The following is a 72,089-nucleotide window of genomic DNA, read 5'->3' as shown; positions in this document are numbered from 1 at the left end:
CTCTTCTACTAAGGGATCCCTTTTTTTTGGTCTTTTCTAGAGATAGAGCATTAGACCAACTTTTCAATCACATTTCGTCATCTCAACAGTTCAGTTTTTAGGTTATAATGTGTAGATTATTTCTGTAAATTTTCAGCCAAAATGGTGATCGTTAAGGTATCAAACTAGATTAAATCAATGGACAAACCAAATCTGTCAAACTGAACCGTTCATACTTATAATCTTAAATCGCCATTTTAAATGCCTTAACTATAATCAATTTGGCTGAAAATTTGCAAAAATGATTTACACATTAAGACCTAAAAACTGAACAGTTGAGATGCGAAAATATGATCGAAAAGTTGGTCAAATGCCCTATCCTAGAAAAGATTAAAAAAAAAGGGATCCCTTAGTGGAAGGGCCTTATATATATATATATATATATATATATATATATATATATATATATATATATATATATATATATATATATATATATATATATAGCGGGTCGTTCCAAAGAGGACCTCCGCAATTTCGCTAAAGTGTGGATGACGACGCTGCAGCTCTGCTCGGGGCGCGGCGGAGCGGCGGGGGTTGCCAGAAGGACGCCAGGGGTCAGGTGGAGCGTCTGCAGTCGGTGGAGTCGCCAGCGACGTCGTTGCAGCTCTACCCAGAAAACCTGCAGTTGCAGGTTGCTGCCCAGAACCTGTAACCCCGACCTCCTCCAACCTCGAACGCTGCCCAGAACAGTCCGAGATGCCTCCTTCCTCCCTCCTGCAAGCAGCGCGCCGCCGTCGCAGCCTGGAACGCCTCCGCTGTGTCGCCGTCCGCACTTTAGCAAACTGCGGACGTCCGCTTTGGAACGGGCTTGTGTGTGTGTGTGTGTGTGTGTGTGTATATATATATATAGGACTAAATATTGATTAGTCCTTGAGTTTTTGACCATAAAACACTTCAGTCTCTGACCTTCTAATTTCACACGTTTAGTCCTTGTACTTCAAAATTTCAGACCAATAGGTCCTTGCCGTCTAAAAGTCACGGCGAAATGTCTATTATGCCTTTAGTTTTTTTTTTTTAATAAATTTATTCCTTTTTCTTTTTTTATTTATTCTTTTTCTTTATTTTATTTATTCTGTTTTTTCAAACAGAAAGAAAGAAAGGGAAAAAAAAAATAAACAGAAAGAAAGAAAGGAAAAAAATTCATTTTCCAAAAAAATAAATAAATTAATTAAGGCCATTCCACTAAGGGATCCCTAGTGGGACCTACTTTTACACCACATTTCGACATCTCCACTGTTTAATTCTTATGACTCTATGAATAGATCACTTATGCAAATTTTTAGCCAAATTGGTGACCGTTGAGGTATCGAATTAGATTAAATCAATAGACGAACGAAATCTATCAAACCTGAATCGTTTATGTTCATAATTGTAAATCATAGTTTTGAATGTCATTAACGATTATCAATTTAGCTGAAAATTTACAGAATTAATCTACTCATATATACCTAACAGAAGAATAAGTGAGGGCCATATATATATACACAGATCATATCCAGAGCAAGGCCTCGATCTGAAATTAAAGTATGCTTTTAGAGTTTATGGTCACTTTTCGGTCGCATATCCACATCTCGACCGTTCAGTTTTTAGGTACTAATGTATAGATTATCTTTGCAAAATTTTAGCTAAATTGATGGTTGTTAAGGCATTGATAACTGCCTTAAAGGTAGTACGGTTTAGGTTTGACAGATTCAGTTAGTCCATTGGTTTAAGCGAGTTAGATACCTTAAAAATCATCAATTTGGCTGAAATTTTGCACAGATGATCTATACATTAGTACCTAACAACTAGGCCTCATCATTTAGCCCTTCGGCCCTAAGCCTGCCTGGCCAGTAAGGCCAAAGCCCTACCCGGCCCTTGCATTAGGCGGGCCGGCCCTACCCTACGGCCCGGCCGGTTTGAGCCCTTTAGGGCCAAGCCCGGCCCGACCCGGCCATTTAAGCCCTAATAATTATATATTTTTTCTATTTTTTAAATATGTTTCTCTTTAGTCTATAACATACAACTTATCTATTTTTTGTAATTGATTTCTTAAGCTTTATTTTCTTTAATTTTTGTTTCCTTTGTTAAACAACAATTAATTTTGAGAGATTTAGAGAGATAGTTAATTGAATATAACCATCTTAACTAATATTTATAAAGGATTAAATTCTGCTTATTACCTTGTACTTTCAAGGGTTCATCAGTTCAGTCCCTACACTTCTAATTTAATCAGAAAAGTCCTTACACTCTCCAATTTCATCAAATCGATCCAATCTATCAATTTTCGCTCTTAAAATGCTCACGTGGGACCTTCTCACAGGGAAAATTTCCAAACTACCCATCGCTAGGCAACCCGCCGATGTGCCAGTGTTGTGAATGCAGATAGGTAGTTTGGAAATTTTACCCGAAAATTGACGGAGAGGTGACGGATTGGATCGATTTGATGAAATTGGTGATTGCAAGGACTTTTCTGATTAAATTAGAAGTGCAGGGACTGAACTGATAAACCCTTGAAAGTACAGGGTAGTAAGCAGAATTTAGTCCATTTATAAATGTTATAACTTATAAGTTAATTCCAATATATATATATATATATATATATATATTTATATTAAATATGATCAACAAAAACTAATGAGTCTTGTATTACCTATATAACCATTGAGCCACATTTTGAGATAAAAAATAAAAGTAATATATTTCTTTTTGTTAAACAAATTAAGGCCCTTTTAGGCCCATTTCGGCCCTTTTCAGAAGGCAGACCCGACTCGGCCCAAATGGCTCTGGCCTTTCGGGTGGGTAAGGGTTAGCATATTTAAGCCCCGGCCCGACCCTATCCGGCCCTAAATTTTGTTGACTTTGACTAGGCCCTGCTTAGCCCTATCCTAAGCCCTAAAATTTAGGGTAGGGCCGGCCCTAGCCAGGCCCATGATGACCCTTACTAACAACTAAACGGTCGAGATGTGGATATGAGACCGAAAAGTGACCCTAAACTCTAACTTCGCACTTTAATTTCAGAGTGAGGCCTTGCTCTGAATAAATATTATATATATATATATATAATATTTATATGCTAAGGACCTCCTTAGATTTTAAAAACTAAGGATTTCCTTGAATAGACTCACTTTTGGATTTCATATCCACATTTTAACCCTTCAGCTTTTAGGTATATATGAGTAAATCATCTATGCAAATTTTTAGCCAAATTGATGATCGTTAAGGTATTGAACTAGATTAAATCAATCAACGAACCGAATCTGTCCAACCTGAACTGTTCGTGTTCATAATTGTAAATCACAATTTTGAATGCATTTCTGATTATCAATTTAGCTGAAAATTTGCAGAGATGATCAACTCATATATACATAAATACTGAATGGTTAAGATGTAGATATGCAATCAAAAAGTGAGTCTATTCAAAGAAATCCTTTGATTTTAAAATCTAAGAAGGTCCTTAGCATCGAAAGACTTTATATATATATATATATATATATATATATATATATATATATATATATATATATAGACACACACACACACACACACACACAACACACATAGATCCTATCTAGAGCGAAATCTCGCTCTGAAATTAAAGTGCGAGGTTAGAGTTTAGGGTCACCTTTCGGTCGCATATCCACATCTCGACCGTTAAGTTTTTAGGTACAAATGTATAAATCATCTCTGCAAAATTTCAATGAAATTGATGATCTTTAAGGTATCTAACTCGCTTAAACCAATGGACGAACTGAATCTGTCCAACCTAAACCGTACTAGCTTTAAGACAGTTATTAATGCCTTAATGACCATCAATTTGGCTGAAATTTTGCAAAGATGATCTATACATTAGTACTTAAAAACTGAATGATCGAGATGTGGATATGCGACCGAAAAGTGACCCTAAACTCTAAAAGAGCACTTTAATTTCAGAGCGAGGCATTGCTTTGGATAGAATCTACACACACACACACACAGAGAGAAGAAATCGTTACAAATGGTATAAATGATACAAAAAAGAGCAACTAACGACCCACTCATAACAAACATTAAACTAATGGGTATGAACATAACTTTCTAAGTTTAAAAGTATACTAATTGAGCTATAAAATCTCCGATATACTATGAGGCTAGATCAATGGTCATATTGATCAAGGAGACTCCTAATTAGGAGTTTTGCACTCTTTGGGAAATAATATTTGTTTAAGTTTTTTTTTTTTTTTTTTCCTTCTAGTTTTTTCAGTTGCCGTTGTATTTAAGTTCAGGGATTTTAACTTTCATGTCGTTCCATTTAACTTCATTTTCCTTGTAAGAGGTTTAGTAAAAGAATAAAAAGAGTTTGCATGTTGTGTGAGTTGAAACCCTTAACAAAGTCATGAATGAAAGGCTTTAGATGCCTAACAAATAACCTCAACGCGGGGTATGAAGAGAAGAGGTAAACGAATAAATCTCCCAAATCCGCGTGCGAAGATTGGGTTTTGGCTTTTGGGCACAAGATGGATATCATGCACTCATGTCCCCTTCACTGCCTCCTATGACTCGGTCAATTACACTGTGTTTTCTACTTTCTTATGTCCCCTCCATATAAAAGAATCAGTCCATCACCCTTTTTCCAATTACTAATTATATTAACCAGAATATATTATCTTTCTTGCTTTTATGTCGCTTTCAATTTGCTTTTTGCTGCCTTCTATTTTGCTGATGGTTTTTCGGTGTTTTGTACTCCAGTGCCACGGTTGTTTTACCTGTGACGTGTGGATTTAACAAATGATATGGTGTGAAGTTGTGAACGAGTACGGATGACTATGGGCAAAACGAGTATTTGTTAGCTGTAATAGTTCTTGTTTGAGCCCAAAAGTAATTTTGGCAAGATCGCTTAGGGGATTTAACACAATGGACTGATACCTGCAGACCAAAAATAAGTCTATTTGGGTTTGAGTTATACCTTCACACATTCTGTGATCCATAAGGAAAACGAGTCCCTATTGGAGTCAAGTAGCGGTGATCGAATTGGAAACTTCAATCAATAATCCTTCTATGACAAGAAACAATCGAAACCCTAGGTATAAATACCAGGTTTCAAGGACGAATTACAGAGAACTCTTCAATCGACTAATCATATAGATTATCAAAGCCTCTCCGGAGCAAACCTACCCGCAACCCAGCGAAGCAAGGGTAACGCCCTCGCAACCCAGCGAAGCTAAAGATACGCTTTAGCAAACTCGTGCTTTCTCCAAACTTTCCAATGATTGCTCTGCTCAACCTACAACGTTGAGTATCGATTCGGTGACGCGAAGAGATCATAACCAAAGCTCTTACCCGTAAGGCAAAAAGTTCTTTTCTGGAAGGCAGAGAAAAGAACCTTGTGACGAGGCTGGTGCTCTCCTAGTCCACATCGTTTGATCAAGAAGTCAGGTCAAGGGATTCTCCGACGACTGCACCCCAAGGTGCTGGCACGCCTGCGCACACGCTCAAAAGAGACAGTTTGCACCCATACTGGTTTTGGAGCCAAACAGTTCTATTATAAAGAGTATATTATCCGACCAAACAGGAGTTATTATATATTTTAGGGAGAATTTCACAAATGATCACTTAATTATGACTCATTCGATACTTTGGTCACTCAATTTTCAAATATATCACTTTGGTCACTCAACTATTTACTCTGTCAATCACTTTAGTCACCTAAGGGGCATTTTATCTCACTTTAATCACTTCTCCTAATAATTCTAATATAGATTTCTCAATTTTTCACAATTGGCTGGACGAAAATATCATTAATATTGTGACAAATAATTTTTTTTAATGAAAAAAGTTAACGAATTGACTAACAGAGTTAAAATTGAGTGACTAAAGTGATATATTTACAAGGTGAGTGATTAAAGTGTCGAATAGGTAAAAGTTGATTGACAATTTGTGATATTCTCCCTTTTTTTTTTTAGAATGAAAGAAACATTTTATTCCAGAATAATACGATTACATAAAACGGGAATGACCGGTGGTGGACATAAGTTCCCCACTCTCCTCCCTAAAAACACCTCAGTTACGGGTCCGTCATCCCCGATGACATCCATGAGCCAAAAGGGCTCAACCCCTAACCAAACCAATCGCCCCTCAACTCGGGCTACACTATAAGACAACTTCCGAGAGTCACGATAAATCCCTGCAGCCAACATTACACACAGCCACTTCCCCTTCATCAACACCGTGTCCCAATCCAACCAGACCACATGCAAGAGCAAGTCACTACCACCATGGTTCTAAAAATCGGCCTGGGCGGCCGCCTAGGCGGCGTCTAGGCACTAGGCGTTGCCCGATCCGATTTTGGCCTGGGCGAATGGTTTGGGCGCCGGGCTCTCAGGCGGCAGCCTAGGCGGTCTAGGCGGAGGCTGGGCGGTCCTAGGTGCTAGGCGTTGAGCGCTAGGCGCTTGGCTTTCTCAAATTCTCAGTCTTCTTGATCGTCGATGCAGCGGTAGAGTGGCAGTCAATGACTCTTCTCTGTCAGTTGGCGCCAGACCCATGTTGAAACGGTGAGGATAGGCCTCTTCGGATCCCTCGTGGGGTTGAAATTAGTCACTTTTCTCTGGTTTTTGATTTTCTGGTTTCGCCGGAAAAGTGCAGTTCAGTGAAGACATGGAGCGAAGATGAAGGGAACCAAATAAATAATTGATGAAGAAAGTGTGATGTGTCACCATCTCTGTTTACCACCGTAGATAGACTTAAAGAGATAAGTAGACCCTTGAGTAGTTAAGACTAACACGTTGCAAGAATTGAGGTAACCAAGAATTTTAGACCAACACGTGGCTAACACAGAGGTGGTTGCATGCATTCTTAATAAAATTAATATTTATTATTTAATTAGAAGTGATAGTTAGTTAGTTACCAATAAGATAATGCGAGGATGAGTAAAATGGCTAGTTACATATTTATTTATATAATTATATGTAATAAAAATATAGATAAAATTGAAAAAAAAACAAAACAGCCTAGTCCCCGCCTAGGCTAGGCGCTAGGCCCCGGGTTACCTCCCGACTAGCACTTAGCGTTTTTTAGAACCTTGACTACCACATTGACAACAAGAAAACACCGAAAATAAAACATGTAGGCCTCGGACATAACGCCATATCAACAGCACTTCATCCATACTAACCCAGGAGACAAAATACATCCTCACAGCCGACCTCAAGAGGAAAAATACTCCCTTCAACACCATGACCCAAAACCGCCAGACCACGTGCAAGAGCTTCTCCTCATTACTTTGACCACAAAAAGGTAAATTGAATTCCTGGGAATGACACGATACAACCACCATACTAAGACTCCAAAACCCTAGCTCGATAGAGTAGGGACTTATTAGACTAAGCCAAAGAACTAAACCAAAAAATAAGACCCTAAAAGAAAACCAATAATACCTACCACGAACAACTATCCTCTCCAAGACCGCCGCCTCCATCTGCCCGATGGCCACCGTCATCCCGCTGCAACAGCATTTGGGGTTAACGAAATACGACCACCGCCCTCTTCGACATAGCAACTTGATGCCAACCCAGCCACCGATGATCACCCATCCAAAGACCCCAAACATCAATTCAACCCCATCACCCAGTTTCAGATCTCGAACCCACAAAGTCTCCATCCATCGCCATCTTCCAAAAACACCGCTGCATAGCCTCCATAGGCTCGAAACCGTCAACCACCATCTGCCCTGATGTATTGCCCCATCTTCTTGCTGATCCCGGAGGTTCCACCATGTAACACCGCTACATCGAATGTCAAGCCCAACCCAATCGCAACCCCATCTCCAAACTGCAAACCTGGGTCCCCAGTTCAGAGAAGCCCCGCTCGATCCAGCCATCAGAACAGCCCACACTGCCTTCAGAGGAGAGAGACGAAGCATGCCGGTACAGGGTACCTGCCCATAGCACCTATGACTCCAAGAGAGCCAGACAACAGACAATCCAGATGCCCGTCCGGCTGCACCTGCCACACACCGGCAAGGCATAACGCCTTTGCTGATGTGAGGAGGCCGCGGAACAAGCAAGATCCAATTTTTGTGAAAACCAACCCTAGCGCGTGAGGCGCGTTCCTCTAGTTAAAAACTCCTATCTCTAATCAAATGATTGTGATATTCTCCCTATATATTCAAGTACTTGGAGAATTCGCTTCAACGAAAACATGAGGCTATCTTATTTTTTAATTTTAATATTGAAAAGAATTACCATGTCTCTAGTGATTAGATAATTGTATTCTGAATCTATTGGAAAATCATTTATTTAAAGGAAAATAAAATGAGATATCAATGAGTGTTGTTGTTGATTAAATTTTTATGCCCGGCCGCACAATCAGTAGAGCCACACGTATTAGTTATTAGCTCTTCGACAACCTTGTGTCACCATCTCTTATTGAATGGATTCTCCACTTGTTAGTGAAGACTTTATGACTCTACTTGTAAATTTAGTCATGAAACTAGATTTGTGATGAAGACCCCATTAAAAACATTAGCAGGAGTGCACCTTACTTATAGCTAGTGACTCGTGGAGGCAAACTACTTGGTTATACGGCCAAAAATTTTCATATTTTAAAATTCAAATTACAAAAATGCCATAAATGCCCTAATACTTAATTAATTAATTAGGTAAAAAAGTCATTCATCTGTCGTATCATTAGAATAATTCAACAATCTGATCAAAGATCTTCTCCTCATTTCGGCATTGTGGACCATAAGCTTGTGAATTGAAAATTATTTTCTTTCTGGGTAAAACTATGATACGTTAAAACATTTCTCATACATGTCATATTTAATTAACACCTTGAGGGCTTTAAGAACTCATGTGGTAATTAGAAAAAAATATTCGTTAAGGTAAATAAGATCCTCATTTGGGTAAAACAGGTTCCCATTTGAAACATACGTACTATCGAATTTTCATTTCTTTATAATGTGTGTTAAGCGTAGATTAAAGCATGTCATATTATTCACAAGAAAGCTACTTAGGGTTTATTCACCCTCTGATAAAGGAGTGGCTATAGTCGTCTTCTCTGATAAGTGAGGCTGGAATTACGAGTTTAGCAGGGGAGGGCTAAATCTGCTATTGCATTTGTTTTTTCTTCTCTTGAACGGAAGACGACAGAACCCCGTAATGAATCCCAAATCTACCCTAGATCTCGTTTTCAAATTATTGTGATGAGAAATATCAAATACTACTTTCTGTAATTTAAAATGACATTTTTTTATAAAAAAGAAAAAGAATAAGTAAACCAAAGAAAAATACATACACCACCATAACATCCCATCCACCCCCCCCCCCCCCCCCCCCCCTCCCCCAATCTGCTATTGCATTTGTTTTTTCTTCTCTTGAACGGAAGACGACAGAACCCCATTATGAATCCCAAATCTATCCTAGATCTTGTTTTCAAATTATTGCGATGAGAAATATGAAATACTACTTTTTGTAATTTAAAATGACATTTTTTTATAACATCCCCCCCCCCCCCCCCCCCCCCAAACAATAAAAAAAGGACATCTTTTACCTGAAGCCAAAATCCGAACTTAATTAACCTTTCACTGCCTTAAAGATGGTAACAGATAGTGGTGTAGCGAGAAATTTTACTTAGGAGGGTCAAAACTAAATAGTTATTAAACTAATGAAATCAATCTAATGTACTATAGACTTGTTTTTCAAATGGATTCGACTTGCCATTCCACAGTAAAACATTGATGGTTATCATTCTAAACTTCTTTTAGTTTTATCATTGAAACTATAAGTAAACTAATATCAAATAAAGTATAAAACCTCTTGGAATTTGATACTTTTAGCAATGACCTATGAATAATCCGGTTTGCCCAGCATGATTTCAAAAAGAAGGTTGGAGATTGATTGGTAATAATCAAAGTTACATAGTGGTTGGTAATAATCTGATTATTTCCACAGAAATATAAATGTGGGATTGACTGATGCTGAGAATGGTCAATTGACATCTCTCGCCCCTATCTCCCTACGCTCATGATAACATAAAATGATATTTGATAAATATATATGTGTGTGTGGTGTGGGAGAGTTGGAAATTGAGTTAGGATTAGACTAGATCAGAAATCTAATTCCCAAGGCCTCCAATTTCAAGGGCCTAAAAAAAAAAAAAACAACGTTGCCCAGACCAAACAAGTGCCAAAAAAAGAAAAATCGAACGATGCGTGTTGCTTGCGAGTTGCGACCGCGTAGCCAGGTGCCCAGCCAAAAAAAGACAAAAGTTAATTATGCCAGAATTAGACAAATAGAAAGATGTGCAGCCAAACAGTATAAATATAAAAAGATGCAGCCCTGTTTTAATGGTTGTACTATCTTTTTTTTTTTTTTTTTTAGAGAAATGTCAACTTATTGCATTTATCAGCGAAATTACTTATAATGATCCACTCCTGTGGGGCTGTCAAAAGAGTCACTACCTAAGTAATTCAACATTTTTAAAGACCATAAAGCTCAGCCAAAATCTACCCTAAAATGTCCTAGAAAATCAAGAGGCCAAGACATCCCTAGTATTTTTGGCCACAAGTCTCAGAGAGATCCTACAAATTCCACCCACAAAACAGGAGGAATCCCTAAAGAATAAACCAAAAACAGAAAACCCAGGCCCAAGTCCAAACTCATAGGCCCCCAACCCATGAACCTAGAGAAAACCCTACGCCACAGATCTGCCTCCTTCACGACACCACCGTTGGCAACCTTCAGCCTCACACCAGTGTAATAGTTGCCGCCTTGGAACAAGACAGTCAGCCATCGCCTCTCATTGCAATCGCCGCACCAAGTCGCCTTCAACCCAAGGAACAGAGTTGGACCTGTAAGCCCGACACCGCAGTCCTCACAGTTTCCATCCCCCATCAGCACCCAGCCGCTAGACTGAGATCGAGAACCCAAAGCAGGCCACAGCCCGACACTTCACTTACCGGATCCCTGTTGCACTTCACTTTCGAGAAGCCGATGATGGGGAAACCTGCCATCCTCTATCTCCCAGAGACCAGACAAGGAGGAAGACCTCTCTCCTCTAGCCCAATTCGTAGAGCCGCAGCCAGAAGGCCACGGCCTCCACCTACCTCTCAGAGAGAGTAACCTAAGCATGTTTTGGATTATCTTGAGTAGTTGTTTTTTAATGGTTGTACTTATCAAATCTACCTCAATTGTAGAAAAAGAAAAACATTCGTTCAATGATTCAACTTTGTTACTTGAATAGACTCTTAAAGAGAGGCTTGGAGTTGGAGGCATGGTGGAATAATTAGCCAAGTAAAACTTTATCTAGAATTCAGATTTTATATTAATTTTTATGTACAAACAGTAACAGACTACAACAGTAACAGACTCTGGCGGCGAGGGCGTTTTGCATTCCTATCCGTGGATGTGGCGGAGATCGTAGTTGTGCACCGTGCAGCTCTCTAGAATTTGGAGTATGCAGAGCACGCCGGTGGGGTGTCTGCCTCGAGGATGGTGGTTGCATTTGATGCCCGGGTTGGCAGAGAAGTGGTCACGACAGCGTCTGGCGTATGCGGCAGAGGAGCGGCAAGTGGGGTGCCCAGACCATTTTGGGGGCCCAAAGGGTTTGGGTGGCTCAAATCAGGTTGGGTGCCCAAAAGGTTGTGGTGGCCCAAATCAATCTTAAGGCTACAATCAGATGGGCTTGGAGTGTTTTTCTGTTGGAATGGGGCTCTTTGGCGGACCCTGCGATTTGACCCTGTCTCTTCAGGGTTTCGTATTTGGGATCTTGGAGGAGCATTACCCAGTAGCTGGAGGTTCGAGAACATGGCCAATGAAAGCTTTTGGTTTTTCTGGTCTTCTTGCCTACTACTAGGAAGTTGGTCTTCTATTACTTTCATCTTAGTTTTCTCTAGTTGTACACTAATTGAGGTCTCTAGGCGACTAAGTCTACTTTTCAAAGAGAGGTTAGTAGTGAGGATTGATTTTTTTTTGTAGTCAGGCTCAATAAGTGCAAGCATTTGTTTACAGTGAGGGTCACTTGTCATTTACTTGGCAGCTTGTGCCATATAAAACTGTTGGTATGAGACAGCTTGTGATATATGTGCCTTTTGGCCATGGATAAGTTAATGAAGTTATCTATTTCTAAAAAAAAAAAAAAAAAAAAAAAACAGTAACAGACTACAACTATATTTGCCGAATTTGGTATGTTTTTTTTATCTTAAATTATTAATTAATTAATTTTCTTATCAAGATTTGATTGAAATACATTTGGTACTATACTATGACTTATGAAATCTTTATTTAATTTCTTTTAAGTTTAATTTGTATCACTTATTTAAAACCTAATAGTTAAACATCTTAAAAGTTCCCAGCTCATCCCAAGCCTCGTAATTTTGTTTACCTTGAGCCTCTGAATTCTCACTTCTCAGGGCCGCCCTTGACGAAGATTAGTAGTTACCTACTATACCAAAGAAATTAGGATGGTGTTTTTACTAAATTCAATTCCTTATATATTCGCTTTAATTTTATTTGGCATTAATGCCGAAACAGACGACTCTGAATTTAGTGATAATTGTCGGGTTGTATACCAACTTGCAGTTGCTTAAATTGACCCCTTAACTTGCAAAAACTATTAAATTACACTCATTTATGAGAATGTTAATAAATCGTGAATCGAATCAACATATTAACTTGAATTTACTACAAAACAAAAATAATTATTAACTTCAATGGTAACATTATTGGGAAAAATTGAAAGATCATTAATGTTGGAAAAGTTAAAGTGAACAATTTGGGGGTTGGGGCTGTTGGACTCTTTCCCACTTAAAAATTCTACCAAACTATAAATTGTTCACTAACAATCTTATATATATATATATATATATAAAAGATTGTTTATCTGAAAAACAGTTTTTAAAGGATTGTGCGAAATAATGACATAACTAATTAAATTAAAAAAAAGAGGAGTGAATCATATTATAACCTAGTATCTCAGTGCCCTGAAATCCTTAACAACTCAACGGGCAGAATTGCTCAAAAAAATAAAATTGTTTGCTTTTGTTGATGCAGATAATAGAGCCTTCAAAAAGTAGCATTGTGGCAATGGTGCAAGACAAGGGGGGCATCTGACTGGTTCAAAAGAGGTTTTTTTTATGTAGAGTTAAGGTATGAGGTCACCGCAATCATCATTTAAACTAGAGTTTATTTTCCAAGAAGCGCGTGGAAGACTCAACCAAACCCCGGAGTCCCCCCAACTTTTTCCAATTTCACTGTCCCTATATATACCTCTCCAACCCAAACTCAGACCTAAACATAAATGATCATAACCCAGATACAAAACTAAGATAAAACAAGACTGCAACAATGGATCAAGCACCCACAACAGGCTTTCGTTTCTACCCAACTGAAGAAGAACTCGTCTCCTTCTACCTCCTCAACAAGCTCGAATCCAAGCACCAAGACAGCATTCGCCGCGTCATCCCAGACCTTGACATTTACAGCACCGAGCCATGGGAGCTCCCAAGTACGTCCTACATTTCAATGATTCAATCCACTCAAACTAATCCCACCAAAGCTTGGGGCTGAATCCATGTAGCTACCTTGTTAGTACATTCGTACCAAAACTAACCATTTATGTGTTTGTTTTCTATCGTACTGTTGCAGATTATGCAGCGGAGCTGTGCCGTGGAGACACCGAGCAGTGGTTCTTCTTTACGCCCAGGCAGCAACGAGAAGCGCAAGGTGGGAGACCTAACCGGACTACGGCTTCCGGCTACTGGAAGGCAACTGGCTCTCCTGGGTATGTTTACTCCTCGGATAATCGGGTCATTGGAGTGAAGAAAACCATGGTTTTCTACAAAGGGAAAGCTCCAACTGGAAGAAAGACCAAGTGGAAGATGAATGAGTACAGAGCCATTGACGAAACAGCAGCTCCCTCAGCTACCACTAGTAATAGTGCCAGTACTGCTATCATTCCCAAGGTGTGTTTATCTTCCAATTTTTTGCTCACCAAATTTGGAATAATTACACATTTTGACTTATTTTCCCACCCTTAATATAATTACCCACTTTGGAAAAATTCTTTCTGTCCTTTAATTTTTCGCCAACTCTTTGAAACCTTTTGCTCTCTTCCGTACATTTGGTGACGTTTTCTTGTCTTTTACTATATACAGTTGAGGCATGAATTCCGACTGTGCCGGGTGTACATAGTATCGGGGAGTTCTCGAGCATTCGATAGGCGCCCGCCGGAAGGAAGCGGATATGCATCACATCGACGAAGTAATTTAACGGGGGCAAGTGCTTCTTCATCTCACCAGGCAGCAATGGTAGCAGAGAAAACAAGCTCATCATCTGATACTCGTTCAAATTCAGGAGACCAAGCTGATTTCCAAGCAGAGAATAATGATTTGGAAATGGATGATGATCTTCAACCTCTATGGGAATGGGAGCAGCTAAACTTACTCTAAAGCTGACATTCAGAATTCGATAGCACTCACGTGTATGTTTGATTATCCAATAATCGTATTCAAAGTTTAAGTATGACAAGTTCGATGCGAAAAAAGTTCAAACCTACACTTATGATCGTGCCTACAGTTCAACGAATGTTCAATTTGAAGAGTAATTATTGAGAATAGGCATAACTTAATTTAGGTGTAGTTACTTTTTAATTATTTTTTATCGTAATTTAAGTGTAATTAAATTTCAATTTTTTTTCACACTTACCTTAATTTGTAAAAGTGAGTGATGGGTAAAAGTCGGGGCTTAGTTTGGCTTCAACAGTGCGTCAGTATAGATGTCCCTTTTGACGTCTAAAGTGGAAAAAGTTTCGGTTGAAGCTTTTATCTCCCATTCTCATTGTAATCTTCGTTCTTATTAATGAAGTTCTTATTTGATTAAAAAAAAAAAGTGAGTGATGGGTAAAAATAATACTTTTAACCATTTCAAAAGTTTAATAATGGAAGAAAATATGTGTTGACAGAATCTAAGACGTGTTCAATCTCCCACCCATCATTATTTAGTAGGGCTAATTTTGGCTTTATTCAATTTGCAAATTCACTTCCCACTTTGATGGTCTATTTGTTGGAGAAGATTGCTCATTTGAGGACCGATTTAGCGCTTCCTTTAGATTTTCGTGATGCAATTTGTCATCGATACCCACAGTACTTTAAAGTTGTTGCAACTGCGAGAGGTCCGGCATTAGAATAAACTCATTGGGATCCTGAGCTTGCTGTATCAGCTGCTGAGTTATCCTGAAGAGGAAAATCGTGCTAGAGAATTAGAAGAGAAGAATTTGATTATAGATAGACCTCTCAAGTTCAATAAATTAAAGTTACCAAGGGGTCTTAATCTTTCCGAGGGTGAGATGAGGAGAATATGTCTGTATAGAGACATCCCTTATGTATCCCCTTACTATGATTTCTCGGGGCTGAGGTCAGGTACAACTAAGCAAGAGAAACATGCTTGTGCAGTTGTCCATGAGATCTTGAGCCTTGCTGTGGAGAAGAAAACTCATGTAGAACACCATACTCATTTCCGCTAGGAGTTCAGGTTTTCTCAACAGGCCGGTCAGGGGAATGCTGATAAGGCACCCTGATATGTTTTATATCTCGTTGAAAGGAGATATGGATTCAGTTTTTCTTAGGGAAGCATTCCGTGATTCTCAATTGATAGACGAGGATCGTCTGCTGATTATAAAAGAGAAGCTTCGAACTATTATTGCGGTTCCACGGTATCCTAGAAGGGGTGCTCGGATCCCAATAGAGAGGCAGACGGTGCTGAAGGAACCAATGAGGCACAAGATGGAACTGTTGATGAGGGTGAGGAATGGTCTGATACTGATAACTTTATGAGTGATGAAGATGATGAGTTTGATGATGATGATGATGTAGATGATTGGAGTACGTGATGAAGATGAAGATACACCCCCAGATTTCAACGAAGATGGGAAAACATTAAACAATCAACCGAGCAAACCAATTAATCAAGAAGGCTATTCGACAGAGAATGAAGAGAGGATGCTTGTTCCAGTGTTGCCAGATGGTCGGCCAAGAGGACGCTGGTAAATTGACATATCTAATCTGGCCCGAAGATATCCACTGAGAGTGCTCGTTACTTTCTTTTGGCCCGAACTATTTGTGTTTGTCCTACTTGAAGGGGAATTCAACATAGTATCTACAAAGCTCTGAAACCTGCTTTAAGTGCAAAGCCTATATCCTTTTTCTCATCCTTGAGGTTCAGAAAAGTGTTTCTTGGAATACAAAGGCATCCGCATAATGTCTTGTATTCCTTTTGCCTTGTGTTATAGAATTAGATTATTATGTACTCTTAATTAAGTTGACTGAAAATTTTTGGGGAGGGTAAAGTTGCAGCCAGCTTAAAATTGTTTCTTATCTTCTTGTGATATAGTGATCAATACCCTCTGGAATTGCTGAACAGAAATTTTCTAGATTATGTTATAATCTTATAATTAGGTCATCTACTGTTTCAGTTCTTTTCTTTTCCAACATTTATATGCATGTCAAACTTCATATGGCACACACACCCAGATGGACATTGTGGACTGGAATAGAGTTCATGCAGCAAACCACAAAGGTCGTCTGATTGCTGTTCAGGTGTCATGTACCAATCTACCAGCCTACCAGGGTTGCAGCAATGAGGCAAAGTGTCAGGAGAGCTTGTGAGAAACAAACTACCGTATTGCTGAGGTGAGGCTCTAATTCTTTTTCATACTCTTAAGAGTTATTTGGAGGAGATTTTCATTGGCTATAAAATGTTGTCCCAAACGGTCAAACCTAAAAAATGATTATAGCATCCACTTAATAGCACCCTAGCTTAAGTGCCTGCGATGCATTTTATGGTATGTTTTCCCTCGGTAATGTTTTATTCTTACAGTCCTTAGTCGCTGAAATTAAATTTTTCTTCTATAAGTGAATTTGCAGACCTGATGATAAACCCAATTTTGTTGCAAAACTAAGAATTTTTTTATCTGTCATGGCCTTGAAAGTTAATTTTGAAACCTGAGAATTAACATTTCACTGCGTGGGCTAAAGAAACTATACAATAGGCTTTAAACCATCACTAGCTGCTCGTACTCAGACCTGCTCTGTCATTTGGACTATAGGTAATTGGCTGCATTTGCGCTTCACATGTTATCTTTTGGTTCCTTTTCCGAGCAAATATTTATGATTTGGTGCCCCAAATTTGTAATTGGCATCTCTTTATATGTTGGACTTTAGTTATTACTGTAGACTGCATACCTGCACTTGTAGAGCCAGTGCCACCTGTGACTAATGTTGAAGAATGAGAGTTCAGCATCATCTGATGCTCTTTTTTCTTTTTTAAATGATCAAAAGGCTTTGCTAATTTGCTAGTTGTGCCACATGAACTTGGTACTGATCTGGATTTCCCTCTTTTTTTGTTGGTCAAAAGGCTTTCCTTTTTTGCTAGTCAGATTCTGTTTAGGTTTGGTTTTTATGTGGATTCTTATGTTTTTCTCTTGCTTAGTTTGTTACTGTGCTCAGAGCGAAGAAGAATAGTATGGTATCAATGACAAATTGGCATTTATTGTCAAGTATCATGATATGACAGAAAAAGCAAGAATTATGGGATTTGAACCATTTATCAACTCAGGATTTCCTTTTCTACTAATTAGTTCATTCTTGCTGAATTATGAAGTATCAAGTCTTATCGTTTTATTTTTTATTTTTAGTGTTAATGTCTACAGTGTTAAACATATATATGAAAGGAAATGAAATGTTTCAAACACTTGTTTAACTACCGGTGACCCCAGGGGAAGCACACAATAATAAACTGTCACTCTCCTCAAGAAGTTGCCGAGAAACAAGAGATCATATTCACATGACATCAAATTCCAGGTGAGCTCCTAAATTCACTCTATAGCTCAATTTACTGTGAATTGATTATATTTTAGCACTTACTGGGGGACGTTAGCATTTTTAGCTTGCATCGGTAGTTTTGAGTGGACAAGAACAGTAAATAACAATTTTTTTTTTTTTTTTCCCAACTTCCCTTGAATTGAAACATCCATGACATGGATGCTGATAGAACATGGTCTTTCATGTATGGAGGGATGCTTGAATACGGTTTCTATTACTATTACAACCAAGGGCAGGCATAGAGGAAGCTTTGAGCTTCTACCATCTAGAGGGTTGAGATAAGGGGAACCTGCTTATCCTTTTCTTTCCAACCTATTAGTAGATGCACTCACTATGCCAATAATGCCTTCAGACGACAGATGATATCTGTCGTCTGATATGCAAATTTTCTGTTGTATATTCAGCTGCTGTCTCTTACGGCATCAGACGATAGACATCGTCCGTTGTCTCACCCTCCTTCACACAACAGGTGTAATTTAAGAAACTGTCGTCTGAAGTTCCCAACTTTGAAGAATTGGTGACCTTCTGTTGTTTGTAACAAGAAGAAACAACAGATAAATGTTGTTGGCAGATAAAAAGAAACAACATATAAATGTTGTTGGAAAATAGAAAGAAACAACAGATAAATGTTTTGGGAAATAATCTTGGACAACAGATTTAGACATGCATCTATGGTTATAATGTCACTTAGACAACATCTATGTGTTGAGTTCTGTCGTCTGATTGCAACTTCTGTTGTTTGATATTGATGTTGACTTCACTTTTCTGTTGTTTGATATTGATTTTGATTTCACTTTTCTGTTGTTTAAAAGTAAGAAGAAACAACAGATTATAGTTTGGTTTAGTTGTTCCTACATATGTTGAGACAACATATATTGTTAAACCTGTGTTGGATTTTAACCATATCAACATCATTCATAAATAACAATCACCAAAGCCATTAAAATTAGTCATATTTGTCATCGTCTCCACCAAAGCCAAAATAACGCCATATTTGTCATTGTCTCCACCAAAATACATGAATACATATAGTGATCAATCCCATCAGTTCCCTAATACTAAACTAGGTTCAAGTATGATCAATGAAGGCACAAAAAAACTAGCTAGGTTTAAGTATAATCCCATAGAGACCAGTTCTATCTATAGGGACAAAAGAAGTTCCTTAGTACTATTCATCTATCATATATATATATATATATATATATATATATATATATATATGGAACTGATATAGCGATCTGCAAGCTGTTCTCTCCCAGTAAAATCGACATGAAATAGTCAAAGCAATCTGCATCACACATCAAAAGGGAGACATAAGTGAACTGGAATGTTAAGGCATGAACAGCTTAGCTTTGGGAATTTATTAAAAATTCATTGATATAGCCATGAACTTGAAATTTTGCAGACTTATAGTAAACATGTTAAGGTAGAACACATTGAAATTTCATACAATTTGGAGTTCGGAAAGTAAGGAAAAAGATGAACACAATCTGACTGAACTGCAGGAGTTATATAAAAAAATCTCAGTAGTATGGTCAACTTAGAAAATTCTCCAAAAATTCATTGTAAGTCCAATTGACATGAAATCAGTTTTGAAACAACCATTTCAAATGCATAATTCAATATACATAAAAATCAGAGGTTAAATGATTCAAATAGGATTTCAAATCTCAACAGAAAATCAGATGATACATTCAAAATGCTGGAACTTTCCCAAATGCAGACCAAATTTGGAAAAATCACCGAAAATTCACTTTACTTCGGAATAAGATGAAACTTTCCAGATCCTTTATTAACTAACAGAAAAAAAACATATCAAAATTTCAGGATATTTGAAGATCAGTAAGTAGGGTAAAACAAATACCAAAGAGAGCTGTGCTGCAGGCAGTTTCTGCAGAATTCCAAAAGAAGTTAGCACCTATCCATGACTTCTTGGATCAACAAATTATGGACTACAAGTTATGAGTATCCTAATATCTCTCTCTCTCTCTCTCACACACAGGGCAGTTTCTGCAATAGGCTTTGAACTTTTCTCAGATGTTAATCATCAAGGATAACAATCAATTTTGAAAATATATGCAGACATCAAAATCAAAAGGCAACATAAGAGGCAATCTGATGTTTATACGATGAACTCTCCTTCATACCATCCCATCATTCAAGATCCACAACATAAATTACACTAAAAAGAAACTCAGCTGAAGTCAGACACAACTAAAGCCAATTGGACTTGAAACATTATAAAGCAATTTGTAAAGCTATACTTACATGGACTCATCATCTGGGTGGGCAACAACCAGCAATGCAGTTCTCTTCTTGGCACTACCACTTGATATCAACAACACATTATAGTAAACCAATAGTAAAAAAAAAAAAAAAAAACACTCTGTAAAATACAAACGCTCGTGCAGAACACCCACCATTATTAGAATCATCCAAGATAGCGCCCTTGGAAGGTGAGTATGAACCATGGAGAATTTTGAACAGAGAAGCTATCCATATTACAATCACAGAACACCCCTCCCCCGCCTTCTACTTCCTCTCATCCCAGCCCAAATCTGCCAACGAACGCACACTCAACCTCGTTCACGGTCCTCTCCCCTGCGTAGCAATCCCGAGGATCCATCGACGGTAGACCTTGAGCCTTTTGTCCGCCTCACAAACAGCTATAAAGATGAAGACAAGACCTTGCTTATAAGTTATAACTCATACAAATATGATTGCAATTTCCAATGGCCAAGCTAAGTAATTAAATTGATCAAAATAGAGTGAATCAAAGTCTCAAAAACCTTGGAGTCCAGAATTGAAAACATGCATCACAAACTCGCTCCAAAGCAATATGATGTAGACATCTCAAACCTTTGTCAATTTACACCACCCACATTGTGATATAGACATCTTATTAGATGTACATACCTTGATATATATTTAAAGCCAAAAGTAGAATTGCTACGAAGAAAAAGAAGCTTGTAAAAATAAAATATATTGACAAGTGACAGAAAAAGGCATAGCCACACTTGCACCCATTTTGGATATGAAGATCCACAATCTGCATAGGATTTGTTTGCAGATTGATGCAGCAAAAACTCCAGCCTCTTGTGTGGACCTGTTCAGAATTGAAAAAGATACAATATGCTCTTATCATAATGTGACAGAGATTTAAGACTAACAAGATCAATCAAAATAAATAAATAAAACAATTGTATATTGGATAGACTGGACTACTTGGATGAACAGAGCTCATTATTTATGTATTAATTCAAATGGTACATGATAACTAGCTAATCAACCATCGGTGAGGCATTTTAACAAACATTTGTTGTACACAACTTAGCACCTATTTGACGATAAGCTATATGAACATAACTAAGCAAACTACACTCTACCCATTGTCAGTATGCAAATGAATAACTCGTAATTGACAGAAAGTAGAGATTTTTGTAAGAGAAGGGATATTCCAGTCCCCAAAAATGAGTCCGAACATATAAATTGTATAGAGTTTATAGAACCACAAACATGACTTAGCAATAACGAAAACCAAGCAAAGTAAAAGAAAAGTGAACAACGCACCTAAGTAGATCTCTTCAAAGGATCCACTACTGTTCTTCCAGCCCTGTAATCTGTACTTACGTCCATCCATTTATTACTCATACTCAAGGTCTTGTCTTCTGGGTATACTGAGCAGAGACGGCTTCAAAGCTGGAGACAGTACAACGACGACGAATCGGAGTCCAGCTCAAAACGATTTGAAGAACACCCATAAAGTTTAAGCAAATTTTATTCAAAGGTTATAGCTAACAGACACCCAAATCGAATTAAAGAATAAACCAATAAGGTAATCCAAAAACCCAGTACCAGATCCCTAAACCTGAGTAAAATTCAATTCCATTTTAGTCACCTCCAACGTGTAAATCAACAAAATCCCTAATGCCCCAATTTAATTTCAAAGAAGATTAGCAAAACCCCCAAATCAATATCCCAACAAAACCCTAAAATCCAAAACGAATCAAAGTCGAAACCCTAAGAGGAAGAACAAGCTTACCATGCAATTAACAATACTGAATACTTCGGACTCCAGCTCTTGAAATCGAAGAACTCCAGTTCTGGGAAAACCTGGTTCAGGGAGTGCAAAGGAATCTTCTGTCTTTTCTGATGGAAATGAATCAAGGGAATCTAGGTTGGGTTGCTGGTAATGGATGGGATGTTGCTGGGTTGTTCCTCTGGGTTACCTAAGGTTGCTGCTGGGTCGAGAGAGAACTAGGTGCGAGAAGGTGTTTTTGATTTTTTTGACCGAGTGTGGGAAAAACACGGACATGTTAAGGCAAATTGATGATAAGTTTACATGGTAACAAAAAAACAATTTTTGGACACACATGGTGAAGTAATTTCTCCGTTTCATTCAGACAACATAAATCTGTCGTCTTATTTTTTCAATTGAAAGTGAGAGTCTCTCGGTTTATTCATACGACAGTTATCTGTCGTCTGAATTTTTCAAAGCAAGAAAAACTAAAACAGTATGGATTCTTATGCTATTCAGACAACAGAATTAATTTATATGTTGTTTAAAGAAGTTTAAAAAATTCAGACGACAGAAAACAAAAATTATTTCATCTGAAGTGTGTCGTCTGAAGACATTATTGGCATAGTACTAATTATGCTTATGTTGATTAACTTATTTCATTTTTCTAGTGTGTATGCCCCATAGCTTAATCTGATAGATTTGTAGTGGATAGAGGATAAATACAAGTGTCCTATCTTCATGTTTGGTTACACTGGTCATATTGTTCGGTTGTAGGACTTCATTACCTTCAAATCTTGGAAATAATATGCTAAAAATGTGATATTGGGTATCCACGTAGAAGGGGATAGGCAAGTGTCTTTAATCTTAATGACTGAATCCCGGTGTGAGACCGGTCAAGGGCCTTTAGTTATCTAGGTCATCCCTTGGGTGGAATCTCATTGCAGTTACTTTTTGGTACCCTGTAATAGATAAAGGGATCCCTATCTATGGGCAATGGGTCGCACCATGGATACGATAAGAAGCACTCCTCAATGCTGACCTTAATTCAATCTGTGTTGTGTAGCCTGCTCACTTATATTATCCATTTTTTGTGTTCGACGAGGGTAGCAAAGTGATGTAGTAAAACAAGCAATAAAGTGCACAAGTGGTAGAAGCTACTAGAATTGCAATAGTAGGGTTCTAGGAATCAGTCAAAGAGAAAAAAAGTGAGAAGTTCCAGCATCATAACAAAGGTGTCAAACCATGCTTCACAGTCAAAGGAAAAACTATGGATAAGAGTTGTCCCTATAGTATCAATTTTTTTGTTTGTTTTTGAACATGAAGAATTTTTTTGTTTTTTTGTTTTGTTTTGTTTTTGAACATGAAGAAATAAAGAAACTGAGGATGTCCGCGGAAACGCTCTTTAATGGAACTTTAGCATTAGCTGGTCGTGACCAAGAAACCACCGGTTTCCAAGAAGTTTTACTAATGACTTCTTTTTCAGCTTAAAATTAGCCCTTAATAGCAACATTGATACAGAATCATTCTACAGCCCCAAATCAATATACTACAGCATCATAACAATCGTATAAAACCATGCTTCACGGTCAAAGAATAAAATTCAAGAAGTTTTAGTAATGACTACTTTTGCAGCTTAAAAGTAGCCCTTTATAGAACCATTGATATAGAATTATTCTACATCCCCAAATCAATATCCTTAACAATTCAGAACATAATTCGCGGCACTTTAGGAACCAGGCTTCCATGGTAATTGGTTGTGGAGGCTTCCTCTAGAACAAGATTACTTGTACGTGAGCTCTGTCATTAGTCATTGCAAACAAAGATGGAGTTGTTAACCCCAAAAACAAAAAACAAAAAAAAAGCAAATATGGAGTCTATGCAAATGGGTGGGATTTTGGATTGTCGAAAGTGGTTCTCTCTGTAGTCCTGGGAAATAAATCTCCCATTAATTGTTACAAGTTCTTCCGGTGTGGAATTGACTTTTAAATTTGTATTTTCCTAGCCTGTATAAAATTTCTCTGAACTGCAATGATACCGACCACCCGACATCATCACTCTTTGCTCAGTGCTTCCCACACTTTTGTTTTTCTCCTAGATCTGCTGTTGCTGCTGTTACAACTTTACTCTTTAGGAGAATGTTGTAAGTTTAAATGAGTGTGGACCAAGTTCACTGGTTTAATCATCAATTGATTGGTAGCATTGATAATGTGAAGAGCATTCTACTGTGACATATCCAAGTGTGTTAAACTTGAGGCTACTGATCTGGGTTTCCTGTGTATACACCTTGCTGTGTTTGGTAATTGCATTCCTGCCTAGATTTGGAGCTTATCACCAATAACTTACTGATCTTGAGAGTAGAAGTTTAGGTAAACTGGAGGTTAGTTACTGTAGATGTTGGGGTTCCAGAAAATAATTCTTAATAGGGTCCTGTTAAGGTTCCAAGGTTCTATCCTGTGCTGTTATGTCATATGCTTGCACAAGTGTACAGCTGATGTGAATCATATTAGTTATTGAAAGCAACCTGGCTTTGCTTGGTAATTGGTTATGCAGGTTTTACCGTAACAGATTACTTGCAAGCCTTTGTCTCATTAGAAACAAATATGGAGTCTATGTAAACAGCTTGGATTATTGGATTGCTGAAATTGGTTCTTTCCAAAGTTGTTGAAAATAAATCTCCAAAGGTCATAATCTACTCTTCTGTTTGATAAAGCTTGTTGCTGGAAATGAGGGTTGATCTCTCTCTCTCTCTCTCTCTCTGTTTTTTGTTTTGTTTTGTTTATTTCTCTTTGGTTAAAGCAATGGTGAATTGTCTTTTAAACTCCTATTTTCTAACTTTTAAGGAATTTTGTTTTAAGAAAAATGATACCATTCACCCCATAGCATCATACTCCTCCCTTAGTCCTTTTATTTTGCATATCTTTTTCCTGGCATTTGATCATCAACTAATGAGATCCTCATTTTGATCCTCTTAACTCTTAAGATGATTTGGTAGACCGCTGTTCCAATCGAGGTGGAAATTTTCACTAGGCGGGCCGCTCATCAAGAGTTAAAGTACTTCTGTCATATGCTTGGGAGGAGGCCCTTTGCTTGTTTATCTCCTCACGAGAATGGCATCAAGGTTTTTCTCTATTGAAGCCTTCTGGAGCTTCAGCATTTAGGTACAGGGGGAAATTGGTCATCTCTTTTTGCATTCTAGGATACAAATGAGGTATGTGTTCTGGGGTTTCATGGGTGCAGCCTAGGAACTATTATGGAGCATCCTGGCGAGAGGGCAAACAGTAAAATTACCATTTGGATAGTGTCTGTTTTGACCCTTTTCTGGTGTAGTTGGTTGGAACACCAAATGACCAGATTTTAGAAGAGAAGGGAGGTGGAGTTAATTTGGGATAGGATCAGATTTGTTGAGATACCTTCCCATTTGTCACTCTTCTAGACTGGAGTGCTGAGTTACAGTGACTCTGTTGTCTTGGAAAGTGGATGATTCTTTGTCTTGAATGTAGTTCTGGTGGTTATTTCCCACTTCTGTGTAGCTGTGTCTTTTAGGTAATGGTTTCCATTTTTTTTTTCTCAATAATGGGGACTGCTGGTCAATTTGTAATATTTTCAATAGTATCTCATTTCTTCATGGCAGTTTTTTCTTTTCATGTCTACTCTTCATTAGACTGCCGGAAGTTGTAGATAGGATGCTAATCTTTAAATAAGCTTGGACCAAATCCATTGCTGTTTCAACGAGCTGAGGAATTTCTTCTTCCTTCTAGGCTTGGCAGCAATGGTGATGCGAAGTACACTACTGTGACATCTCGAAGCAAAATAAACTTGAGACCCAGTAACCCATGGGGATGTTTCAAGGCTACTGATCTGGCTTTCCCAATTTATACATCTTAGCTTTTTCTGGTAATCGGATTGCTGCTTAGATTTGGAGCTGGTCATCAACTTTGATCTCGAGAGTAAAAGTTTACGCAATAATGCAATATTACCAATTGCAGATGTTGGGGTTCCAGAAAATATGCTAACTAGGGTCCTGCTAATTATGTTCCAGTCAGCTCTTTTAATTTGCATTTTGGAGTGAGTAATTTGATGATCTTTCATTTTGTGAGTAATACTGATGGAATCGGTATCGACTAACACAAATTCATAGAACGTTTGGGTTTTGAACTTTGAAGGGATTTTTGAAATGAAGAAATTTGGATAGGACAATTTGTTGAGAATTTGGTAAAGATCATCACTATCAACCATATCTGGTTCAACTCAAGAAATAGTCTCTGTAGTAGCTTTGACACAGTAAGGACTTTTGAAAGATCTTTGAATGTTGGAGGATTTTGAAGGAGACTTTGGCTGTGTAAATTGAATTGCAGATGTTGGGGTTCCAGAAAATATGCTAAATAGGGTCCTGCTAATGTTCCGATATTCTATACTGTGCTGTACATATTGATGTCTATTTGTCTTATGATTTCACGAGTTTACAACTCATATGAACTCTATTAATTTATGGGGCCGATTTCATTTTATCTCTCTGACATTTACACCTTGAATCAATTGTGTCCCTACACTTCTGATTTTATCACATGTACCATTCAACTCTCCAATTTAATCAATCTTGTTCAATTATTAGTTTCTACATCAATTATCTTGTAAGATGAAAACAAAGCTATAATGGGCTCAATTGTAGAATGATGATTCACTAATGTGTGATGCAAAATTATATCATAAGTAACTAGAATTTCAAAATATATCACACAATACTTGTCAAAAAGCTAAGGATTGAACAACATTGATTGAAAATTGAAAATATATGGGTACTCGTACGTAATGACATTAAAAGTGTAGGGGCACATGTGATTTGGGGTATAAACGTCAGGGAGGTAAAATGAAATTAGCTCTAATTTATGTTATAGCAGACATGCTGGAATGAAACAGTAGGGAAAGTGTATTAAGCGTAGCTGTTTAGTTGAAGGATACCGAGCGTGCGTTAGATATAAACAGCCACAATTGCAAAGGATGTTGTGATGTTGTTCATATTGTGCAATTGTTCTTTCAGTTTCAATAACTAAATCTTCATCTTTGTCTTGCTTTTGTTCTGAAAGCAGGTTTGAGTTTTTTATATAAGCAGGTTTGGAGGTGGAAATTTTAGAGTTAGTTTGGGATCGATTGTTGTGAATTAAAAAAAAAAAAAAAACTATTGTTGCTGTGTTGTGAGAATAATCAGCTGTGAACTAAAACAATTTTGTATTTAGTAAATAATATTTTAAAAGTGTTGTCAGTACTAAGTACATAAACAATTTCGGAACATGTTTTAGTTGAAAGCAACTTCCAGAAGTAACTTTTGGGTTGCTTATAAAATCTACTGCCAGTAATCAATAATTTTCAATTAAAGCTGTTTTTGTTAAAGGAAAAACATTCTATGTGCCTTCGTCAAAGTAACTAGCATGCATCCATTATTGTCATTATTGTAATTGCTATTACCATTGTAATCCTCACCCTATATAAAGAGACTCTAATGAAATGAGTAGACCAATTCCCATTTACTTTTACACGTTATCAGCAAGCTCAGAGCCAATAGCCAAGAAAAAAAATCTTAGACTTTTTTTCTTCTTCTCGTCGAAACCAGAAGAAAACAAAACACAAAAAAAAAAAAAAAAAAAAAAACCCAGATCTGTCAAGCCGAACCGCACCGCGTCTTTCCTCGTCAAGCCAAGCCGCACGGCCTAGCTTGGTGCACAGAACCCACCATATCTGCATTGGCTACCAAAGCAGGCCCAGCAGAAGCCCAAAAACATTGCTACGCACGCCTGCATCAACACGCACGTGCGCTAGGATCGTTTTGTTTTCTCAAAACCAAGTATATGTTCTCTTTTATTTATTTAATTTCATACTCCGGTAAATTTAATTATTTACAATTAGAACTTTTGAGCCTGTATGGTTAGATAATATTATTGATCCTTTTAGCATGCCTTGATATTTTATCTATGTTTTATTATTCGTAGAAATTTGAGCATGCTATATTATTGCTGTTATTATGTGTAGCATATATTTTATTATATATTATTTGTGAATTTTGAGCATATCCTATAATTTATGTTACTACCTTCTACAATTGTTTTATTTAGCATGTTATATATAAATTGAGTTTTGCCCTGATAATGAAAATTCATGCGCATTATAAATACATATTTACCGTGATAAAGTATTTTCACATAGCATCAAAAAACAATGTGACCATTACGAATCTTGGTCTTGAAATGTAATTCATATCTTTGGAAAATAATTCACGTAGATGTCTTTATGAATATAATTTATATATCTTCTCTCTTGTTTATGTAGATGATTGATCCAACTCGACCTGAATTTGACATTTTGGACTCAGAAAGACTTGAGTACCATCGTTGGATTTCTGATGTGGAAACCGCCTTTGTGGCAAAAGCCTACACTGCCACCATCAAAATTCCCACTGACCCCAAAGACGATGGACCGTCTGATAAGATGAAAGCAAGTGCCTCAATGTTTCTAAGTCGACATATTGATCCTAGCCTACGCTAGAAGTACCTTCAGTTGAAGACACCCAAAGAACTGTGGGATGCCCTTAACGGATGTTTTGGGAACATTCATGACACTTTGCTTCCAAAACTGACCGTTCAGTGGAATGAAATCCGCTTGCTTAACTACAAAAGGGTCAATGACTTCAATAAGGACATGTTGCGCCTAAAAGCACGTCTCAATTTCTGTGGAAAGGAACTCACAGAAGATGATATGATCTAGAAGACTCTTTCCACTTTTCCTACTTCAGCACTTATACTAGCAAACCATTATAGGCTAGAGTATGACAACAAAAGCATCACAACCTTCAATAAGCTGATCAACCTACTGCAAGTGGCTGAGAGGCATAATGAGGTTCTTTTGAACAACAATGTCAGGCCCGTTGGGACAAAGAAAATTCTCGAGGCTAATTATGGCAAGGTGAAAGGTGGAAAGAACTCCAATGCAAAGGGGGTTGGACGTGCTGATCCCTACCCACGTGGAAACAATGCACCATGTGGAAAGGGACATGGGGGTCATGGTATGGGCCGTGGAGACCCTCCCAATGTATGGCACAGAGATGGTGGTGCTGGCCCTAGTGGTCATGGAAACAAGGTGCAAAAGGCACCTAAGAACCCTTCCGTCGAAAAGGAAAGAGTTGGCAATGAACCATTCTATAGTTGTGGAATTATTGGGCATTGGTATAAGAACTGCCAAGCAAGCAACAGAGTAGCAGCCACTTACAAGAGGTATCGGGAGTCTAAAGAACAAGAGGCTCACTATATCAACCTCACAATTATAGACTTTAATGGTAACAAGGAACTTGCTCAATCAATGGATGCTCAAGATTTTGACTGATCTGTTTCATTTTATTTTCCAATTGAACACAGTTGTGAAGGCATAGTGCCTCATTTCTTTTTTAATTAGACTATTACTTGGTTTTTAAAGTTTATTTAAATAATGGTTTGATGTATTAGACACTACTACAAAAATCGAAACACACAACACTCATCACACAATAGAACTAAAATTTGCTGTTGTGTGTTAACACGAACTCTATCATACAACGGTACAAATATGTTTCTGTTGTGTGAATGTAAGCAAATTGAAAACTTTTTTTTTAGGAAGATATTGCACAACTGATTTAAGAAGTTTCCGTTGTGTGAATGTGAGGCCTAAATGGAGGGAAATGAGCACATAATTCCCTCCCAGAAAGAGCTCAATTTGAACTATCCACACAATGGTTTTTTTTTATATCTGTTGTATAAGAAATGTTGTATGAGTTTTTAGAAATCCTCTAGGTACATCTAGTGCAAGATGCATAAATTTGTACAACAAATTGTCATAGTTCTGTTGTCTGAGCATGGAAGCAAGTTGCACAGCGCGGCAAAGTTTCACTCAAATGAAATCTATGTAGGCATGGGCGGCAAAGTTTTCCCTCTCATCCTGTTTTGTGACTTATGTCATCATACACTCACACAACGGTCTTTTACTTATCTGTTGTTGGAGAAACTTGAAACAAAATATTAAACTCTAGCTTTATTGAAGTCTCCCACCAAAACAACTTAACCTTGTCTTTATTAAAGGCCAAACCCGACAACCACTTAATTCTTCTCCTTCCAAAACAATCGAAAACACTCAAACACTCCCGAAAAACACTCTTACCCTAGAAATCAAAGGACCATTCTTCTCTCCCTCCAAACAGAAACCCTAGAAATCAAAACCGTGAGATTTGAGGAACACCAAAATTGTGAGATTTGATAAAGTCTGCCATCGTTTCTTCAGATCTTGGAACAAAGCTTGAAGAGTATTTGTTGAGGATTTGTTCTCCACTTCACCAACTCCACCCCCAATTCTCTCTACCTCTACTCCGATCTCCAAATATCAACACAACTTCAACAACATCTCCCTCGCAATAGCGATACTTCAAGGCATCTACCTCAGTCTCCCTCTGTTCCACCGCTCCCCTCCACTCAACTGCTCCTCCAGTCCTCTTCAGCCCCCAGCCCACGGGTTTTCTCTCTCCAGCACGGACCATTTCCATCTCAGCCACCCTCCTTGTCCGTCAAGGTGTCGACGACGCTTTCTATACCCAATGGTGACGGACTAGCAGTGGTAAGTCAAATAGTTTATCGAAATTTCTGGGTTTTTTACTTCTTAATCGATCTGTATCTCATGAACATCTCCACTAGTTTCTAGGTTTTCAGTTGAATAGCCTTGAAGTTTCGAACTTGGTTGCTCTCTTCCTCAAGCAGCAAAGCAGAAAGCCAGAAACTGTTGGTTACACTCTGGGTTCGATTTCTGGGTTTTCACTTACATTCTGGGTTTCACTCTTCAAGCTTGGTTAGTTGCTGAAATCAAGCTTAGTAAGTTGCTGGGTATTGTATATTTGTATGAATGTATAATCAAATTGTATGATTAAAATCATTAAATTGATTGAGCTTCAAGTTGCTGCATTTCTGAATATGTCCATTAGTTGATGAGCTGTTGCCTATTGCCCTGTTGATAAGTTGGTTTATTGGCTGTTTTGATTGAGCTATTTTGCCGTCATTTGTATATCTGTACTGGTCATGTATCTGTTTTAAAATTTGGCATCTATTTTGCCAGTTTTGGATGGTAACTGAATTGCAAACAGTTTGGTAATTTGGATAGGAATTCAAATTGGATGGGAATTGCAAACAGAGTGTTCGAATGATTGTGGAAACTATTTGTAGAATTGTTTGAACTTCCATTACTGAGAATTATTTGTACCTCAAGTTTTCTGATCCTATTTTCAAATGGTTTTAGATAGATTACAAGTTGCATTTCTTTTCATTTGTACATGAACTATGTTTCGGTTTCATGCACTCTGAACCAGGTTATCAATAGTCTGCAATGCTTAATAGAATAAAGCAACCACTATTGGATTGACATTTTGATATCAACAATGTGAAGAGGGTATGGTTTGTCTTTGTCTTTTCTCATTTTACTCACATGTTCAATTTTCTTCTGAATTCACATGATCTTTTCTCATGCCATGATTGTTTACCAGATTGTGTTGGAAGCAGATAGTTATCAACCTTATCTCATATCTCCTGAAAACGCGTTTTCATTTTATATACATAAACTTTAGTTCTCATTCTGTTTGCCTGCCAATGAAAACCAACCTGAAGAATTTTTATTTCTTATTTTGCTGGAAATTTTGAAAGGAAAGAAGAAAAAAAAGTCAAAAGAGCGAAATGGAATGTATGGATAAATAATTGACTTGTTTAATATTACCAACTCCAAGTTTCTTGATTCTTCAAATTTTTATCATGTATCTTGATGTACTGTCGAGTGTGAATATTGGTTGGGTTTTGGTAATTTTGATATTGAACTGGTTGGTTGTGTGTGCAATGTGCAATGTGCAATGTGCAGTGATCCTATGCAATCAAAGATTGCATTTGTTATGTTCAAGGATGCCAAAGCTCTTGAAATCGCACTCTTGTTATCGGTATGTACTCAAATTGCTCTCCTTTCTCTTGGAATTGAAGTCAGTGTGCCTAGTAATTCCATTCTATTCATAACAATGTTTATGTCTTTACTCTTTACTTATTTAACTTTTTAAAAGTTTTTTCTGGGGTTTTGATTTTGTGTTTGGGAGTCATCATGCATCTTCTATTTGGCTGTAGATATTGGAAAAAAAAAAAAAAAACTTGTGTTTTGGATTGCAGGGAGCAACAATGGTTGATTATATTGTGACTATATCTCCTGTTGAAAATTATGTACCAATTAATGAGATGCCGGTAGGTTTCCTTGAAAGTTGTTCGCAATTTGTTGTTTCCTTCCTTTGGCCAAAACTTGCAGTTTATTAGTGCAATATTTGCAGGCATAGCAATTGGTGGAAAGTGCTGTTTGTGCTGCCCCTGCTGAAAGTGTTTCACCAAATGTTGAGGTAGCTAATAACACCACCACACATATAACACTTTCAAGAATTGTAACTTGTTGAAAACAAATCATATACAGGGAATTAAGTACTTTTTTACTATGTGTGAGATTTTGCCTGGAAATGGAAACAAGTTTTGTACAATAAATTACCTAGAAATATATCAGTTAGTGATCCCAGAGATGATGTACGTACCTAAATAAACTATGACAAATTTTTTTTCTTTTAAGTGCTCAGTAATTGTCTCTCTATTTCCCTTTAAAATTTCAAAACGGGCTTAGGGTAATGTGTTTTTAATTATAGGATAAAGATGGCTCTCCTAACAATGGAAGGGTGTATGTAAATAGAGCTCAAGATGTAGTGTCTAGTATGTTTGCAAAAGGTTCAGCAATTGGACAAGATGCCGTGAACAAGGCTAAAGCATTTGATGAAAAGCATCGGTTGAGAGAAAGTGCATCTGAGAAAGTAACTTCCTTTGACAAGAGAGTGGGGCTCACAGAGAAATCGACAGTAGGCTTTTCAGTGGTTAACGAGAAAGTGAAGTCTGTTGATCAAAGACTTCAGGTCTCAAATAAAACAATGGCAGCAATATTTGCAGCAGAGAGAAAATTAAATGATACTGGATCAACTGTCAAAACAAGCAGGTATGTGATATGAGCCCAAGAAAATATGATCCTCCAATTTTGGTTTGGGTTTTCTGCTCATTAGCATGTAAATTATTGCATACCTTGCATAAAAACAATGCTGATAGTGCATAATTGTTTGTAAATCAGGATAAGAATCTATTTGTAGACTATTTTCATGGGCATCTGTTGGAGATATTTTATACTTATGTTTCTAGGCCACTTGGTAGTTTATTTAGTAGGAAGCCATACCACATTCTTTAGACATCAATGTACTTCCCAGAAAAAAAAAAAAGTTCAAAAATAAAGTCGCTTTTAGCGTATACATCTTGGACATGCATATAGTAGGATCTTTACCCCAAGCATCATTACACACTCACAAGGTTGTACCCTTTTAGTTCTTTGATGTTTCTTTTCGTAGATTCTTCAACTTGATTTTCTTTTCTACTAAAGTTACATGTATAGTTGTATAAGACGATTATAATATTCTATCTTCCCTAAAATCATAATGCATGTACCTGTTTGGTGTTTCTAGGTAGTGGCCTGCTCATAAGGGTTATCTACTCTAGAAAGAGTAATGTAGATATAGAAAGATATGATATAGAGATTTGTGGTTAAACAAAGGCAAAGTTGATGACCTCTCAAGAGTTGTTTTACTCCAGCTTAATTTAGATGAATGGAAGAAACAAATTTTAGCTGACAATTCTCATTTGGTGCTGATAGGTATGTGACTGTGGCAGCAGCTTGGTTCAATGGTGCTTTTAGCAAGGTGGCAAAGACAGGGCAGGCTGCAGGTACGAAAACTAGAGAAAAGTTCCATATGGTTGTGTCAAACTTGACTGCAAAGGTAGGCTTGCTTCACTCTGTATTATTTACGCAAAACAAAGTTGCATGTGTGTATCCACCCTCTAATAATCAACTGTGCTACAAATTTCAGAGAGCTATTTTTGTTTGTTAGTTTGGAAGAATGTGCTAGTTGTCATTATTTTCTTTGAAATTGAGAACTCCCCTTGTTTTCTTACTAGAGTTTTATACAAGTTGAATTTGTTAAGTTTGGGTATTGATTTTGGTGGTTCAGTTTTCAGCAATTGGTTGGTTAAGATTTTTCTACATTGCTTTTGCCTTGTTATATTTCGCTTTATTGCTGGTTAGCTTTGTTGCGTATGCTGGTACCATAGCTTTTCTTTTGGTTGATTGCACTCCAAGTTTCTTTTCTTCTTTGAAGATTGGACTTTCATTGTGGACATTTTATTTATTACAAAGGTAATGCTTACAAACTTTGGCTACATGAAGAAAAGAAGGGGGAAGAAAGGGGAAGGAATGAAGATAGAAGAAAAAAAGGGGGAAGAAAGGGAAGGAGAAGGGAGAGGTGTAGAGATCGGGTCTCTCAAGGGCTGCGACACGAGTTATTGGGAAGACAAGGAGAAAGTGTTCAGCGAAGTTCGATTTGTTGTTCAAGGAGGGTTGTGTTAGCAATTGGCCATTTGGGTAGTTTTGATTTCAGAAGAGAAAGGTTTCTTTTCAAGTTGCTTAGCATCTTTTATTGTTTTACTACTGTGAGTGACTTTGTTATACTTCTCAGTTTTTATTTTTTCTTGTTGGTTTTACTTTGACTTATTTAGAATCTATTAAAGCTTTTGAAGTGTTAACTAATTAGTTGAGTTTGGTGTTTGATGACATGAGTTTTGGTGTTATTTGACACTGCCACAAAGAAAGTGTCTTCCTAATAATATGCTCTGTAACATTGCCAAGCTTGTTGAGACTGGCTAGGAAGCTACAGCTTGGATTCTGGCACATCATTCGTTTTGCAAATCTTGCTCTTTAGCAAAAACATGATCGAGACCTTCCTATGCTAAAGATACAAACAAAACATTTCATTCTTACTAATGATACAAGGAGATATCTGTGGACCTATCCATCCAGAATGCGGACCATTCAAGTACTTTATGGTTCTAGTGGATGCATCGACACACTGGTCACATGTCGCTTTATTGTCCACAAGAAATGCTGCATTTGCAAAACTTCTAGCACAGATTATACATTTAAGGGCTCACCACCCTGATCACCCTATCAAGTCTATAAGGCTTGATAATGCTAGAGAGTTTACATCAAAAGCATTTAACAATTATTACATGTCTATTAGGATCGATGTAGAGTATCCTGTACCCCATGTGCATACACAAAATGGTCTCGCAGATGCCTCCATCAAAATGCTACAAATGGTGCCTAGGGCACTGGTTATGCATACCAACCTGCCTATATATGTCTGGGGTTATGTAATATTGCACGCAACTTTACTTATTAGTTTCAGACCCACTGCTAGCCAACCATTTTTTGCTTACCAGTTGGTAACTAGATATGAGCCTGACATTTCACACTTACGCATATTTGGTTACGCAGTATATGTGCCTATTGCGCCCCCACAGCTACCAAAATGGGTCTTCAGAGACGATTAGATATTTATGTTAGATACGAATCTCCAACAGTTATCGCTATTTGAAATCCTTGACAGGCGATCTCTTTACCGCTAGATTTACAGATTGTCACTTTGATGAGATAGTCTTCTCGTCAATTGGGGGGAGAGGAAAAAAGATTTTTCAAGGGAACGACAGGAATAGTCGTGGTTGTCCCCGCTCTGTCTCATTTTGATCTCCGCACTTCACAATGTGAAAGTGAAGTGAAAAGAATAATCGATTTTCAGAACGTAGAAGATTCGAGGCCTGATGCGTTTACTAATATCGCAAAAGTGACGAGATCACATACACCAGCTGCAAATGTGTCTGCAAGTTTAGAAGTCCCTAACAAGGATAGAGGCGCTGCAAGTCCAGGGTTTTAAATATCTGCGATATTTCCGATGTATCTATGGGGGAGAATATCTTATCTTCTGCCGTTTCTGCGAAATTTTTCCGACATCGTCAAATATCCTTAATATCTTAGATATTTGAGATATATCCCCGATAAAGTGAAGAAATACCTGAAAATCTGATGGAAAAAAATAAAAAATAGAAAAAAAAAACTCAGTAATTCTCTAAATGCAAATTTGTGTGAAGAGAGATGTCCTCAAGGGAAATCTGGGTGAGGAGAAATCCCCTCAAGGTAAATTTAGGTGATGAGAAAATCTCCTCAAGGCGAATCTAGGTGAGGAGAAAATCCTCTCAAGGCGAATCTAGGTAAGGAGAAATACACTCAAAGCGATTCTGGTTCAGAAGTAATTCTCCAAATGCAACGTACAGAGGGTCTTATCTGAAGAAGTTGTTAAAAACCTAGGAGATAATTCAGATAGTGATGATGCGTGGGGTGGTACAGCAACTCCAGATAATTCTGATGAAGGTGGAGAGAGTGGAAGTGGAACAGGTGGTAGAGGTGAAAGATATGAATATGGACAATCTTCTGCGGGTGGAGGATTAAACCAATATATATGTGAAGGTAATTTTGATCATACCACCCAAGATGAAGACCACAGAGTGAGAACAGTTGGTCATGATGCTCAAGAGAATACCCGATATGAGAGGAGAACTAGAGGTGCAACTGATGATCAAAGTACTCCATCTGATTATCAAAGTACTCCATCTGATGTTTCTTCAATTACCTTAAGTTTTGACTCTATCAGTTTAGGCACAAAGCGCAGTGAGATCTCAAATGAATCTCATGAAGGCAACAATCAATTTGACTATGATGCTTATGGATATAATCAATATACAGAAGTATATGATCAGTCATCCAATTGGATTCATCCTTATTATCCCCTTATAGGGGAAACAGTCGGCAGGTCTAAAGAGATCTATAACTATCATGTTTATCACTACAATTCGTACTATATGGGTCATATGTCTTGGTCTGATTATTGCATTTTTGTAGACCAGCGAGAGGCTTTTCAACCACCTAGATTCTCTTTTTGGATGTAGATAAAGTTAACATTCATATGTACTTATATGTAATTCTAATAAATTGATTCTTTCAAAAACGATATATTTTCTTCTATATCCCCGATATTTCCGATATCTCATTTTTTCAAAGTTCCGATAGATATTTAAAACAGATATTTAAAACCTTGGCTGCAACCACACTTAGTGGAGGTGTGGTTGAGGCCGTGGCTCCCCAAAGGAAGAGAGGGAGGCCACTTGGTTCGACTGACACTCACCCAAGGAAGAAGAGGGCGAATAAGGCACAAACATATCCATTAATCATTAATGTAGAAAATCTCTCTCATGAGATTGTCTCTGATTATAGTTATGTCCATGAATCAATACTGGAGGACGCTCCGATGTTTGAAATGATTCCAGATAACAAACAAATCTCAATGGATTATGAGAGTGTCTATGAGTTGATGGAAAGATCTTCCATACACATTGATGATGTATTTGCATACACTATTGCTCAAGAAATCATAGAGGATGATGATGTAGAACCACGCTCTATTGCAGAATGTCAACAAAGAGTAGATTGGCCTAAATGGAAAGAAGCAATCAAGGCAGAACTAGATTCTCAGGCAAAGAGACAGGTATTTGGTCCGGTAGTGCTAACTCCACCAAGTGTAAAACCTGTAAGACATAAATGAGTCTTTGTTAGAAAGCATAATGAGAAGAATGAAGTCCTGAGGTACAAGGCTCGCCTTGTGGCGCAAGGTTTCTCACAACGCTCTGAAATTGATTGCGAGGAGACATACTCTCCTATAATAGACATTATAACGTTTTGCTACTTGGTTAGCTTGGTAGTTTCTGAAGGACTGGAAATGCATCACTTGGATGTGGTTACTACATATCTCTATGGGGATCTTGATTCATAGATATATATGAGAGTGTCTGATGGCCTTAGATTACCCAAATCAAGTGACTCTAAACCACGAAGTGTGTTTGCAATTAGGTTGAAACGCTCACTTTATGGATTGAAACAATTTGGGCGGATATGGTGCACCCGTCTAAGTGACTACTTGATTGAGAAGGGATATAAGAATGATGAATTATGCCCCTGCGTAGTCATAAAGAAAACAAGTTCAGGATTTGCAATTGTAGCTATATATGTCGATGATATGAACATAATAGGTACTCTTCATGAAATAAGGGAAATTGCGAGGTACTTGAAATTTGAATTTGAGATGAAGGATCTTGGGAAAACTCGATTATGTCTAGGCTTTGAACTAGAATACCGAGTTTGTGGAATACTAATCCACCAGTATGCGTATGTCCAAAAGATGCTCAGGCGATTTAACATGGACAAAGCGCATCCTGCTAGCACTCCCATGATCGGTTGAAGTTTGGATGCAAAGAAAGATCCATTTCGTCCAAAGTAAGATGACGAAGAGGTGTTGGGAGCTGAAATTCCATATTTAAGTGCAATAGGCGGATTATTGTACTTAACCCAATGCACTCGACCAGACACTGCATTCTCAATGAACTTGTTAGCTAGATTTAGCTCAGTGCCAACGTAGTGTCACTAGAATGGTATCAAGAATATTTTTCGATACCTAAAAGGAACTATTGACTTGAGACTGTTCTTTCCCTAAAGAGAGACAAGAGGGACCATAGATGGAACTGTAATCCCTAAAGGAAATGTTGATGGTGAAAGCGCCACCCACTACACCGAAACCCCAAATAATATTTTAGTTGGTTTTGCAGATGCTGGGTACCTCTCTGACCCACATAAAGGTCGTTAACTATTCCAATAATGCCTTCAGACAACAAAATTTTTGTTTTATGTTGTCTGAAGTTTTTAAACTTCTTCAGACAACATATAAATTAATTCTGTTGTTTGAATAGCATGAGAATCCATACTATTTTGGTTTTTTCATCTTTTTTGTAAGTTAGAAAATTAGGACAACAGATAACTGTCGTCTTAAAAGACTGAGGATTTCTCATTAAAATGTTAAAAATTGGGATGACATTTATATGTTGTCTGAGCAAATGGAGAAAAAGTATACCCAAATTTGGCCAAAAATAGGTTTTTGACACCACTAAATCTGTTCACCCCTTTTGCCCTAAGACCCGGTGTTTTTCCCACACCAAGCTAAAATTTTCAAAAGCTTACCTTTCTTTCCATCGGTCTCTCCCGACCTCACTTGGCGTAGCAATCAGCTCCATCGATTCATCTCCCCCAGCTAGCTTGGCTTTCATTAGTTTCCTATTTGATTCAATTCGGAGAAATCCAATCAAAGAAGCCCCAACATCCCCAAATCGAGATTCTCAAACCCTAAAATTTCAATCTTTATATCTCTCTCAATTTTCTATGTAGCAGTGGCTACACTTCCTTCGGGAGTGGAGGAATGGGAAGTAATGGCCAACCTCCAATCTAAGTACATGGACGAAGATGAGGAAGAAGACGAACAATCAAAAACCACCACCATTGCCGCCGTCGCAATCACCGAGCTCGTTGGTTCTTATACATTTGTCGACCTAACAGTTTAGCACTTTCTTCCTCCTTTGTTAATTCATTCAGCCTCATTCACTTAGGTAAATCATGCTACACGGTGAGATCTGAGGTTCGGGTTTAATTTGAGCTTCTATTGTTTAATCTTGGTTATCTTCAATTGTGATATTTTTAGGGTCTTCTATTTGAGAAATCGAGATCATCTTGGAGAAAATTTGGAACCTGTGGATTTATTCGATTTCTAGATCTTAGAAATTCAATTCAGTCAAGGCTCTGTGGAAGTCCAATGAGAACGAATTGGCTTTGTGTTTATATTCTATCTCTTCGTTTGCTTCTCTGCTAGTTGTGTGTCGTACATCATCTAGTGACCTATTCCATCTTCACGTGCTCAAACATAGAAGTCTTAATATCATATTCTCTTTGGTAGTATCCTATATTCCTACTGCTTAGACATGGGTTGTCTTGTTTTGGGTTTTTTCGTGGTGTTGAATTTTGGGCTGTTGGTTTCAGGAGCGTGGAGCTGGAATTGGCCCAGAGCAATCGGGTACGGGTAATCAGGTTGGACCGAGAGTGAGTGGGAATGAGAGGTTGCCTGGTGCTGTTGTGCTTGCTAGGGAGAGGCTACTTTGGAAACCAGGTTGGTCTCTTTGTATGCTCTCTAAAGTTTTTTACTTGAGATCTAATTTCAATAGCAGATTGGCAATTACAGTGAACATGTTTAGCAGTTAGCTTAATTGCAATTCTAATGTATTAGATGTGTATAAAGAGTTAATATTCTATTTCTGGCTACACATTGTCGCCCGATTGCAATCATGAAATTTTTGTTTTGCTTTGATATGTTGTAGAGCTTAGAAACCATGTATAGTAGTATTCTAAATTTTGCACCTCAAATATATGGATCCGGAGATTTAGAGCCTACTTGTGGGAGGGACTAAGTTTTGCCGATCTCATTTGGGAGAGCTGAGATTTCACATTTATGAGGTTCTGCCAAACTTCTACTAGGACTGTCTTTGAGAGTTTTGTTGATAATATAACAACAACAAAAAAAATCTGAATTAGTTGTCTGACACTTTTAAGTTTTGCCTCTGAACATATAAATTTAGAGTCTTTCCTTCAATGATCCTTGTCAATTAAAGGGTATCAGTCACCCCAATGAACCCAGAGCCAAGCTTGTGGTTGATCACTCTTGCAGGCATGCTTGTGAGTGATTGATGCTAGGGAAAAGTCTTTGTCCAAATCGAAAAACCTGACTCCGCTATGCATGTAGTCTGATGAAGTTACCTTTTCTCTTTGGTTTTACTCAGACGACGCAGGGCATTACATATATATAGGAGTGTTCTACTTGGTGATGATCACAGCCTTGCCCAATCTAGAGGTTCACGAGCTGGATGAGCTCCCGGAGCAGTGGCAGAGGTTCAAGTTGGCTTGGCTTTGTAAGGAGCTGCCCTAGCATAATTCGGGGCTTTGATTTGGAATCTCAATGCCCAGAAGAAGTGGATAAGGCAAGAGGACGCCAAGAACTCTGGTATTGTTAACTATAGGTCTCATTGTGAAATTATAATCATTTTCCTTCCATCAGTTTAAGGATTATGATACCAAGAACTCTGGTATTTTAAAAGAAATCTGCAGAAACTGTCCTGCAGTACAGCCTTCTTTGGTATTTCTTTTTCCTGACTTCTTGACCTTCAAATGACCTGAAGTTTTGATATGTTTTACTTCTATTAGTTAGCAAAGGATCTGGAAAGTTTCATCACATTTCGACATAAACTGAATGTTCTGTGAATTTTTCAAGTTTGGTCTGTAATTGAGAAAGTTTCAGAATTTTAAATGTTCCTCTGATTTTCTGTTGAGATTTGAACTTCGACTTGAATCATTTAAGTTATGGTTTTTCTGTATATTGAACTAGACATCCCAACGCTTGTTTGAAAACTGATTCCTTGTCATTTGGATTTGCAATGAATTTTTGGTGAATTTTCTAAGTTGAGCATGTTGCTGAGAAAGTACGTGTGGAGGTATTCATAGACTGTTAACACAGTAATTTGACTTGGATTTGACAATCTTATTTCAAATATCATTTACAATTTTAGGAAAATTTACTCAAGTTTTGCATATTATCACATTTCTTAAAATGATAAACAGATAAGATGGAAGGCTAGCTGTTTTAGGATTTCCAAAACTAGTATAACTAGAACTAAAGTGTGCTGACATTTTTGAATGAGTGACCTAGTCACGGATTGTGAGAGTAGAAGGGATCCTTGTAGGCTATGGATGGAAAAAGGAATGGTAGAACATAAATGCATAGCTATTAACACATTCCTAGGAATCCTTGTACATATTAATTTTTATTGAATTCTATTAATCATATATTTAATATGACTCTTAACAATCTGCCTTGGTAAATGTAGACGGTCAGCCAGATAGTATTGTGCGCCAGGGCATTGAAAATATGGTTCTCTCCTACATTGAGAAGGTAAAGTCCATTGAAATTTTGATATGCTTTCTTCTTCTTTTTTGTTCTTTTTATTTTTATTTTTTATAATTCTCTTTTTTCCCCTAAAGTTGTTACTATGTTTAATCATCTTATTTGTTCAACATTTTATGTAGCCCAGCAGTATAATTTTAGCAATTTCACCTGCTAATCAAGATCTTGTTACATCAGATGCAATTAAAATCTCTCGTGAAGTGAATCCAACAAGTGAGTCTAAAAATTCACATCCAATTTTCTTATCTGTTGCTTTCCAAAAAAGATTCATCTGATATGCTTCTGAAATCAAAGTAATATCAAGTCAATCTACTGAAATATGAATCTTGTAGATGATATAAACCCATATGTTGCATGAGAACATATTTCTAGATGTTTAGTGTTTAGTCTAATGTTATTCTTTCACAGGGAAGAGGACACTCGAAGTAGCCAGTTGAAATTGTCAATATTTCTGCTGCTAATGTAGCCTCAATTTGGTTTTAATGTTGCAAAGAACGTCAAGGGCAGACAATCTTGAGGTAAAGAGATCACTGATGCTCTTTAGTATTCATTAAGAAAATAAAGTCAGCAATGTTTTTTTGGACACTCCTATTAGTTTATTACCTTATGTTTTTATTTGGTGAATATCATCGTCAGTTTGAGCAATGTTTTTTTGGACACTCCTATTAGTTTATTACCTTCTGTTTTTACTTGGTGAATAACATCGTCAGTTTGATTAATAGGATCAATAATATCTTTTGCCATACTAGATGAATCACTAGTACATTCAAACAATTGATACCTTGGACAAAAGAAGAGGTCAGTACGTACTCTTATCTTGGTGTGGTATGTAAGTGATCAAATTCAAAAGATTGTACACCTTGCAACTAAAAGCTTCAGTTCATTTATATGTGATTCGAGTGGTGATTAAAGTATGTTGATAGAAGCTGCTTGTTTCTAGTTGACAGGTTAGATGAAAACTCAATGCTAGCTATTAGTTGAGTGACTAGCCCAGATTTCTCTGTTGTAGTGAGGTGGGATCTGATATCATCACTTGTGCTCATGTAATATTTTGTTTATATTGTTCTTACAGAACTATATATGCTTCCATAATGCCTTTTAGTTGTGTATAATAAGCTATTATGTTTGGCATGCAGAGAGGATCTCATATTGAGTGCAGTTCTAAAATGAAACACTTAAGTATATGAAGGAAGTCAGTGCAATCGACACTTGTTAATATATTTGTATTCTATAGTTAGTGACATAGGGGCTTTCAAGATATTATGCTGATTACAACAATGGCCGTACTTGAAATTAGCTAATGTAAAAGCTAGCTGCTAGCTAGTTTAGTATCTTGAAACTGATGGGATTGTAGTTTGGTGGGTTACTTGATGCAATGAGAAATTTGCTAATTTTAGGTCCTATAATATGCTTTTGATGTCTGTTCAGAATGAATGAGGTTTGATTTTGTACAAATTCAACACATACAAGTTTATGATATGTTGTACCACAAATATAGTAACAACAAAAAGAACAACTATATGTCGTTCCTAAATACTTGTAGGAAGTGAAGTTCAATTCATTATCAAACAACAGAAGTTCTTCTAACAGACAACAGAAAAAGCGAAGTTCATTTAAGTATCACACAACAGAATTCGATTTCGTAATAACGTTGTTCTCAGCTTATATCAACAATTAAATGTCTTTGAAAATGCATTCAAACAACAGATTGTTAAACATGCCTTTATATTGGTAACCTCAGACAACATATAAATGTGTTCTTATTTAATTTCATACAACAACAGTTTTATTAAAACTGTAGTATGTAATTGATTTGAACAACATTAATGTGTCGTTGCATGTGATTAGTAACCACAGAAAGCCCCAAATCCTTCAAAGTTGGGTTGTTCAGACGACAGAGCCTTGTGAAACTTCTATTGTGTGAATGAGGACAGACGATGGAGGATGTCTGTCATCTGATGCCGTAAGAGACTGCAGCTGGATACACAACAGATAATTTGCATATCAGACGACATATATCATCTGTCGTCTGAAGCTATTATTGGCATAGTTTCCCAAATTGGTTATGTATTTACCATTGGCAACACGGCGATATCTTGAAGATCAACCAAGCAAACCCTTGTGGCTACCTCCTCGAACCACTTTGAGATCATTGCTCTACATGAGGCGGTCCGTGAGTGTATATGGTTAAGAGCTATCATTACACATATTCAAGGGACTAGTGGTTTGAGTTCTACCACTGAAGAGCCTACTTGCATTTATGAAGATAATGCAGCTTGCATCGAACATATGAAACTAGTTTATATCAAGAATGATAATACAAAACACATATCGCTAAAGTTTTTCTACAATCAACAACAACATGCTCTCCTCGATCAAGATTCAAGTGAATCAAGTAAGGTCTGAGGAGAATGTGGCAGATTTGTTCACCAAATCATTGCCTAAAGCCATGTTTGAGAAACACGCGACAACTTTCCAAGCTCCCTTGACTAATGTAAGGATCAGGGGGAGGTGTAGACGTCAGGGGGACTCTAACACATACATATTATCATCAAATGTAATAGGTGCGTTGTGCTCTTTTCCTTCGACCAAAGTGTTTTTTTTCTTTCTCACAAAGTTTTTAGTGAGGCAACAATTCATGCACCATTTCGTCTTTGACTTGGCACAAGGGGGAGTGTTAAAGGAAAAACATGTTATGTGTCTTCGTCAAAGTAACTGACGAAGAGGGAATTAAGGAATTAGTGGTTACAACTCAATTATCCATTATTGTAATTGCTATTACCATTGTAATCCTCACCCTATATAAAGGGACTCTCTAATGAAATGAGTATATCAATTCTCTCCATTGTTATTTTTACAGTTTTTTATTTATTTTCCAAACACCATAAAATCTAATATTTTAGAAAAAAGATGATTTTTTTTTTTTTAAAGCGAAACAGTTTCAAATGGAGCCTTAGTATGAATGAGGAGCACTCCAACCACATCACACTCCCACTAATGTGTGTGGAGACTAGCAATCCACTAGAGTTCATATTGTTTCAAGTTTTAAACATCTCGTTAACTAATATGAGCATTCATCTCGGTAAATGATTATAAGTTTTAGAAGTTGTTTTTACATTGATCGACTAGAAATAATCTCATCTAGGCAATCCAACAAAGATCAAGGATCACCCACAGGTCATCAAAAAAAAAAAAAAAAGTGAAGAAGATCACCGACACCATTTTCACTCGTTAAAAGGATTTGTTATTTTATAGTTAAAGACAAAGTACTTTTGTGCGTGAGCGTGTGTTAAAGAGTGTAGTCATTTTTAAAGTCGGGAAGGACCGAAGGACGAAAAAATCGTAAATATGTTGAATGAGTCTTGCCTAAAGACACAAAAAGGAGAAGCAAATTGGAACATAAACTCCTCAGTGGACCCATACCAAGTATGACGTGTTGTTAACTCTTTCATTTACGCTACACCTGTCTTTATCTTACATTGCTTTCATAGTTTCTTGTTGACATGTTGACGTTTTTTTTTGGATAATGACATGTTTACTTTGATACCAAGACTACTAGATTTGTTGTGTTTCTTTCTTTTGAGTGGGTCCTAGACTTGTTGTTCTGAAGGACAGGTAATATCAATCGGTTACCAAAGCAAAGCAACGTACGGATCAAGGTTTTAGATTCAAACTTTTTGAGGGTCAAAAAACTAACTAAATTGACAGACGCCGCTCATTTAAATTTGGCAGCTCAATTTATTAATAAAAACGAGTAAAACATCACATATTACGTACATATTACGTAGTAATTCATAATTTAAAAAATTATAATTGAAGGCACTCAATTGCGATACAATTAGTGAACTAAAAAGTCCTAGAGTTAATTGAACCCCCCATGAGTTCATTCCCTCTAAACAAATAAAATATATAAAGTTTAAACGTTTTCCTTGCCCGAGTTTTCTGAATTTAAACTTGTTTAAATATGTGAAAAGAATCCCTTAGTGAAACGGCCATATATATATATATATATATATATATATATATATATATATTTTTGACCATTTTGATGGGTAGGATCCAGTTTTCGCTCACATATCGGCATTTCAACTATTTAATTCTTATGACTCTATGAATAGATCACTTATATAAATTTTCAGCCAAATTGATGACCATGAAGATATGGAATTAAATTAAATCAATAGACGAGCGAAATCTGTCAAACCTGAATCGTTTATATTTATAATTGTAAATTACAGTTTTGAATGCCTTAACGATTATTAATTTAGCTGAAAATTTGCATAATTAATCTATTCATATAGACCTAACAACAAAATAAGTGAGGACTATATATATATACACACACACACACAGTCCTTCTTGGCTAAGGATGTAGTGCCCCAGAAATTTGTTATTATTTTCCGAGGATTTTTCAGAATTTAATTAGTGGTTATTGGACGATTTCGTGGCTCGTGGATGGAGCGGAAGCGTTTCGGACGAATTGTTATTTGAAAGGTATGGTTTTAGTGGGGGCGCGAAGCTTGACTATTTATAAGTTGGGATTCTCCAAAAATTTCCTTCACCAAAGTCGTAGAGCGCATCGATACGAGTTCGTGGATATGCGGAACGAGAAAATCAAAGTTCGTATGAGAAAGTTATGAGGGATTGAAAATTGGGAAAAATCTATAAATAGGGATTTCCGTTTTCGGAAATTACTATTTATATTTTTGGCAAGCTTCCCTTTTCAGAAAGTCTGAAGCTCTATTCTCTCTCCTAAAACACAACCGACCCGACCCGGACCCGCAATTCCCCCCCAGTCGGCCTTCCTTTTTCCGGCGACCTCTACCGATGAAACCTACACAGACATCTTCACCTCCACCTTGCGGTCCTCTCTACGGCGGACACTAGTGACAATTCTCACCCACAGCGGCGCTGCAAGGCAGTGATTTTGAGTGCAATCGGACCCGATCGGAATTTGTAGCTCCGGCGACTACACGGCTTCAAGCTTCCTGTTTTGAGTTCGTGGGAGCTTCCTCAAGCGATCCATGGTGTTTGTTTTGATCGATTCACGTTGGAATCGGATCAACTCAAGGTGAACAGTTCACGGAGGCTTGTGGCGGTGATCTAGGCCGAGTTGGCTTGAACCCCATGTATTAAAGTTGATCTATTTGGTGTTCTTGACATTTTGGACGGTTGGATTAATGTAGTTTTGAGTTTTGGTCGGTGGTGGTTGCACCACCAACTGTGGCGGCGTTCTGGTGGCTTTCTGACCATATAATGGATAGTTTCTAGTTTTATATATCATCTACTCATCGATTCAAGCGTTTCAATACATAATACGTAATTTTTGGAGATCGTATGAATATGTTGTGATTTTTACGGTTTCGGACCTTTCGATGATTCGATCCGTGAGGATTTGAGCGTCCTATCGACTTGTGATTTTGACATATCGATTGTAGAAGTCTTCCGGAGACATTGGGTGGTCTCGGATGTGGTTTCGCCTCAATTGGCATCATTTTGGGGATTTTAGTTCAAAACAAGGGTTTCAGACTTAAATCGTTTGTGAATTGGTACTAAGTTGAGACAATATGTGATTAGGTACTTGACGAAGTATTCTTGGACGGTTATTTTGTGATTTGGCTGCTTTGTTCTTTATTGAAGACGCAGCGGGAATTTCGAGGTGAGTAAATCTTATGATATTCGTTATGAGCATAATTACCATATGGTCTTGGAGTTATTAGGTTAACTATGACTATAGTTGGTATTAGTGGCATTCCTGAGTGGATGACTACGTATTTATATATATATATATATGTGTGTGTGTGTGTGTGTGTGTGTGTGAAATATATATATGTATTGGTAGTTTCGTTGTGATGTGAACAATATTTGAAATGAGTTCAATATTGCTCGAGAATGGTGAAAATGTGTATTGAGTTGTGATTGTAGAATATTATGTGTTGAGATACCATGGGTCTAAAATGACTGTCTTAATTGAGAATTAAGATATGGTAAAACTTGTGTAGGAATATCTGTGTGATGAATCTTTGTGCTAATTGTCATATAAAGCTTGTGTAGGAATATCTGTGTGATAAATCGATGCAATCTGTGTGATGACCGGTGAAATCTGTGTGATGAATTGATGACATCAGTGTGATGAATCTTTGTGATAATTGTCATGTAAAGCTTGTGTAGGAATATATGTGTGATAAATCAATGCAATCAGTGTGATGACCAGCGAAATCTGTGTGATGATCGCTATCTGTGTGATGACCGGCGAAATCTGTGTGATGATTAGTAGGACGATGACTATCTGTGTGATGAGTTGGAATTGCTATCTGTGTGATGACCGGTGAAATCTGTGTGATGATCAGTGTGATGACTGCTCGGTAGTGGAGTTGAATTGTTATTAAGTTAACAAAGATCGAGAGGACTGTTGTGATGGTCGGAGCTACCTACGGATGTCAGAGTGTGGGGTTACGATGATTGCTATGACTTGAATTGCTTGTCTTAATGTGACCTCTTGAACTAAAACTGTACGCAGATCAACCTACTGCAAGTGGTTGAGAGGCATAATGAGGTTCTTTTGAACAACAATGTCAGGTTCATTGGGACAAAGAAAATTTTCGAGGCTAATTATGGTAAGGTGAAAGGTGGAAAGAACCCCAATGCAAAGGGGGTTGGACGTACTGATCCCTACCCACGTGGAAACATTGTACCACGTGGAAAGCGACATGGGGGTCGTGGTATGAGCCGTGGAGGCCCTCCCAATGTATGGCACGGAGATGGTGGTGCTGGCCCTAGTGGTCATGGAAACAAGGTGCAAAAGGCACCTAAGAACCCTTCCGTCGAAAAGGAAAGAGTTGGCAATGAACCATGCTATAGTTGTGGAATTATTGGGCATTGGTATAAGAACTGCCAAGCAAGCAACAGAGTAGCAGCCACTTACAAGAGGTATCGGGAGTCTAAAGAACAAGAGGCTCACTATATCAACCTCACAATTACAGACTTTAATGGTAACAAGAAACTTGCTCAATCAATGGATGCTCAAGATTTTGACTGATCTGCTTCATTTTATTTTCTAATTGAACACAGTTGTGAAGGCATAATGCCTCATTTGTTTTTTAATTAGACTATTGCTTGGTTTTAAAGTTTATTTAAATAATGGTTTGATGTATTAGATTTCTGAACAAGACCTTAATTTGATTATCGTTAGCTTAATAATAAATTTCAGATTTTATTCTGAAGCATTGAATTTATTCTATTTTATTTACTACACATATATACATGGTTCGAAGTAGCACTATAAAGATGTAAAGCAATACATCTAGAAAAATCAAGAAAACTTATTAGAATGAAAATATTATCATTTAATGTACCGATACATTATGTAGACTAGTTCAATACAGAGGTAGACTAGCTCAGTACATGGGTAGACATGCATGCAGTTAGTCTACCCTTGTACCAAGCTAGTCTACCTCTGTATTAAACCTAGTCTACTTGATGTATCAGTACATTAATGTACTGAAGTATTTTCCAAATCGAAATACTCTAAAGAATATGAGATATATTGTTTGAATTATTTAATAATACCTCTCATTTACTTGTAAGAATGAATCAAGGAGAACTTGAGTGCTTAGTTGATAGTGGGACTATCCACACCATATTAAGGAATAGACAATATTCATTGAATAATAGCTTATAATTCCTCTGTGACTATGATGATTGAATCATCACAAGTAATAAAAGAGTGAGGAACTGCCAAATTTTTGTTGCCTAACGGCACAATGTTTAAAGTCACAGATACTCTGTATGCACCAAGAGCTAATCGAACCTTGTTAAGTTTCAAAGATTTTTGTGCCAACGGCTATCATATACCCACTGTGAGAATGGAACCGAATACCTTTATATTTCCTCCAATGAATGTGGAAGGAAACACATTTTAGAGAAACTAATGATTCAATCTAGTGGACTGTACCTCACTACTATTCAGATCATTGAATCCTATGCCGTCACCAACAATAAAATTTGGGACACTGACTCATACATGCTTTGGTATGACCACCTAGGGTATCTTGGTCGTGACATGATGATCCGTATTTTAAACAACTCACACGGACATCCCTTCTTTCGAGTGAAAAATAAAATGGGACAAAAATCCGCCACACTGCAAGGTGTCAGTCCTAGAACTGCTCAAATGCAACCATTGCCTTCTGAAATACCAGAAACACTACCTTTCTCCCATTATGCCTCATTGACTATTTCAAATGTACATCATTCGTTTTGCAAACCTTGCTCTTTAGAAAAAACAAAATTGAGACCTTCCTATGCTAAAGATACAAAACAAAACATTCCATTCTTACGAAGGATACAAGGAGATATCTGTGGACCTATCCATCCATAATGCAGTCCATTCAAGTACTTTATGGTTCTAGTGGATGCAGCGACACGCTGGTCACATGTCGCTTTATTGTCCACAAGAAATGCTGCATTTGCAAAACTCCTAGCACAGATTATACGTTTAAGGGCTCACAACCCTGATCACCCTATCAAGTCTATAAGGCTTTATAATGTTGGAGAGTTTACATCAAAAGCATTTGATAATTATTGCATGTCTATTAGGATCTATGTAGAGCATCATGTACTTCATGTGCATACACAAAATGGTCTCGCAGAAGCCACCATCAAAAGGCTACAAATGGTGGCTAGGACACTGGTTATGCACTCCAACCTGCCTATATCTGCCTGGGGTTATGCAATATTGCACGTAACTTTACTTATTCGTTTCAGACCCACTGCTAGCCAACCATTTTTTGCTTACCAGTTGGTAACTGGATATGAGCCTGACATTTCACACTTACGCATATTTGGTTGCGCAGTATATCTGCCTATTGCGCCCCCACAGCTACCAAAATGGGTCTTCAGAGACGATTATGTATTTATGTTGGATACGAATCTCCAACAATTATCGCTATTTGAAACCCTTGACAGGCGATCTCTTTATCGCTAGATTTACAGAATGTCACTTTGATGAGAGAGTCTTCTCGTCAATACGGGGAGATAGGAAAAAAGATTTTTCAAGGGAACGATAGGAATAGTCGTGGTTTGTCCCAACTCTGTCTCATTTTGATCCCCGCACTTCACAATGTGAAAGTGAAGTGAAAAGAATAATCGATCTTCAGAACGTAGAAGATTCAAGGCCTGATGCGTTTACTAATATCGCAAAAGTGATAAGATCACATATACCAGATGCAAATGTGCCTGCAAGGTTAGAAGTCCCCAATAAGGATAGAGTCGCTGCAACCAGGGTTTTAAATATCTGCGATATTTCCGATATATCCCCCGATATCTTCATTTTTCGACTGATCGATATATCTATGGGGGTGAATATCTTATCTCCTACCGTTTTTTGCGAAATTTTTCCGACATCGTCAAATATCCCTGATATCTTAGATATTTGAGATATATCCCCGACAAAGAGAAGAAATATCTGAAAAATCGGATGGAAAAAAAAAACTTAGTAATTCTCTAAATACAAATCTGCGTGAAGAGAGATCTCCTCAAGACAAATCTGGGTGAGGAGAAATCCCCTCAAGGTGAATCTAGGTAAGGAGAAATACACTCAAGGGGATTCTGGGTGAGAAGTAATTCTCTAAATACAACGTACAGAGGATCTTATCTGAAGAAGTTGTTAAAAACCTTGGAGATAATTCAGATAGTGATGATGTGTGGGGTGGTACAGCAACTCCAGATAATTCTGATGATGGTGGAGAGGGTGGAAGCGAAACAAGTGGTGGAGGTGAAAAATATGAATATGGACAATCTTTTGTGGGTGGAGGATTAAACCAATATATATGTGAAGGTAATTTTGATCGTACCACCCAAGATGAAGACCACAGAGTGAGAACAGTTGGTCATGGTGCTCAAGAGAAGACCCGATATGAGAGGAGGACTAGAGGTGCAACTGATGATCAAAGTACTCCATCTGATGTTTCTTCAATTATCTTAAGTTTTGACTCTATCAGTTTAGGCACAGAGCGCAGTGGGATCTCAAATGAATCTCATGAAGGCAACAATTAATTTGACTATGACGCTTATGGATATAATCAATATGGAGAAGTATATGATCAGTCATCCAATTGGATTCATCCTTATTATCCCCTTATAGGGGAAACAGTCGGCAGCTCTAAAGAGATCTATAACTATCATGTTCATCACTACAATTCGTACTATATGGGTCATATGTCTTGGTCTAATTATTGCATTTTCGTAGACCAGTGAGCGGCTTTTCAACCACCTAGATTCTCTTTTTGGATGTAGATGAAGTTGACATTCATATGTACTTATATGTAATTCTAATAAATTGATTCTTTCAAAAACGATATATTTTCTCATATATCCCCGATATTTCCGATATCTCCTTTTTTCAGTGTTCCGATAGATATTTAAAACTGATATTTAAAACCTGGGATTCAACCACACTTAGTGGAGGTGTGGTTGAGGTCGTGGCTCCCCAAAGGAAGAGAGGGAGGCCACTTGGTTCGACTGACACTCACCCAAGGAAGAAGAGGGCGAATAAGGCACAAACATATCCATTAATCATCAATGTAGAAAATCTCTTTCATGAGATTGTCTCTGATTATAGTTATGTCCATGACTCAATACTGGAGGACGCTATGATGTTTGAAATGATTCCAGAGAACAATCAAATCTTAATGGATTATGAGAGTGTGTATGAGTTTATGGAAAGAACTTCCATACACATTGATGATGAATTTGCATACACTGTTGCTCAAGAAATCATAGAGCATGATGATATAGAACCACGCTCTGTTACAGAATGTCAACAGAGAGTAGATTGGCCTAAATGGAATGAAGCAATCCAGGCATAACTAGATTCTCTGGCAAAGAGACAGGTATTTGGTCCGGTAGTGCTAACCCCACCAAGTGTAAAGCCTGTAAGACATAAATGGGTCTTTGTTAGGAAGCATAATGAGAAGAATGAAGTCCTGAGGTACAAGGCTCGCCTGGTGGCGCAAGGTTTCTCACAACGCTCTGGAATTGATTGCGAGGAGACGTACTCTCCTGTGATAGACATTATAACGTTTCGCTACTTGGTTAGCTTGGTAGTCTATGAAGGACTGGAAATGCAGCTGTTGGATGTGGTTACTGTATATCTCTCTGGAGATCTTGATTCAGAGAGAGAGAGATATATATATATATATATATATATATATATGAGTGTCTGATGGCCTTAGATTACCCAAATCAAGTGACTCTAAACCACTAAGTGTGTTTGCAATTAGGTTGAAACACTCACTTTATGGATTGAAACAATCTGGGCGGATATGGTGCGCCCATCTAAGTGACTACTTGATTGAGAAGGGATATAAGAATGATGAATTATGCCCCTGCGTAGTCATAAAGAAAACAAGTTCCGGATTTGCAATTGTAGCTGTATATGTCGATGATATGAACATAATAGGTACTCTTGATGAAATAAGGGAAACCGCGAGGTACTTGAAATTTGAATTTGAGATAAAAGATCTTAGGAAAACTCGATTCTGTCTATGCCTTGAACTAGAACACCGAGTTTGTGGAATACTAATCCACCAGTATGCTTATGTCCGAAAGATGCTCAGGCGATTTAACATGGACAAAGCGCATCCTGCTAGCACTCCCATGATCGGTCGAAGTTTGGATGCAAAGAAAGATCCATTTCGTCCAAAGGAAGATGACGAAGAGGTGTTGGGAGCTGAAATTCCATATTTAAGTGCAATAGGCGCATTATTGTACTTTGCCCAATGCACTCGACCAGACATTGCATTATCAATGAACTTGTTAGCTTGATTTAGCTCAGTGCCAACGCAGTGTCACTGGAATCGTATCAAGAATATTTTTCGATACCTAAAAGGAACTATTGACTTGAGATAGTTCTTTCCCAACAGAGAGACAAGAGGGACTGTAGATGGAACTGTAATCCCTAAAGGAAATGTTGATGGTGAAAGCGCCACCCACTACACCGAAAACCCAAATAATGTTTTAGTTGGTTTTGCAGATGTTGGGTACCTCTCTGACCCACATAAAGGTCGTTCCCAAATTGGTTATGTATTTACCATTGGCAACACGGCGATATCTTGAAGATCAACCAAGCAAACCCTTGTGGCGACCTCCTCGAACCACTTTGAGATCATTGCTCTACATGAGGCGGTCCGTGAGTGTATATGGTTAAGAGCTTTCATTACACATATTTAAGGGACTAGTGGTTTGAGTTCTACCACTGAAGAGCCTACTTGCATTTATGAAGATAATGCAGCTTGCATCGAACATATGAAGCTAGTTTATATCAAGGATGATAATACAAAACACATACCGCTAAAGTTTTTCTACAATCAACAACAACATGCTCTCCTCGATCAAGATTCAAGTGAATCAAGTAAGGTCTGAGAAGAATGTGACAGATTTGTTTACCAAATCTTTGCCTAAAACCATGTTTGAGAAACATGCAAAGACTTTCCAAGCTCCCTTGACTAATGTAAGGATCACGGGGAGGTGTAGACGTTAGGGGGAGTCTAACACGCACACATATATACAGATTTTATCCAGAGCGGAGCTCCGCTTTGAAATTAACGCGTGAAGTTCGAGTTTTGGGTCACTTTTCGGTCGCATATCCATATCTCGACTGTTCAGTTTTTAGGTACTAGTGTATAGATCATTTCTGCAAATTTTCAGCCAAATTGATGATCGTTAAGGTACCTAACTCGCTTAAACCAATGGATGGACTGAATCTGTCAACCTGAACTATACTTGCTTTAAGGCAGTTATCAATGCCTTAACGATCATCATTTTGGATGAAAATTTGCAGAGATGATCTATACACTAGTATCTAAAAACTGAACGGTCGAGATGTGGATATGCGACTGAAAAGTGACCAAAAACTCGAACTTCACATGTTAATTTCAAAGCGGAGCTCTGTTCTGGATAGGATATGTATGTGTGTGTGTGTATAATTAAATAGATGCATTCATAAGGAAGAAATTGTTACTTGTGGTATAGATGACATAAATAAGAGCGAGTAACGGCCCACTCACAACGAACGTTAAACTAACGTGCATGAACATAACTTTCTAAGTTTAAAAGTAGGAAAAATTATCACTTTGGTCACTGAACTATAACTCAATCGACGTTTTGGTCACTCTACTTTTAAAAATACTACTTTAGTCACTCAAGTTTAGATTTATTTTTCACTTCAGTCACTGCCATTAAATACTCCATTACACACCGTTAAAATCAAGGACATTTTGGTCAAATTACTAACAAATATTAAAAAAAAAAAGTTACCCATTAAAATTTGCCTTTTATTGACAAATGTAGAAGGATCAAGCTTAGTGTCTCTTTGAAAAGAGTAAAAGAATCTATGAAAAGAGAGAGAAAAGCTCATAACTTTTTTTCAGCCAAAATGTCTTGCAAAACGAAAAAAATTCGGTACTCAATTTGATCAAAATGCCCTAAAAATGGGAGTTATTTACAAGAACTTAATAGTGAAGTTGACGACAGTAACAAAAATGATAGACAATGTTTTAGTTGAATGACTAAAGTGAAATTTTTAAAAGTATAATAATCAAAGTGTCGACTAAGTCATAATTAGGTGACCAAAATGATATTTTTTTTCTTAAAAGTATACTAATTGAGCTAATGAATTTCTGGTATACTAAGAGGCTAGATCAATGGTCATATTGATCAAGGAGATACCTTTTTTTTTTTTTTTTTTTTTTTTGACTCTGGACGACAATGTAACTCCCCACCCCACCCATCCCTAATGTCAGTGAGATTTGTACTCGTGACCTCTACAGTGTTAGTTAGGCTAGCTAACCAACAAGCCACGGCTCACCGACAAGGAGACACCTAATTAGGCGAACTTTGTTCTTTGCACTCTTTGGAAAATAATATTTGTTGAAGTTATTGTTTTTTTAGTTTTCTCAGTTGCCGTTGTATTTTAGATCAGGGATTTTAACTTTCATATCGTTCCATATAACCTCACTTTCCTTGTAGAGGTCTAGTAAAAAAAATTTAAATAAAAATTGCATGTTGTGAGTTGAAATCTTTAACAAAGTCATACATGAAAGGTTTTAGGAGCCTAACAAATAAACCCAACGCGGGTATGAAGAGGTAAACGAATTAATTTCCCAAATCCGCGTGCAAAGATTGGGTTTTGGATTGTGATTGTGCCATTCACACAATTCATCCATCTTATTATGCATTCTTGTCCCCTTCACTGCCCCACAAGACTCGGTCTTGGATTATACTCTCCTTTCTAGTTTATTTGTATCCTCTATATAAGAAAAGAATCAGTCCATCTCCCTTTGTTCAACAACTATATATATTCTTGCTTTTATGTCCCTTTCAGTTTGTTTTTTGCTGCCTTTTATTCTCGTATTGTGTCAATGCTGATGGTTTCGGAGTTTGTACTCCGGTGACACGGTTGTTTTACTGTGACGTGTGGATTTAATAAATGATATGATGTGCGCACTATACTAGTTTGGATTACTATGTGCAAAACGAGTATTTCTTAGATTTTATAGATGAGTAATGCTAGAGATTCTAAATTCTTGTACCAAAATTCATTACCAAATAATGTGGCAAGCACCATCTCATCAATATCATTATGAAATTTCAATAATATGGATTTGTCTGCTTAATTAAAAACACAAATTGTGGAAAAAGAAAATTATTAACAAATCCTTTTTTTTTTTTGATAGGGCAAATCCTAATCTTTTTTATATATATATATATTTACTTGTTAAGAAAAAGCAATAATATGCCATCAGAGCGTACCGAGTACTGGAGTAGCTCTCTCCCTGATGACTCATTTGGAACTTGGAAGCCACTCTCACGTGTTCTCTCTTGTTTGGGAAAGTTTTGATCTTCAAAAGACTCATGCTTCCATGAAAGCCACAAATGAAGTTGCAAAATTAACGACAGGAGATTGAATGTTCTTCGTGTTCTTATTTTCATATCCTAATTTTTTGAAGAGAGACAAAGATAAAACACCAATCATGGATCAATCCTTCATTTGGCCTTCATATAAATATACTATAATTAACTGTTTTGTTCTGATATTTCGATCTAGGCATTGAGTTTGCTCAAAGCAAGAATGAGCATCTATTCATTTTCTAATTTTTGTCTAATTGTGATTTTTGTTTTATATTAATTTTAATATCAATTTTTATTTCTAAATAGCCAATAAAGAATCATGTCAGCATAATTTCTAAAAGAAAGATATGGTGTATGCCACGTCAGTTGGTAAACAATTTCGGTACAAAATTTTGGAATCTATAGCATTATTCTTTATCTTTATAGAATAATTAGTTCTAGTATGGAGAGTGTCTTATCTGATCAAACAAGAGTTATTAATTATTATATGTATTAAAGTACTTGGAGATTTCGCTTCAACGAAAACGTGCAGCTATCTTATTTTTAATATCAATATTGAAAAGATTTATCATCTGTCCAGTGATTAGATAATTATATGGGTGCGGTTATTGCCATGCACCCTACCATTTTCTTTGTTCACCGTACTTGCTCATTACACCCTACATTTTAATTTCAATTATTAAATTTACTTATGTAATCCTTTTCCATTTCCAAGAATAACCTTATATGACATATCCAATTAAAAGAGATTTTTTTTAATGAAAATCTCGCAGTTTTTTTTTTTTTTTTTGAAGGAAATAGATCAGCCCTTTCATTAAGATTCAACAAGCAGTACAAAAACGAAACACCCCTATGGGGTCGACAGAAAGAATCGTTCCTTAGAACCTCATGAAACCCTATTATAGAAGAATAACATCCCAAAAAATCCCTAGTACACCCACTTTTTAGGAAATTCATGCACCATTATTCTAACAAAAACCTAGAAACCTCGAAGCTTACAATAAAAAAGTTCTAATTAAGGCTATGGTTTTTGCGACCGAAACAGAAATTAAACAATGCTATGGGCCAAAACGACCCAATTCATAGGTGGATAAGAGAGAAAGCATGTACTCTCACCCCCTAGTTCAGAGGCAAACCAGACCCTAAAAATTCGTAGGACCTAATCCATCCACCTCCAGTCATGCGACACGCCCTCTAGCCCGTAACAGGCCCAGTCGGCCCAGTAGGGTGAAATAGCTAAGGCCACCCCACATATTCCTCCATAGCACAACCAGCCACCGTCGCTGTCACCGTGGATCACTGCTGACGAGATTGCACCATCTCTAAGATCGAAAGGCACCCAAGTCAGCTCCAAATCCTAATAACCTCGAATCAATTTCAGATCAATTCCAGTACTTTCGCAAGCAATGAAAAAACCAGATCCTAGATCGGGACGAAGCCTATCAGAGACACCCAACACAACCAGTTCACCCAAGCTTTGATCGGTCCCCTGATCTGGTCGGATCAACCCAACTCTGGCGACACTTCGACCCTGCAACGAGTCCCCAGTGCCGACGGTCCATTCATCTGTCAACCAACATGTCCGCCCTACGATGACACCTAGCCATCGCTGAGAAACCAACCGGACAACTCCGATCCATGACCTAGTCCGCCACACAGTCAGAGCACGACCCCATAGATACCACCAGAACAACAGACTTGCCATCCCAGATAACTACCAGGAGCCAAATCCACGGCGGCGCTCCTAACATCCAGTCGAAAATAATAAGAAAAAAGAAACAATTAGCCACAAGGCTAGCAGTGGCCATGGCCATCAAAGTTTGAAATTTTGGAAATTTTGTCAAAGGTGAGAGGCCGACGATAAACCCTAGCAGAGTGCTAGGTCAATTTTTTACTTTTTGCGTCAACATTATAGGAATATGATTTAAACAGCAACGACTAATTGCACTATATTTAACTGAAGACACATCTCGCAGTTAATTTATACCAATAAAAAAATTATAATATATTAAAGTTTCCTAACAAAATCATAATCTAATTTACTTCTTTTTTTTTTCTCTCTTTCTGCTTCAATGTTCATCTATTTCAATCTATATCAAAATATTAGTTAGTTAACAACTATGACTCTATGAGCGATGAAGAAGATATTGAGATTTTTCTTTCGTGTTTTAAATTTTTACTTTCGGTGTTCACAAAAAGTATTGCAAAGATTTTGTGTAGTTAACACTAATGATTTTATGAATTAAATAACGAATTCATGATGAAGAGCTAACAAAAAGACAAAAAAAATAGTAATAAATGGAAATTTGGGTGGAGAAGATGGAGATTAATGTTATCCAATGAGAAATTAAGTAATCTTTCTATTTAATTTATTGGTTATTTATTTATTTTTCCTTACAAATTTGGATTTTAGAAAATCAATGTACTTAGTAGTCATTTTATACTTGGGTAATAGTTTTTCAATAATTCAAATATTTGTAGGCTGAATTAAGAAAATGGTAGGGTGACAATAGACGTATCCTAATTATATTCCGAATTTATTGGAAAATCATTTATTCAAAGGAAAATAAAATGGAAATCAATGAGTGTTGTTGTTGATTAAATTTTTATGCCTGGCCCCAAAATCAGTTGAGCCACACGTATGAGTTATTAGCTCTTGGACAACCTTGTGTCACCATCTCTTATTGAATGGAATCTCCACTTGTTAGTGAAGGTTTTATGGCTCTGCTAGTAAATGTAGTCATGAAACAAGATCTGTGATGGAGACCCGTTAGAAACTTTAGCAGGAGTGCCCCTTACTTATAGCGAGCGACTCATGGAGGTAAACTGCTATTACTAGGACGGTCAAATTCCGATCCCAATTGACAAAATCAAAATTTCCATTGGTTATACTGCCACAATTTTCATATTTTAAAAATGTGTAATGACAAAAATACTATCGATACCCTAATACTTAATTAATTAATTAAGTCAAGAAGTGATTCATCTGTCGTATCATTAGAATAGTTCGACTATCTGATCGAAGATCTCCTCCTCATTTCGGCATTGTGGACCGTAAGCTTGTGAATTAAAAATTATTTTCTTTCTGGTAAAGTTATGGTACGTTAACATTTCTCCTATATGTCCTATTTCATGTATTATTTAACACTTTGAGAACTCATGTTACCATTTTAAGGGCTCATGTAGTCATTAGAAAAAAAATATTCGCTAAAGGTAAATAAAGTTCTCGTTAGAGTAAAATAAGTAAATATGTCCTGAAAGTGGTAATTGTGTGTATCGTAACATACTATCGAATTTTCCCTTCTTTATAATGTGTGTTAAGTGTAGATTAAAGCATGCCATATTATTCACAAGAGAGCCACTTAGGGTTTATTCACCCTCTGATAAAGGAGTGGCTATAGTCGTCTTCTTTGATAAGTGAGGGTGGAATTACGGGTTTCGTAGGGGAGGGCTAAATCTACTATTGTTTTTTTTTTTTCTTGAACGGAAGATGACATGTTACATCCCGGATCTCAAGTTACCGTTTTACTAGTCTTTCGGACGGTAAATGAGAGTTATTTTTATTTTCGGCTCTGTTTCGACCTTTGAGGGGGCCCTAAAAGTTGACATTTTGTTCGGGTCAAAATTTGAGAAAATTTTCTTCATGAAAGTCATAGAGGACGTTAAACCGAACGTGTGCATATGTTGTACGTAAAAATTGGAGTTCGTATACTAAAGTTATAAGCGAAAAGGTAAAGTTAATGTTCATGATAAATTAGTATATATTCAAAAATTTACTGTGGTAGATCAGAACCTATCACTCTCTCTCTCCTCTCCGTTTCTCTCTCCCCGACCTCGTCCACTTTGGCTGGCGGCGGTTTCTCCCTCGTCCGGCAACGGATTTGGACAAGGTCGGCGGCTATGGAACTCTCTCTTCCTCCTCTTCACGTCTGTGGTATTTTGGTGACGCGATTTGGGCCGTAGGGGGTGCAGCCAAGCGGTGACCGCTGTGGCAATTCAAGTCTCCGATGATTTTCGACCGTTCCACCACCCATAACATGGAGTCCTGGTCTTCGTGGTTCGACCCATGCCAGTGGGTAACCTCAATTTTGCCGGATTACGACGAATCGACGGAGGGAACGATCTCACGGATTTGAGGAAATTTCGACTACTTAAACTTGAAATTGAGCTTGGCCACAGTTATGAAAGATGTTTAGGATGATGAAACGATGTTGTGGATGAAATTTGGTAGCCAGATATGGTAGTTGACCGGCAACGCATGGGGCCCAAGTGCAGCAGCCTGTGGGGGAGCTTCCAGCCTTTCCTGGTGGGTTGTTTCGGTATGTTGGATACTACTTGTTGTTACGAATTTATAGATATGAGTTTGGTGGGAATCGGAAGAGATTTGGTATCGATCGGAATTTCCGAAGTTCAATAGTTTGGTTATTGATTTACGAGAATTCCATCGTCAGATTTCTCTCAATTCTGCCCTAGAAACTTTGAATTAAAGAATTGGTGTTAATGATGAAGTTTTGGTTAAATTGGAGAAGAAATAGAAACGTTGATTTATGAGGATTTGATGTGGGAATCATATTTAATTTCTGGATTGTTATTCATGTATTATAATTGTGTACAGGGTGACGTACTGAGCTACTGCTCGACGTAGGAAACCGATAGCGTGGTCGCCTAAACATTTGTTTTTAAATGAATTATGCATGCAGTATTATTATTATTTTATTTGAATTATTGAGTTTTATGATTTTCTGAGCTTGATTTCTTGAGATTTATTTATGCTCTATGGATTACGAGATTATTAGTTAATTTCCTTCCCGATGGCTTTCAGTAGATTTTCGAGCTGTTTATTAATGGATTATTGAGTTGAGAAGTGATTTTCGGGAAGTGATTGATTAAGAAAAAATTATGAGAATTATTGATTTCAAATATCGAATTATATGATGATATACGAGTACGAATGATTTAGCAAATATTTGAGCATGATTAAATTATCGAGATTTCTTGAGTTTTGAGCTCCACACTTATCAGCTTTGAAGTTATATTGAGATTTCTTTCCGAAAGCATTTATTGATTTACCGAGTATTTGATTTATGCTTTCGAGGATTTATTGAGATATTGAGCCTTGAGTTATCGAGATATTCTTAAGTTATGCTTTCGGTGAATTATTGATGATTTATTGAATTAATATCGGGTTTCTTTCTGAAAGCAATTATTTTAAAGAGATTGATCCCAGTTCATTGAGGAGGTAAATAAGGCAGCGCATGCATGCATTACTTGGTCGGCAGTCCCCTCTAGAATATTCCTGTTGGCAGTCCCCTCTGATGAGTCATCTGGTCGGCAGTCCCCTCCATATGACATGAGGTAGTTAGTCGGCAGTCCCTTCTAACTACCTATGGTTAGTCAGTAGTCCCTTCTAACCATCACCTCCTCGTCCAGTCGGCAGTCCCCTCCGATGCCTCGTTGGTCGGCAGTCCCCATTAGTCATCGTCCATTTTGAGATATGAGTAATTTAACGAGATGTTTGAAATATCATTATGTATTGGAGGGATTTGAGATTTTAAAGAGATTTCGAGATGTTCTATTTTACATAATTGAGATTTCAGTAAAGATGATGATTAAGAGTGTTTCTAAGATTTTACTGCATGCGAGGTTAGAGAATAACTTGGGAAAGCTTTAAGTTTCACTTGTTTATTCGAAATTACTAATTTTTCGTCTACTCACTCTAACGATTTTCAAATGCTCTTCCCCTGGGTCCTTTAGTTTTAAATGCCCTGTTTGCAGGCCAGTTTAGCTTGAGGTCGAGCGTACTTGGGGTTGAGGCATAGCTGTCATAGCTGTCATAGCTTCCGCATTGTAAAAGTATTGGTCCTTTATCTTGTATTCTATGCTCTTGTACGTCTGTGCATTAGATTGCTCTGATAACCGATGAGATTAATATTCTTACATATCAGAATTGTTTTGTGAAATGGGAGATGTTGTGATTTAGGGAGCAGGGTGGCTCTAGAAGAATAAGGGTGGATTATTTTAGAAGTATAAATGTCTTTCTACAGGTTTTGGGTAGTCCGCTTTTAGAGGAACTTCCGCCAAATTTTTGGTAGAGGAACTTCCGCCAAATTTTTGGTAGAATTGCTTCTAAGGTAGGTCCCTCAGGGCTACTTCAGATTTCAAGGTGAAATCCGGAGCGGGTCCTGTCACGACATAACCCTGTAATGAATTCCAAATCTACCCTAGATCTCGTTTCCAAATAATTGCGATGAGAAATATCAAATACTACTTCGTGTAATTTAAAATGATATTTTTTAAATAAAAAAAAAAAAGAATGCGCGAACCAAAGAAAAATTGTACATAAACCACGATAAAAATAATTTTTTTTTTACCTAAAGCCAAAACCCAAACCTAAGTGTTGGGTGCATCACGAGTATGAAAATGTATGCAATTTATGAATGATGTGCCCTACTCCCAAGTATAGGAGGTCAAGTTTTAGTAAAGGGAAAAAGTAAAGAGTATCATACCCAAGGGATTGAGCAACTCGATCTACCCTAACTAGATCACCATGAAAATAAACCTAGAAAACACATGTAAAGTCTACCTTTTTACAAGTTCACAACCTTAGCTCTTTGGAAGCTAAAGACCTCATGGATGGTATTAACAATTGTGGTAGTGAGCGGCTTGGTTGATTTTAATTTGGATAAAGAAAATTAAATGCATAAAATAAAATAAACAAATAAAAATATAGAGACTAAATCAATGAGAAGAATAGAGACTTAGGCATCACACCTAACCTTACTCATGCACAAAATGTAACCCATATTTGATGTAATAACATGCTTTGATAAATTTCCCCTTAGTGCTTTGATGAAGCTACCAAGAAACCAACTAGTCATGCAATTTAACAATCTCTTCTGAAACAAAGCTAAATTACAAAACCTTTATACCATTCAAATCTTCCCGATCCTAAATGGCCTATGGTGCCGTGAGCCTAAATTCTTCCGAAACCTAAACTCACAACATCATGCTTTAATTTCAAGGTAAGAAATTCAAGCAACTTAGTTCTTCCAGTAAGAATAAGCTAAGCCACCACCTATTTAGCTACACATGCTCACGGAATCAAGAGTTTATCAAGTTCATCTTTCCGATTCACTAATTTCCTAAAGCATGATTCTAGGTGATAAATCTATAAACACACTTAGGATACATGAAAGTATAGTAGCCAAAAGATTCAAAACATGCATAAACATCAAAGAACATAAAGATTACATTGTTTTGTGCACAAGTTAGCCCTCGCCCCAAATTCAACTACTCACAACTCATATTTACACAACTACAAGCCATAAACATCATAAATAACAAATAAAAGAGAGCAAAGAGTGGAGAACAAGTGATATACCCATGGGTTTGACTCATTTTGGAGCCAAACCAAAAGCACAAGATGTCTCCCTTGCCTCCTAGATGCTATATGAGAAGAGAAATGCTTCAAAGTATAGGGATTTCGGTTCCTAGAACCCAAATCACTATACAAATCCACAAAATCTCAAGAACAAAGTAAGAACAAGGCTTGAATGTGTGAGAAACAAGAGAAGTGATTGATCAAAGTGTGTAGAAACTTCGGTTTTGGTGAAACCCAAGTGGCTACACACCTTTCTCTTACACAAAACTCAAAGAACTATGTACAAGGTATGAAAAACTAACCTAAAACTAGAGAAAAGAGAGATTTTGATGCTCCAAAATGAGGGAGCCAAGGGGATGCACGGTTTTGGGAGAGAGGAAGGGCTATTTAAAGTCCAAGGCAATCCAAATCAAGGGTGGAGATCAAAAGGAATGAAGGGCTAGATGTGATTGACAAATGTGTAAGCACAAATTGTGGATCTAGTTTTTGACTCCACATAGAAATGACCTAGAAAGCCCATCGATATTTTGGTGGAGGAGAAAAAGTAAGGGTAGAAGGGTCATTGTGTAGGAGAACAAGGTAATAAATGAGAGACAAAGGTGTAAGGTGTAAGAATGTGACCACTTGTCATCTTTCTAATTTTGAATTTCAAAACAACCTAGACCTAAAGTCTTCTCACCTAAAGTCTTTAACCCTAGTCAGCTATTCCTTGTCCTCCACACATGTTCTCGGCTGGCCAACTTGGCCGGAAATGTCAGGAATCCGGCGTTGACCACCGTTGACCCATTTTTTGTCCATTTGCGCACGTTCTTCTCCTTTGTTCCTTCAATTGAATCTCCACCGACAGTTCAGAATTGGCCTTTGACTTCTTCATAAAAAATGTTCCTCCATGAGTGTAGATCATTTTGGTAAAATTTTAGAGCTTAATTCACCATGGTGTGGCCAGAAATGGTGCCGGAATCCATACATGTCCGGTTTTATAGTTTTCATCTTTTAGTCAGAAAATTGGACTGATCTTTTGATGGTCTTCCACTCCGAACTAGCTTTTTCAATCTTCATAAGAAATGATCCTTAGGATGTCTAGAACATTATCTGGAAAGTTTCAACTCATTTAGAGTTCATTTGGTCAGTCTGCCACTCCTCCTTCCTTGCCTAGCTCGGTTTCTCCTAGTTGGAGTAGGAAAATGTGCTAAAGTTGAGTTTTTAGTGCATTTCCATGTCTCTCCATCATTTCCTAGCATAATAAGGAAAAAATAATAAATATATATAAATAAACACAAAGGTTAAGTAAAAGTGCAAGATTAGGGGAATAATTACTAGGTACTTATGGACCTAACACTAAGTTACCTAACTTAGTTAACCTTTCACTGCCTTGAAGAGGGTAGCACATAGTGGCATAGCGAGAAATTTTATTTAAGACAAAACTAAATAGTTATCAAACTAATGAAAATCGATCCAATGTACTATTATCTTGTTTTTCAAATGGATTCGACTTTCACAATAATTTAAAATCTTGATGGTTATCATTCTAAACATCTTTTAGTTCATCATTGAAATTAAAGTGCTTATATTCATACTTCGAAATTTGTTATTTGGACCTCTCATTCCAACTTTTACATTAAACTTCCAATTTTGCCCTCTCTTTCTTTATACATTCTTCTACTCTACGCCACCCCACCTTCACCTCCCTCTGCAACACATCTATGACATGTCATGTTGACATCGCTGGCTCTGAGTCATCAACCATCTTGATATGAAGAAACTAGAATATGTACCAGAAAACTACTTCAAATTCATGTTCATAGTCCTCAATCCTCACTCGATGTGTCTCAAGCGCATTTCAAACTAAAGTTAATATGGATGCATGAATGGAAAACTAAAACTAATAACCTCCTTTTCTTGTTTGCATTAAGACTATACCTCCATTTGCAATGTAACTAGTTACGTACATAAATAAATATTTGATTAAATACTTGTTATTCCTCAAACTTTTCCCTGAAAAACAGTTTAGTCTCTCGTCTTTCAAATTAAACTGGATAGTCCTTATTCTCTTTAATTCTCACACAACAGGTCCAAAATGACTATCATACCCCTCACTTCCTCTTTTTTATTATTTTTTTTCTCTCTTTTTCTCTTTTTTTAATTTTTATTTTTTTTGGCTCTCTCTCTCCCTCCCCTTCTCTCTCCAAGTTCGTATCCGACCTTGAGTTTATCCACTCTATCCACGCTACCACTACACCCCTCATGGAAGCTCCGCCGCCACAATTCCATCTACACCTCCGTCGTCGTCCCCACCAAGCTCAACCACCTCTCATCCTCCTCATCCTCCACCACTACCACCGATAAGCCCCACTACAACTGCTGCTTCCCAACCCAAAACTACGCCGTGATGCCACGTCATCAGCCTCTGCAGCTCGACCTGAAGATTCTGTCCCTCAAAAGCTCTGAGTCCTACACCTCCCTCAAGGACCTCCTCCTTCGTCGCCGTCCAGTCCCCGATGCCCAACTTGACCACTAAGTTTGGCTACGAGATCTCCATCCGCAACCTCCTCGTCAAGCAGGCCACCTGGGCCTATCTCCAGCCCATGTCCTTGCTCCGTCGGCTCTGGCTCAAGTGCACCCCTTGCTTCTCCTTCATCACCCACCACCTCCTCCCCTTTCTCTCCAGTACTTTGTTGTCTTCAGGTGTAGCGTCGCCATCATTTTGGGAATTTCATTTAGAGAGAGAGAGAGAAGCAGAGATAGTTCTCCGGAGTGGTTGTTCGGTTTGCTGTAGAATCTTCTCCCCAACTGAGTTTTACTGGAAACTGAACCGGAAGAACTTGAATTGGAGTTGGAAGTTGTGGCGTCACCCCCATTATTGTTAAAACCATTCACTAAGCTCCTGGTCATCAAGGGTGAGACCAGTGAATCTAGATCGAGCTCTTCAAAATTGGGCTTGTTTTTATTATGGGCATTGCAATTCACTGAGTCATGGAAGCAATTTGTGAGCAAGTCAAAAGCCAGTTCTTGGGTGGATTTCCCGGTTTGGGCCATTCTAATTTAACTCAAGAAACTCACATCGACTTGATTCGGGTCTAGTAGTCGTTGGTTGAATGCTCACTCGCTGCTAGTCCAAGAATGTGAGTGGCCTAAAGTAAACAAAAGCAAAGAGACGAAGCTAGAGAGAGATGGGAAAGTACAGAGAGTAGTGAGGAGGACAAGAATCGATCTGAGAGAGAGAGAGATAGATAGAGAGAGAATAAATATAAAAAAAGAGAAAAAAAAATAAAAACTATCCATTGGACCTGTTGTATAATAGTCAACATATCGGTGGGGCCGCGCACCCTAAAGTTGATACACCCACTATCGCCGACTTTAATCGAGTATTGCATCTTGAACATGGAATTAAACTCGCCGATACTGGGACATAGCAGCTTACTAAGCTTCCATAACAGCAACACTCTCATCATCTACCTCAACGCATTGGGCGATAGCTGCCCCACTGATATGTTCAGGCAAGAAAGCAGATACTGCAACTCCTCCGGTATCGGGAAGCTCAACCCGCACCTGAGCTGATATTCACAAAAGCACGCCCACCCCAAATAGGGGTGGCTGAACGTCTCACCCTCCCTCAAGGGGCGCAACAAAAAGTTGTCTGGGATCGCCCAGGTGGTCCTCATCTTGGCAATCTGCTCCTCCGTCATACTCGGACCAGGTTGATCAATAGGTGTATCGCCTAGGAGAAACCGCCCCTGTGGCGAACGCGGAATCCTAGATACTCCAACACGCTCTGCTTCAGTCACATCTGCCACCCCCGGTCGCTCAACCCTACCCGGAACTCTGAGAGACGAACCCTTGCCACTTCCTCAGGAACTCCCCTCGATACTCCCACGAGGAGCTCCCCCACCCACTGCTTGGGAAACACCCGCTCCACCTGCTAAGGAACCACCTGCGGCGCTCTCGAGGGGACCACCTCTACTGCGACTGTGAGAAGCACCCTTTCCCCCAACACGAGGGGTCCTTTCCCCTCCACGAGAGGAGCCCTCTCGCCTACCGCGACTACGGTTCTCCTGCGCGATACCAGGAGCGATACAGGTGGTTGCTCGGTCGATTCTATATCGCCTCCCTCGACACTCCCCAGAAGAAATTTCAAATCTTCACACCCACCCAGAGCAACAGCAACAAGACGTTCAACCTCTCTAAAACCTCGCCGGACCTAACCCAACCCAGAACCAGAAGACAAATTTCACTCCCGGAATACGACCCCTCATAAAGACCCTCACACACCAATGCACTCAGATAAACTCAGAAAGGTCAAGAGACGGCGTACCTATTCACTCATCCGATTGAAACACAGAGACACCGGCGCTCACAACACCAGAATTTCTACCGCCTCACGAAAACCTCCAAGCTCTCCGCACACCAACTACCCAAATTCATCAAGTTCTTGTCTCAATCTCCAACACGAACACAGGAACAGCAACCATCTCCATATTTCTCCTCTTTCCTTATATAAGGACCTCGAGAACACCGCGACCGTTGGACGTGCAAGGACGACGACCCCAGATCTCACCACGTGTCTGACATCCCTGAGCGTTACAGAAGTCATGCGTCGTCGCCTCGACTCTTCACCACTACGCAATTATTACACGTTACGTAATCCTATACACTGGTCTTCCCGCACACAAAAACAAATAGGATCACCACACGTGTCACAAGAACATAGCCTATGCACCAAAAGACGCTTGCAACCCCACCACTGATTTGCGATAGCGACACAACGATGAATGCCAACACGACCTACTCACCCTAGCCAAGACTCCTCTTAAGTGGGGACTTGGGGCACTAGGGGTAATGGTGGTACGGAAGCCACGTGGCATAAACTCGCCTTGTACTTCCGATACTTCTACCAACGATAAACTCCCCACCCAAGAGAACTCTTGACCGGGGACTTGGGGTACTTGGTATACACATACCTCCTAGGCACAAGCAGTATCAGAAGCACAAGACTCGTATCGTCAATATACCAGCGAGATAAGCTCCAAGCCAAGGGTTCTGATATCCCTCGGGGCGATATCGGGATCCTGAGCGTTCCACACTGAAAGAAATGGAACTAAGCTCCCAGAAACCTGCTACATTAAGGTCATCTCCAACAACCTAAAGAGGTAGCTGTTTACTATCACTTTCCATTATCACTATCTTACCCGATACTGACTTAGGCATCGAAGGGTTAAAGGCCAGCATACCCGGTCTTCCCTCTAACCTTCGTCTGTTTTGCAGATAAGCGAGACCGATAGCGATAGTAGCAGACCAATACAACCTGTGTTCAGTTGGACTAGACTGCTCTAGAGACCACTAAAATAATCACCATGCATAAAGGCCCCGACACCGATGCCCTCCCTAGTGGTCTTCATCCAACTTGCAGCCCGGTCACATGCCCCGATCGATTCCATATCAGTCACCAGACCACCATTGGTATGAGCACAAACCGCGACCACAACAAGGAGAATAAGGCCGCAGCCTACAGAGAATAGGCACCGTCGAGCGAGCCCCGCGACACCAAGATGCAGCCAAGACAAAGGTGAAGAGACCCCCTTCTTGGTTGAGAATGTAAGGCTGCCACCAACCCAACCTAGTCGCCGCCAAAAACCCTCTCTCGCGAGAGTCAAAGAGAAAGCCAATGGTTGGATCATCTAGATGAGTTGGTGTGCGAATAATGTTTAACATAAAAATGTGTACCAACTATAATACTTCAATTTGAGGCGGAAGTAAATCAGATTATGATTTTAGTAGAAAACTTTAATATTTAGTTTTGTTATTGGTATAAATTAAATGAGAGATTTTCGTTATAAAAAAAAATCTTTTTTAATTGGATATGTCATATAAGGATGTTTCTAGAAAGAAAAATGGGTTAGATAAGTAAATTTAATAATTGAAATTAAAATGTAGGGTGTAATGAGCAAGTAGGGTGAACAAAGTAAATGATTAGGGTGGCAATAGCAGCACCCTAATCTGATTTGCCTAGCATGATTCCAAAAAGAAAGTTGGAGAGTGATTGGTAATTATCGAAGTTGCAGATTGATTGGTAATAATCTGATTATTTCCATAGAAATATAAATGTGGGATTGACTGCTGCTGAGACTTAATTATGGTTCTCACTACTTCTCAATTGTAGACGCAACTGGACCAAGAGTTTAACGAGTTTAGGAGTGTCAAATTAGTTAGAATACGTAGTGATTAACCCATAAACTAAGTAAGTTCATTTTTTTTTAATTGTTGAGAAGGGTCAACTGACATCTCTCGCTCCTATCTCTTTACGCTCATGGTAACATAAAAAGATTTTTGATCAGTATATATTGTAGTGTGAGAGAGTTGGAAATTGAGTTAGGATTATACTAGATTAGGGATTTGATTCCCCTTCAATGTGACCAAACTAAAGATTAAGGCTGGCCTTAGGCCTCTAATTTCAAGGCCTGGGGCCTCTAAAAAAAAAAAAATTGTTGCTCAGACCAAACAAAATGCCAAAAAAATAATAATTTAATTATGCCAGAATAAGTCAAATAGAAAGATGTGAAGCCCAAAAAGAAAAACCTCAAAAAATATAATTAAAAGATGCAGCCCTGCTTTAATGAATTTACTTATCATATCTAGCTCAATTGCCAAAAAAAAAAAAGAGAAGCATTCATTCAACTTTGTTACATGAATTGACTTAACTCTTGAAGAAGAGGCTTGGAGGCTTGGTTGAATAATTAGTAAGTATAACTCTATCTAGAATTCAGATTTTATATTGATAGCTTTTTATGTACAAATGGTGACGGATGACAACTGTATTTATTGAATTTAGTTTATCTTTGTCATACAGTTGTAGTGTCAGTTTAGAGTCAGTCATTATAGAGCTCCAGTGTGAAGTCTAGAGGCCATTTCTGGGTTAGAGATGTTGCCTAAAACTCGTTGTAAGCAGTTCATTATTAATGAAGTTCTTATTTGATCAAAAAAAAAAAAACTTAAATTCTTAATCAATTTATTTGCTTATCAAGATTTGATTGAAATACATTTGGTACTATACTATGACTTATGAAATCTTTAATTTTAATTTTTTTTTCTTTTTAAGAATTGCTCCTGAAAAAAATTTGTTTGCTTTTGTGTATGCAGATAATAGAGCCTCAAAAGAGCAGCATTGCAGCAACAGTGCAAGACAGGGGGGCATCTGACTGGTTCAAAACAGGTTTTTATGTAGAGCTATGGGATGAGGTCATCGCCCCATTATCATTTAAAACTGGTTTTGTATATATTTTCCAAAAAGCGCGTGGAAGATTCCACCAAACCCCAAAATCCCATTTCACTCTCCCTATATAATTATATACCTCTCCAACCCAAACTCAGAGTCTTAACATAAATTATCATCACCCAGATACAAAATTAAGATAAAACAACACTGCAACAATGGATCAAGCACTCACAACAGGCTTTCGTTTCTACCCAACTGAAGAAGAACTCGTCTCCTTCTACCTCCTCAACAAGCTCGAATCCAAGCACCAAGACAGCATTCGCCGCGTCATCCCAGACCTTGACATTTACAGCATCGAGCCATGGGAGCTCCCAAGTACGTCCAACACTTCAATCCACTCAAACTAATCCCACCAAAGCTTGGGGGTGAATCCAAGTAACTACCTTGTTAGTACATTCGTACCAAAACTAACCATTTATGTGTTTGTTTTCTATCGTACTATTGCAGAGTATGCAGCGGAGCTGTGCCGTGAAGACACCGAGCAGTGGTTCTTCTTTACGCCGAGGCAGCAACGAGAAGTGCAAGGTGGGAGACCTAACCGGACTACGGCTTCCGGCTACTGGAAGGCAACAGGCTCGCCTGGCTATGTTTACTCCTCGGATAATCGGGTCATTGGAGTGAAGAAAACCATGGTTTTCTACAAAGGGAAAGCTCCAACTGGAAGAAAGACCAAGTGGAAGATGAATGAGTACAGAGCCATTGAAGAAACAGCAGCTCCCTCAGCTACCACTAGTAATAGTGCCAGTA

The 72,089-nt window shown here is 37.9% G+C and overlaps 3 protein-coding genes, 1 long non-coding RNA gene and 1 pseudogene across 5 annotated transcripts in view; all 5 read left to right on the top strand.

Annotated features, from left to right (window-relative positions):
- Positions 1-13,279: 13,279 nt before the first annotated feature.
- Positions 13,280-14,843, top strand: LOC112166306 (NAC domain-containing protein 90). The gene is made up of 3 exons (XM_024303110.2): positions 13,280-13,503; positions 13,644-13,960; positions 14,153-14,843. The coding sequence occupies exons 1-3, from the start codon at positions 13,344-13,346 to the stop codon at positions 14,444-14,446; spliced, it is 771 nt and encodes a 256-aa protein (XP_024158878.1). The 5' UTR covers positions 13,280-13,343; the 3' UTR covers positions 14,447-14,843.
- A 250-nt stretch (positions 14,844-15,093) lies between these two features.
- Positions 15,094-17,221, top strand: LOC112201813 (protein WHAT'S THIS FACTOR 1 homolog, chloroplastic). The gene is made up of 2 exons (XM_024342732.2): positions 15,094-15,796; positions 15,869-17,221. Exons 1-2 carry the CDS (start codon positions 15,554-15,556, stop codon positions 16,040-16,042), a joined length of 417 nt encoding a protein of 138 aa, XP_024198500.1. The 5' UTR covers positions 15,094-15,553; the 3' UTR covers positions 16,043-17,221.
- A 14,576-nt stretch (positions 17,222-31,797) lies between these two features.
- On the top strand, positions 31,798-34,409 carry LOC112203882 (annotated as a pseudogene).
- Positions 34,410-38,949: 4,540 nt separating this feature from the next.
- On the top strand, positions 38,950-43,172 carry LOC121053103. Of its 2 annotated transcripts, none has more exons than XR_005810782.1 (9): positions 38,950-39,331; positions 39,475-39,722; positions 39,810-39,936; positions 40,604-40,824; positions 41,705-41,769; positions 41,904-41,994; positions 42,190-42,299; positions 42,504-42,824; positions 42,918-43,172. It is a non-coding gene; the product is annotated as an uncharacterized LOC121053103 (long non-coding RNA). The 2 variants fall into 2 exon arrangements; XR_005810781.1 differs by having other exon boundaries at positions 38,950-39,382.
- Positions 43,173-71,429: 28,257 nt separating this feature from the next.
- The window catches only part of LOC112166507 (NAC domain-containing protein 90), a 1,561-nt gene continuing 901 nt past the window's right edge, over positions 71,430-72,089 (top strand). Inside the window, exons 1-2 of the mRNA XM_024303374.2 lie at positions 71,430-71,657; positions 71,790-72,089. The exon at positions 71,790-72,089 is cut by the window's right edge and continues 17 nt beyond it. Coding sequence (XP_024159142.1) covers positions 71,498-71,657; positions 71,790-72,089 — 460 coding nt within the window. The 5' untranslated portion in view covers positions 71,430-71,497. The remainder of the gene's footprint in view (positions 71,658-71,789) is intronic.

The sequence above is a fragment of the Rosa chinensis genome, chromosome 5 (genome assembly GCF_002994745.2).
Source record: "Rosa chinensis cultivar Old Blush chromosome 5, RchiOBHm-V2, whole genome shotgun sequence".
Lineage (NCBI taxonomy): Eukaryota > Viridiplantae > Streptophyta > Magnoliopsida > Rosales > Rosaceae > Rosa > Rosa chinensis.
The sequence above is the reverse complement of the archived record's forward strand: the minus strand, read 5'-3'. Positions and strand labels throughout refer to the sequence as shown.

Coding starts and splice junctions, on each gene's coding strand:
- LOC112166306 (XM_024303110.2), top strand. CDS start 13,344: ATGGATCAAGCACCCACAACAGGCTTTCGTTTCTACCCAACTGAAGAA. Junction 13,504..13,643: donor CGAGCCATGGGAGCTCCCAA/GTACGTCCTACA, acceptor GTACTGTTGCAG/ATTATGCAGCGGAGCTGTGC. Junction 13,961..14,152: donor GTACTGCTATCATTCCCAAG/GTGTGTTTATCT, acceptor TACTATATACAG/TTGAGGCATGAATTCCGACT.
- LOC112201813 (XM_024342732.2), top strand. CDS start 15,554: ATGCTGATAAGGCACCCTGATATGTTTTATATCTCGTTGAAAGGAGAT. Junction 15,797..15,868: donor AGATGGAACTGTTGATGAGG/GTGAGGAATGGT, acceptor ATGATGATGTAG/ATGATTGGAGTACGTGATGA.